Raw genomic sequence first — 59,925 nt, 5'->3', positions numbered from 1 at the left:
CACCGTGTTGCTCTCTCCTTCTTTCTCTCCATCTCTGTCCTCTGTGCGAACCTGCCTTTCCATGACGAGCTTGCCCTTGGTAGTGTCTCTCCACAGAGGGGCGGACTGGCTCTTGCTTTCAGAGAAGCAACAGACTTTTTCTCCTAGAGCACAGTGTGGGCTGCAATGCAATGCCAGGGTGCACACAGATCAGAGCTCTGTAACACACCATCAAAGATCCCCACAAATTAGAGTAGCAAGGTCCAGCCCTGGTGGGGTGCAGTATTTTGCACGTAGACTGTGGACACAGCAGCAGGTAGAGCAGCTAGTGAAGGGGCTCAATAGATTATGAGACGAATTAGTGGGGTACTGAAATCAGATACAGAAACAATCCGCGACGAATAATCCTCCCATAATTAATGAAGTGTCGCCTAAGCAGAGAAGCACATGAAACGCACCGCCTTTCTGCCGCAATCGGCACTCTTCAAAGGGGACAAGGACCTCCCTGCATAATGGGGTCCGCACAAAGGAGATCGGACCCAGCGCCTGTGTCTCTGATGCTCTCAAAGAGAGATGTGGACGGTCCTTTCCAATCTCGTCTCAGATGGACTTCATCTGTGGGCATGGTTGTTTGAATACAGGCAAAGAGAGAGAGAGCGAGAGAGAGAGAGGGACAAGAGAGTTGGTCTTGTTTTCCTCTGGTCCTGAGAGAGAAAGAGAGAGAGCAAGAGAGAGAGAGAGAGAGGGGGGAAAAGCAAAGCGTGTCATCTGGAGTGCTGTATGCAAATCCTCACACTGAAAGCCTCCCCCCTCCTTCTTCATTCTCTCCATTCCCTCTTCCTCCTGCTCATCCCTCGCTCTGTGGCCAGGGTCTCAGGATGCCCCAGTGGATGTCACAGGCAGGCAGGCGTCAGCTCCTCTGGAACTGATCTGGGGACAGAGGAGTTTCGGATTAGAGGACAGGCAGACGCATACGCTCGAGAGAGAAGCACTTCTGGTAGGGCATAGCGCAGAGAAGAAGGGAGGCTAGTTTTGAGACTGAGAGGGACACTCCAGGTGGGGGGGACAGAGGTGAAGCTTGGGGTCTGTGTGTTCCTGGACATGGTGACAGTGTTTTGGACATAGTGCTCATTCCCAGATCAGACAGCCAGCAGTCGACACAGGGCAGTGGGACCAGCCGGTGAGTGCTCTCTGCTGCGCACACACGCATCTTTGAAACTACATGAACAATACAAGCACGGCCACACGAGGACTACACACAGCAATCTGTATACCCTGTGCTCATGTACAATTTGTGTAAAGGTTAAAGTAATAGTTATGAGTGGCAGTGGGTGGAAAGGGTGATTGTCCCAATCTGGGGTCTTCTATAGACTCTGTCCTGCATGAGTACACACTGAACTCACTTTATAATATGTTTCTCACTCACTGTTGAGGGTTTTCAAAGCCTTGTACATTTACTCTTGTGTTATGGTAACAAAGTACATGAGAGCATATCCTTCTTCAGAACACTTCAGAAGTCTTATAATCTCTGTTTTATGAATATAAATGGATTATTGCAGGCACATTGTAAGCAGTTTGTTCTTTAAGAAGTGAAACCGTTTGATTAGTGTGATGCTGGACCCATGTGCTTAGGGGATCCACGCTCTCAGCACTGAACCTGAGGCTGCCAGGGCCTTAATGACCCACCGATTAATTACACACTGTTAACGAGACTATAAAAGGCTCATTAGCTCTGTTGTGCCATGTTATTTCCCACAAATTGCTTCCACCGCCGTTACCTCTCGCTGTTTCTGCTCCTGTTCTACGGCAGCTTTGAGAATGACAAACACAACTCACTTAGTAATTGGCTTCTTTGCGCATTGATCTGATTCCCTCTGCCTTAGTGCCACTTGAGGGCAGCGATGGCATTCAAATTGGCCGTGTCTGAGTACCAGCAATCAGAGGTCCGCGCCGCGTCTCTCTCACAGTGTGCGCTGTTAAAGTACACATCCAGCGCATGCAGAGTGTCTCTTCTCTTTCACTTCATCTCTCTCCCTTTCCCTCTCCCTCTCCCTTTCTCTCTCTTCATTCTCTCGCTCTCTCTAATCTCTCATGTCTTGCTCACTCACTCCCTCTCTCCTTCCTTGAAATATGGGGGATACAATCATTGCTGCTATACCTGTTGTTGCTATGGATGCCAAGGTTGTCTCCATGGCAACGGTGGCTTCTCTGAGGCAAAGGCTGGCGACAGGATGTGTCCCTGTTGATCCTCATTGGTTCCACACTGTCATTTTTTCCCTCCATAAACATTGAATCACTGAAATGGCTACACTTTTTTTGACGCCACCAATAATTCATGCAAAGGTTAAATATTTACAATAAAAACATGTAGCTCCAATCAGTGCAGTGGTCAGGTGAAGGCTCACATTCACGCGTGCTAAATTGCAATACTGTGTCACTGAAGTCCTAGCTTTCATTAACATCACCTCTTTATTACTGTTAATACTGTCAGTTACATACTGAATCCTTTATACCTCCACTCCACCACCATCACTTGGTGACTTTTTTGCATACTGTCTGCCACCACCAGCATAAGAAGAAACCCAATAAATCTGGCGTATTTCTCTCCCTTACTCTGTGTATGCAACAGAGAAGGTCTCTGGTCTCAGCAATTGCTGAGCAGATTGCCTCTGTCAGTGTTTTTCTACCTTTGTGAGTGAATGATTTCATGATCTAATAGACTTTTGTTGTGTTTAAAATTCTGTTTTGTGTCAGAATGGTTAAGGGGGTGATATTTTAGCCAATAAGTTACTGGATTCAAATCCTTGCTGGGGCATTGCTGTTGTATCCTTGAACAAGGGATTTAAACTGAATTGCTGCACACATGTACAGCTATGTAAATGTACAAAATATCAAATGTTATGTGTGTAAATTACCCGGAAAATGGAATCTAACAAAGATGTTAACAATGCAGTGGAGTATTTTGTTAAAATCTCCAGGCTTTTTCCATGCATGTTTCTGGACAGCATCATATCTGTCGTTGCAGTGAAATATGACAGGCCAGGTGGCAGTAGAGAGCACAGACCTATCAGCGCACAGGCTGTCAGTGAAGACGTCAATGGAGGAGGAGTCTGAGAGGGCGGACAGCACCTTAAGCCGGTAAAGCGGGGTGGGAATGGTGTGAGGCTCTCCTTGTTCTTGAACCATTGGCCCATGATGTGTAGGATCACCTGACATCCTGGTGGCGTGTCTGTGCCTTGCCTCTCTGTAGCGTGCAGTCTGTGTGCGATGACACCTCCTCAGAACTGCAGAGAGTGGCCACCATCGACCCCCGGGGACTCAACTCCCAGAATTCCTTTCGGGGGAGAGGGGCCATGTCGCGGTGAGTGACACACCCTTTACAGAAGTATAGTACCAGTCAAAAGTTTGGTCAAAACTTTTCTTTCTAAATTTCTACTATTTTCCACACTTCAGAATAATACTAAAGACATCAAACTATGAAATAACACAAATGGAATTATGCAGTGACCCAAAAAGTGTTATAAACAAATCAAAATTTAAATATAAAATCTTATGTTTCAGATTCTTCAAAATAGTCAAAAAAATTTAAATGAAACATTTTTTGGAAAGAAATTCATACAAAAGCATCAACTTCACTATTTATATTTGTCTAAGAAACAAATTTCAAGCATTTAAGTCTTTAGATCAAAATGTCTTTGAATTTCCCATTATCTTAATCAGGTGTGTCCAAATGTTTGTTTGGTACTGTATGTTGTTGGTGCAGTAAGTCTGTGGGTTCCATTTAATTGGAGGCATCTGTGATACGGTGCCTGCTTCTGTGCGTCTGTCTGTCTCAGCTTGGTGAGCATGGTGATCACCCTGAGGGAGTGGGCCCATAAGAGCCTGCTGGAGGAGGAGGAGAGGCCCGACTCTTTCCTGGAGAGGTTCAGAGGGCCGGAGCTGAGAGCCGCTCCCAGCCGCATCAGTAACAACCAGCCCGATGCCTCTGGCGCAGACAACAAAGTCCATGCCAAGTATGTCTGCTTTTCTGTAGAGCTGTTCTCTCTGTGTCCTTCACCTTAGTCCTTAGCTCCGCAGCACTCAGACTTTGGGGATTATTGAAAACTCAGACAAGTTATGGAATTATTACATCTCTCCCGTGTCATGGAACTGTGCCTGACTGTCCAATGTTTTTGTTTCAAATACTAGCATACACTGTATAGAGCGGGGGGGTCACACCTTTACTTATTGGCAGACTGGAAGCTACAACTAGATGCACTGAGTGTTGGCATCTCTTGCATCTTTAATCTGAAACTGCATTATATCCTATTCTTCATAATGATAGTAAGGCTGTTGTGACACATTTGAAGAAGTCCTTAAACAGTTTGCAAATGTTGTTATAATGTTGTTAATGTCGTAGTAGTCACCCTGCATGGATAGCCCAAAGTGCGTGAGCAATACTTCACTTAGTGACTTGTGGAATTAATGTCACATGCTCACCTGCAATACTGTAAATAAGTGTCAGTGGCTGGAATCTGTCTTTACTCCGTCTCATTGGGGCTTTCAGGAAGAAGTCAGATGTGTTTGTTATGGCGCCTGCAGATGATATCTACTACCGCTGGCTATTCGTAATTGCCGCCGCTGTGCTTTACAACTGGTGCCTCCTAGTTGCCAGGTAAAATAATATGCTTTTCTCTCACAGCTAATCTGGATCCAAATATTGTATGTAGACATACAAGTCTTAGTTCATGACAATAACAAAGGCTAGAATTTTATGAATTTGAAAATAAATGGGAGTTACAGGTAAATCATCAACCTGTGATAATTACTATGACATTGATAATTACTGTCGGATGACCCTTTTGTGATGCACAAGGTCCCTTAAGTCACTTAATCCTTCCGTTACTAGAATTCCCAAAACTCCTTGTATTTGAATCACTCTTCCTTTTAAATGACTAACGCAAGAATGCTGTATATGCTCAGGTTATCATTAATAACATAGTACATCAGTACATATAAGTTTGCTCTCTGATGGGTATAATTACCTGTAAACACAGAAAGAGTGGTTCTGTAGAGAAAGATGGCGAGGAGCTTGGCACTGCAGCTGCCTCATTAAATTCACACTGCATAATGAACACTCTGCTAATTGTGCAGGTCTTTCTATTTTGGGCTGATTCTCCCTTTCAGTGATGATGGACATAAATAACTGAAAACGGGTCGTGTGGCAGGCAGTGAGAGAGGTCTTTTGTGGCTCAGACGCTGTCTTGTACTCTGCTGTGTGTTGTGTGTGTGTAGGGCCTGCTTCGATGAGCTGCAGACTGAAAGCTTCATCCTCTGGCTGGTGCTGGACTACCTTTCCGACGCCATCTACATCCTGGACTCCTGCGTACGGCTGCGCACAGGTCAGCCTGCAGGGGGCAGTGCCACTCTGTCAGGGAGTGCTGCTGTGCCCTGTGACCCCATGGCAGTGTGGCACAGTGATTAAAGAACCATGCTTGCAAGAAGGTTGTCAGACGGTTGCAGGGTTGTAAATTCTAGACGTTGGACTGCCTTAAGACCCTAGAACATGGTACCTAAACTGATTCAGTATACAGCCAGGTGTAAATACTAATATGTAAACTATGTAAAGATAATAATGTAGTGCAATGTTTAGAGGTGGTTCGAATGCAGTTGGTCATAATTGCAAATGAAGCCAGATTTGTTCAGTACAAAAGTGAGGTGTGGCTTGTCTCTGCTGCAGGGTTCCTGGAGCAGGGTCTACTGGTGAAGGACCTGTCCAAGCTCAGGGACAGTTATGTCCACACGCTGCAGTTCAAGCTGGACGTGCTGTCCATCCTGCCCACAGATCTGGCCTATCTGGCCACAGGTGTCCACACACCCCAGCTGCGCTTCAACCGGCTGCTGCGCTTCCCTCGCATGTTCGAGTTCTTCGACCGCACCGAGACACGCACCAACTACCCCAACATCTTCCGCATCTGCAACCTGGTGCTCTACATCCTGGTCATCATCCACTGGAACGCCTGTATCTACTTCGCCATCTCCAAGTCGCTGGGCTTCGGCTCCGACACCTGGGTGTACCCTAACATGTCGGAACCAGAGTTCAGCTCGCTCACCCACGGCTACATCTACTGCCTGTACTGGTCCACCCTCACCCTCACCACGATTGGGGAGATGCCCGCACCAGTTCGGGATGAGGAGTACCTCTTCGTGGTCTTCGACTTCCTGGTGGGCGTCCTGATCTTTGCCACCATCGTGGGAAACGTTGGTTCCATGATCTCCAACATGAACGCCACGCGGGCCGAGTTCCAGGCCCGCATCGACGCCATCAAGCACTACATGCAGTTCCGCAAAGTCAGCAAGGAGCTGGAGGCGCGCGTCATCAAGTGGTTCGACTACCTGTGGACCAACAAGAAGGCGGTGGACGAGCAGGAGGTGCTGAAGAACCTGCCCAACAAGCTGCGGGCCGAGATCGCCATCAACGTGCACCTGGAGACGCTGAAGAAGGTGCGCATCTTCCAGGACTGCGAGGCCGGGCTGCTGGTGGAGCTGGTGCTCAAGCTGCGGCCACAGGTCTTCAGCCCCGGGGACTACATCTGCCGCAAGGGTGATATCGGCAAGGAGATGTACATCATCAAGGAGGGCCGTCTGGCTGTGGTGGCAGACGACGGGGTGACCCAGTACGCCCTGCTGACGGCCGGCAGCTGCTTCGGCGAGATCAGCATCCTCAACATCCAGGGCAGCAAGATGGGCAACCGGCGGACAGCTAACATCCGCAGCATCGGCTACTCCGACCTCTTCTGTCTGTCCAAGGACGACCTGATGGAGGCGGTGACCGAGTACCCCGACGCCAAGAAGGTGCTGGAGGAGAGAGGCCGGGAGATCCTGCTGAAGGAGGGGCTGCTGGACGAGAGCGCAGGAGGAGGGCTGGGTGGGGAGCTGATGGAGGAGAAGGTGGAGCGGCTGGAGGCATCGCTGGACACGCTGCAGACGCGCTTCGCCCGGCTGCTGAGCGAGTACTCAGCCACGCAGCAGAGGCTCAAGCAGCGCCTCACCACGCTCGAGCGCCGTCTCCGCCAAAACGGCAGCGGCTTCCTGTCCGACGCCGACGGCAACGAGAGCACCAACGATGCGGACGGCACGCGCAGCGAGGCATATGTCCTGCTCTGAGCGCCGACGCACCCCAGAACCTCTGAGACACTGAGAGTTTCTGCCACTGTCTCCCACATACCCTCTCTCACACACATTGATCACACTAGCCCCCAAAAAATCTGAGTACCACCAAACATACAGTTTTACTACATACATATGCGTGCATGCACATAGACACACATACAGGAATAACTTTTACTATCCCATTCATTTACTCATGATCACCTCATTTCCTCATCAATCTACATAGTATCCTTTGCCAGGACTTGACTGTCAATTTTTGTACCCACATTTCCTAAGTTCCTTGGGAAGATTGCATTTCTGTAAGATGCAATACAATGCACGAAGAACAACAAAAACAAACGTTCAAACTGTAGAAGCGGACAGAGAGAAAGTCCCCTGAAAATACAGTACATGCTGGCAGAACAGACCGCTGAGGCCTGAAGCTGGCCCCTCAGGAGTATAGCAAAGGGAGACATTGCTCTCGCCCCGGTCATGTGCCATAATTTTCCAGAGCCTCCAACCTGCACTGGGGCCCAGAGCATCATACCCATTTGTCCCTGGTCACACTCAGTGTCCCAGTGACATAAGAGGTGATTCGCAGTACTGTCTGTGGGTTAGACCTCTGTGGCCTCCGGCTTCACAGAATTACATCAATACCAGGGGACTCTGCAGAGTGCCTCAAATCCGGCAGTGTGCTGACAGACGCAGACACAAGTCCCTGCTGTGACCTCAAACACCACAAGTGTCCTCAGCAATAATGACTGAAACAGCTGCCACAGGACCCCTCTCCTTATGAAAAAGAAACATTTGTGTTTGGAAACTGTGAAGAGAGGGAGGAGGCTCTCCTCTTTAAACACAACCTACACAGACTGGATTAAGAGGCCCTCACAAGACTCATTCAGGTAATTTCATGTCAGACGTCTATGCTGTTGCATCCATTTGAGACTTGGTGTGTTTCAAAACAGGCCATAAGAGGTGCATCTGAGGCAACTTTGATCTCAATCACTTAATCACTCAATTCTAGACTCCAAGTAAAAAAGGAAAAGGTCTACATCCATGTGTAAAAATACAGTATGTTTGCACCAATACAGTATGTTTTCACCAACCAGTGTCTGTAGCAAGCAATGGGAAAAGGCTTCTTTAGAAGAAGTCTTCCTCTTATTAACAGTCCCAGGTGGTGCAGGCACAGGCCTGGTTCATTACCCAGGGAGAGACATCATCCAAACTAACAGGGTGGGTGGGGAGGGATGATGAATGGTAGCCATTTGCTTATGGTGGGTCTTAGTTTGTAGTTTGTGTTCTGCAATGAGTTTGTATAGGATCATAAACACTTATCGAGGAAGGTGAAGCTAATGCTGTTTCAGCACATATGAAATCATTTGACCTTACAACATACCTCAGAATGCCTTGAAAGCTTTGCAATACTGGCAAAGGAACCCTTAAGACAAAATTTAATCTCAGCACTCTGAGTGATTGTTTAAGGTACATACCATTTTTTTCTTCACATGAATGAAAATGCAGTCCGGGTGTCAAATTAAAGGAGCACTCAATGGAAAAATGATCATTTGCACATTTCCTTTGCGATTGTTTCTCTCATGCTAATTATTGTTTTCACCAGTCTTAAAATTCACACAATCAGCCAAAGGTAGAGACGGGAAGTTGAAGAAAGCAGTTGCTAGAAATGAATGTCGCCTGAGACGGTGGTGCTCCCCATGCTCCCGTACAGGGAAACCAACAGCACGTTCAGTGGGGAGGTTTCATAGTATCCATCATGGAGTTTAATCACCCTGTCTTTTACCAGATGTGTGAGTCTGGGCTCCTCCCTCCTCTCTAATGGCACCAAAGCGATCGCACGTGTGTATCCCATAGGACTGTGCCATTTCATACACACAGACGCACACAAACACAAATACACTCACACAAAAAAACCACAGCCATATCCACGCAGCTGCTTGCATCCATGCAGTTTTCTGCTCGTGTCGAGCACTTTTAGGAAGATAGCGGAAAGTTGTGTGCTGTCCATTGTCTGCGTTGCTCTGTTGTACAGACCCTGAGGCATATTTTGCGTGTCACCTTTTGTTATTAGGAGTAATGAAAGAAGCAACAAATTCTCAGTTGCAAGTTCACCTACTTATTTCACATTCATTTTCAGTGAATGGATGAGACTGAGTAGGCTGTCTCTGATCCCTTTCTTGTCCCTCTCATCTGGGTAGTGGTAACAGCAACAACAGTGCCTCCTGCAGCCCCTCTGGCCACCTCATGCACCAGCAGGCCCCTGGACCTCATGGAATTAATGGAATCAGCACACCCAGCATAGTTACCAGCACAGCCACAACAGGTACCTGCACAGAATCCAATGCAACTGGACATGTTTCCACAAGGCCGGCACCAGTAGGATTTTAGATTTGTCTGTTTGGGAGGATGAGTCATATCACTTTTTCTGACCATTGAAATTGTTATTGGAAATTATTACAGTTACAGTGACACAACTTCACTCATCCTGTCACAATCACACTCTCACACTGATCCCAGTTCATTGCCCCCTCTCCTCTCTGCTCTTCTCTGGCATTCTGATGGTACTGTAATGTCTGCTCCTCTTCCCCCATCTGTGTGGATTGTAAATCCTGACCCTATACCACATCTGCTTTCCCAGTGAAGTCTCATGCCCATCTGGTGGCCCCAAGGACAAGGAGAGGTGCTTCCCCTTGCAGGCAAGACAGGGAAATACCTGGAACCATATACCAAGCGTATACTTAGTCTTTTGATCTGTTGGACAAACTGTTGCATTTCGAAATGTTGGTAGTTAAACTGCAGATAATTAACCTGCAGTATAACTTCAGATAATCAATCACCGTGACGTCTTTAAAGAGCTCTTAGGGCTGATCCATCAAATATCAGGAACACCATGCAATATTCATTTGACAAATGTACTTCAGCCTTATTGTGCATTCCCTCAGTGTTAGCGCTGAAGACTGTTCTGTTTGTCCACAGTTCTTCAGTAGATACATATGGAAGAAGTGTACTGAAGTCCCTGTATATAGCAGAATATTTTGCAAATACATTAATGTGGTTCTGTGAAATGTACATTTACCCTCTAGTGTGCACTTGTATGATTTTAAAAAACACAACCTGCATTCCTCAATACTAATGAAAAGAATTCTTTGCTGGGATTAGTGCCTCTTTTGTTACAATAAAGAATTTAATACTAGGTCTGAGTTGTTTACTGCACAATGTACAGAATTATTTTGCACGCTTCACAACGCCTGGTGGGTTTTGTGGATTTGTTTAACCCTGCAAGCCTTTAAAAAGATGAAATGCATTATTATGCTATTGGATTTAATTATACCAAGAATTGCTGTTGAGCTTCAGATACTGAATAGCACTTTAATCCATTCAATTTATCTGCCCATGGGTGAAATCAACTGTACTGTTCTTAATGCTCATGATAATTGTTACATTTTAACAGATAATACAGGAATGGTCTGCTAAAGGCATGTATAAATTTGCTCAAAAGTTGCAAGGAGATGGAGGTCTCTCCACACATCTACTATCAATTCCCTGCCAGGCTGTGGCCTTCTGAACTCTTCAATAATTTCTAAAAGGAGTTTTACACCAACAGCTAGAAAGCACAGTTTTGACATACCTATATTCTTTTACTGAAAAATGCCAAGGTTCAGAGTTCAAATTAAACTTTCATTGTTGTGCTTGATGACAAAGGTATGTTTGACCAGCATCTGTTGAATTGGGAAGCCTGAAATTTCTTAAACAGGATGGAGAACAGTTTACCAGTAAAATACACATTTTGGAAGTGCTTCATAGCCATGTTTCTATGGCAACAGTAATCAATGGGCCTAGCTAATTCATTAGCACTGTATTTTCATTTGCCATGATCAGGACCTTAGAGTGCACTTGAGTGGAACCGGCCTTCTGCTTCATCCTCCCCTTGAATGAGTGAACAGAAGCGACATATTATACACTTTGATATTTTATATTCTTAAAAATATGGGGAAAGGGAATTTAAATAAACAGGGAAAATGAACTCACACACAAAGTGGGATGTTTAAAAGTGCATTATATGTGAAATCCATACACTTGGGACACAGTGACTCAGACAAACATTGAATTCAGCAGTTTGTCCACACATGAACCAGACTGGCTCCCATAGCTTGCCAGTGCTATTCTGATAGGCCCCAGAGAGATGACCAGTCAACATGCTACCCCCACATACCTCTGTACACAGATGGGTTGAACATGGAGTGAAAGTTACTTATATGGGGGATAAATGGACAAAGCACCATTCTATACCCAATATATGCTTCCTAGAATTGCCCTGCTCCTTCTTCTGAAGAGTATTTATACTGATATGATGTGATTAAATATGATAATTGCAGAGAGGAGATAGTAGTATCTTCTAGCACTGGTTATACCTTCCTGACTGAGAAAAACTCAACATCAAACACCACGTTCATCACCTCCTGACTGGCGGCTCCTGGAACCTCTGGGGAGAGTCCCTCTACAGCACTCCAAATAAGGTAGGAATCATTTCAATAGTTGTGGCATTTCCTTTTAGAAAGGAGTCTCAAGTCTAAGCGCATGTAAGCATACCCACACCTCTTGAAAATTGACATGAGTCTCTTTCATCAGTTCCTGTGACCCCTCACCTCATTTTTCATTTGGTAATATTACAACCAAGACAGAGATGAACCAAGAGTGTCTGTCAAGGGTAACTCCAAATACTGTGCAAATGTACCACAGATGGATCCAACGCTAGATATTTTATCCTTATTAACATTTAGATGACGGTAAGTAAAATACATTATTAAAGGGCCATTGTACAAAAATCACCAGACTTGGTGAAAACAAAGACTATGTCATCGACATGAAGCTGACTGACTATTGAGCAATACACCAAAGATTCTTGACTCTGCTGACATACTGCCAACTTTTACATGGGTTATAAATCTTGTGGCCATGAGGCAGCTGTGCTCACTGCCTCAGGCTTAGGTCATCCTCCTGCTCCTTGGTAAGGGTCCAATTAGTCACACGATTTGCATGGGATCACAGGCAGGGCCAAAATCGCAGGAACCCTAGTTCTACAAGGCTCAAAAAGTTCACTAGTTTTAAGAATGACTCTTTCAGAGGCTTTTACATTCAGCTTCATGAATGCACCACTGAAAGTGCTCTATACTGTAAATAATCAACACAGCTTTGAGCCTACTGTAAACTTCTGTACTGGCTCTTACAAGGGAAGTGGGGAAATGGGAGCTGAAACAGAACAACATGCTTTTGAATTCTCTTAGCTTCTGAAATATGTACCGTCTCGCATACATGTACATTTAGAGCATAAAACCCACATCATGGAAGACCCTTATGTATACTCTTTATATAGCACATATGATAGTGCTGCATATATAAAATTTTCAAATATGATGCGACTTAGGGATTTAAAGCCACATCACGCCTTTTCAAACTCTTAAGTAAGTAATACTGAAGGAGTTAGTTCTTCTTTCATTCTAGTGAAATATGAAAGACATCTAACAAGCCTTGTTCTTCTGAGGGGCCAACTGGGACAGAGCCCAAGCACAGAGCAAACTGTACTAAGAACACCTGACAAAATAAGTGTGGCTTCACCTTCCTCTTCCATATACCTTGAAATGTAAACAAATATATACTATTGGTATGGGTCAGGGTTACAAATTCATGCTTTTGAGGGAAGTCTAAAATCAGCTCAGCTGAATCTCAACTCAGAAATTAAGTGCTGCAGGCTATTGACATTGCAAACTTTGCAAGAACTTCAGATCATTATGATTTCATCAAAGCTGAAAATTCCTGACAGCTGTAGAAGGACATATTGAGGGGATCCTGATGATGGTACAATGTTGAAATATCTGTAGATCGCACCCTGAGTCAGGCTGCAGGGCCTCTGTCCTCCAGGAGTGGGTGAGTATGTTTCAGCTAATATCATCACTGCCCTATTCCCCTTTGTCTTTAATTTTTGTAGTGTCTACAACATCTTCTTAAGTCCCTTTTTACCCAAATGAATACATCACTCCAATAACAAAGGTAAGTGAATCAATCTGTGCAGCAGACAATCAATCACAAGTCAGAATGGGGAAATGCTGTTAATGCTTGTTAGTATGAGCACTGCACATTTCCACGCTTCCTTGCACCCTGCCTGTAAGGCAGGCATGGCCATAGCTTTCTCCCCTTGCAAGGAGAGGAGGAAGACGTGGAGGACAGGAAATGAGTGGCAACGGACAGGAAGAGGAGGGATGGGGTTCAGTTCAAGTATCTAATCTTGACAGTGGTTTGAGTCCGCTTGTGGAGAGGGACCTGGCCTTAGGGGCAGGTCAGATGACATGTGGGAGGCTGGAGTTCCTCCCTCTCCCTTTTACTTCTTCACACAGCTTGGCCAACTCAGACCTCCACAGGCTGCTGACACAATGATGTAGAGGACCACCTGGGAAGATCCAAACACTCATGTTAAGGGACACATTACATTACATGCATTTAGCAGACACTCTTATCCAGAGCGATAAGTGTACATAAGTGAAAATAAGTGTATACATCCAAGTTAAGTAAGTGTACACATTCAAGTTAACAGGACACACAGTACCCACTCCACACAATGCTCAGATTAATGCTTAGTTACAGGCTAGCACTGCTGCCTCCAGGCAAAATAAAATCAAAAGCTCAGAAAAGCAGCACTCACAATGGACACCAACACGATGACGATGGTCAGTTTCAGGTTCTTCATACACATGGCATGCGCCAGGTTACGGCTAGTGGTTTTAAAGGTGACGGACTGATAGAAGAGTAGAAGAAACAGAGACAAGAAAGGAAAGTACAAGAATGGAAGAAAGAGAGAGAACATTAGCACTGCAGTTAGCATTGGTCTAAACGCAAGAAGTGCAGAAAGTTGGAGACCATGAATGCCACCCACAGAATCCACCAGGTTCTCAGTTTTGTCGATCAGCAGTTCCAGCTTCTCGCCTCTCTGAGCCACCAGGTCTGCATGCCCACCGCATCGATGGAGACAACATGGAAGAAAACATAAGACAACACCACACAAGGAAAGAGAAATACACATTTCTACACTTTTGTCTTCCTCTTTGCTCATCCCATGTAGCAAAGCATTGAAATCCTTTTTTACTTAAAAATATTTAACAAGACAGCTTTGACTTATGAGAAAATTGATCCATAAATCTGATTGGCAAACAGGAGGAGAAAGTCTATTGTTCAGTTGCTGCAGCTTACCAAGGTTGCGGACCATGATGCCCTTTAGGTCATCCACCTGCATCTGAGTTTCTGTCAGTCGGTCTGTACCCCGTGGATCTGAGTGATGCTTCTGTTGAGGGAGGGGCGGAGGGGTACACATCACATCAGATGAGACCCAAGCACAGCCTTCACTTGAAATCACTGAATGCAACCCATCTCTGCATCTGATGCATCCACCCCTATCCCCAGTGGAATTAAGCTGATCAGTTTCGCCTCTGTGGGCTTCTGGTCACTATCACCTGATGACATCACCAGTTTCAAACCAGGATGATAAGGCTCAGCTTGCACTAAAGACAATCTCCTTGCTTGACTTTTTTGAGATGTATTGACCCCTCTCTACCTGTGATTTCTATTGGTACTGGACCTGTGGTGGTAGAGACAGGAGGAGCAGGACATCTTGATCTACTCACCATCTGTGCTGCTAGTGTGCTGGAGAACTCGCTGTTCATGGCATAGGGCAGGGCTGTCTGTGCACGAGACCCATAGGTAGTCTGAAAGCGCTTCTTCACTTCGCCCAGGAAACCGAAAGCCCGTGACCTCTCAAAGTCCTGCAATGGAGGCACATTTAGAGCAGGGCCCATGCCAAGTGGAATCATCAACGAAGAGCTTTCCATACCACTTTCGCCAACCAGTAACAGAAGATAACACGTCCAGGTACATGACCACTTCTGCTCTGTCAATCTAGCTTTTGTCATTTTCAGGTTAATGCATATAACTTTCATAATCCTCACATCTATTAAAATTACATGACAACTTAAATATATACACAGAACTCAGTTAATACTCACATCATCTGTAATGCACAGGTATATGATTCTGTCGTGACAGATGTAATGGAAAAGATAGCTACAGGTGATGGAGAGAACAAAACATTATTGATAATATGCAGTCATTCTGTAAATAAAAACACCATAAAACAACACATCCAAATCTTAACTCAAATGAAAAAGAATGATAGTCACCTAGCTGTTGATCACCTACTGCCAAAACATAACACAACAGATATAGGTGTAAGGAAAACAGTAATCTCCCTATCAAGAAGAAGTATCTTATACATCTAAACCATCTAATCAAAATATCGTTAAACAAATGATAATGTAAACCATGTCAATTACATGTTCATTGTGGGACCAACACATGAGGTTACTGTGACAGTAGAATAATTTTATCTAAGGAAGTGGAGGAACTATCCTTTAGCAACCAGTCCTGTACGTGAGAAATGTGTAACCTCTGATCCGGCAAAGCAGAAACGCTCACCTGCCATGGGAATAGGTGAGCTTGTTGTTTTCTGAGGGAATTTTGGCCAAGATCTGCTCAGTCACCTCCAGAAAGTTCCCCCCACACCAGGCATGTTTGGCCAGGATGGTGGTGCCACGGGCTACCACCGCAAACAGGATTGCCATGGCAACAGGAAGGGGAGCCCAGGCACTGGTCACTGCTGTCACACGGAATAAGAGGATTGGTGTGGGCTTACGAGTGTTGGCGTGGTCACACCATAGGTCTTGCAGAGATCAACTGTAAAACAGAGCATATTATACAAAAAGGGGAACATGCATGTTCACCAAATGACAGTTCATAAGCTAAGTTTACCTTTTTCTTCGCAGCATGTCTGTGAATCTCGCATAGACTGAAACTGATACTGATCTCACACTGGCGCACTAACTTGTGCTCCTTGCCTAACTACAGGTTCTAAGAAAGCTAGCATGCTAGGTAATGTCTAAGTCTGAGATAAACGTAATACAATTTAGCATTTTTGTCTAGTTTAAATAAACACAATTTACAAATATTACAGAATGTTATTCTTTCAACTTAGCACCTAGCTGCCCAGAACAGACGTAGTAGTAGTAGTGACATGCTGGCAAGTCACTTACCAAGACTGTCATTTGCTGGCTATCTTAACAGCTAACGTTAGCTACGTTGTTGACCTCTGCCTGGACAATAATCGTTAGTGGAAGTGTCATATGGCTCGGTGGCTGGTTAGTGGCAAGTTCCAAGCGAACCGTTATCTAACTAGGAAGCCACCGATCCACTGTAACGTTAGCTATTGTGCTAGCTAGCCAGTGTCTGGACGGATTTAACGAGAACGCTAGTCGGCAAGCTAAACAAAGCTACACAAACGAGGACAAAACTGCCTTGTTAGAGAGCTAGGGTGTTGATTTTTTTTAAAGCCTGACAATCCCTGGTAAAGCACCATTATTTTACTACAGCTAATTTCGTGGTCATCGCTTTTGAAAATGTATATTTTGCTTCTATTTTGCTTCAGTTTCACTTCCATTTTGCCAGCTTGCTTGCTTCATCAACGAGCTAACGTTAGCCAGCTGCTAGTTAGCTAGCTAGCTAGAAACGTTGGATACTCGGTGGGAATCGCAATCATCTCATGAAACATATCCAGTGATACCTACTGTGTAGTCACTCCTCACGATTGTTCTTTTTCAGCATGATACAATCCGTAGTCATTCCTGCTCAGTCATTTTCTGTTTGTGTTTACTAGTCTCTGGCTGCCGCATCCGTACGGTGTGCTCCGCTTTCTCCAGCTTGTTTGAGTGGGACATGTAGTTCAGAGGTAGTGACGCCAGCTACGACAACGCATTTCTGTTTTTCTACCTCGAACAACCCCGACGGGTCTGTGATTGGTCTACATACCCAAAGCAGCATGTCTGTACCAATCGTACAATAACTCAAGGTTTAAATACGAAGAAAAAAGCAACTGATGCTTTCAAATGTGGAGTTTGTGTTTGGTTTCTAGTTAGTTTCAGAATTCTGTGTCTCAGTTAGACATACGTAAAAAACTGTCAACACAGAATTTAATAGAATATTGCAAAAACATTTCCATAAAATGAAAAATGTCCTTGAGATTGCTAACTTAGAAGGTGTAAGTAAGTCATACATATCCAGACACCTATAAATACAGGCAGATATGACAATACAATAAAGAATACATAAACATGCCTTTGATACAATAAATCACCATGTCCTTCTGTCTTCCATGGTGGCATTAGTCATCTTGGGCTCAGTTCTCAGTTGGATTTCATCTTACCTCTCAGGATGCATCTGGAGAGAGGCCGTATCAATCCCTCAGACCTCAGATGCAGGAGTACCTCCAAGTTCTGTTCTTAGCCCCCTTCCTTTGTCCTTCTAAATAAGATCACTTGGCTCTGTCATTTCCTCCCATGGCTTCTCATATAACTGTTATGCTGATGACACCCAACTGTTCCTCTCTTTTCCCGATCTGATATCCAGGTTTCATAATACATCTCAGCTTAACGTGCTGATGTCTCACTGTGAATGTCTAAACATTACCTAATTCCACCATTAGTCCACAGTGTCCCCATATTCTTCTGTGTAGCACTCTTTCTGATTTCCCCTCACTGGCTGCCGGTGACAGTTTGCATCTGCTTTGCAATGGTGGCGTTAGCCTACTGAGAGGTGAGTGGGAATGGCTCTCTCTTATCTTCAGGTGATTACCTGACCATACACTCTGGCCAGACCGCTGTGCTCAGCTTCCTCAGCTGTTCCCCCCACAGTCTCACATCCTGGTCATGCCTGCTTTTCTCTTGCTCCCTGTGTGGTGGAACAAGCTTTCTGTTTTATTCAGAACAGCTGAAACACTGGCCATCTTTCACAGACTGAAGAACAACCTCTTCAGGCTACACCTGAAACCCCTACCCAAACATAATCTTTTGGCCTTCATATGTGCAATTATATATGTGGAAGCGTATTTCAGAGTTATGTATGCAACAATCACTTTGAGCAGATCTTATTTCCAATATCAATACAAGTCTTACAATTTGAGTTGTTCATTTACTTCACTGGCTTGATTGCCAATTTGTGCTGACAATTTATGCAATTCACATTTCTATAAATATTTAATTAGTGACACAAATTCAGTACAGCAAGAGGAATCATCCATATGATTTTTCTGTTAAACATAGCAGAATTAACCTTGGTGCTAGGTCAGACAGATTCTAGGTTGAGAAATAACATACATGTTACCCTCAGTGAATTTCAGCAAGAGTCTCTAATAAAGCAATTATCACTTGATTGGTTGAACTGATAGCTGATAGTATTTAATAATAAAATTACACAAAACTATCATATATAAATCCCTGACAAAAATGCTTTAAGACATCATGCAACTGACCATAATGAAAGGAATGGAAGGAATGATGCAATGAATTTAACATAATACACCCTATTCTTAACTGTGCCACCAAGAGCTCATCCATAATACATTTCTTATGAACAACACAGATACTTACCCCCACACAAATGAAACTGAAATGGCTGCAAACAAGGACTTGCCTAAAATGGCACCATGTTACATGTTTAACCTCTGACTTGCCCTTTGACAGTAGTCCAATCCAGAACCACCCCCTAGCCCCGTCTTGATTTCCACTCACAAATCTGAAAGGTCTGTAAATTAACCTACACCTAACCTGCTGGAGAACTAGGCACAACTATTACCGCATTGCTGTTATCTACCCAATCTTGTCAGGGGGTGTCAAAAAGGGGCTAGGGGGTCGTTATTTAACTGTTGAATTGCTAAATCTAAAATCCTTTTAATGTTATCCTATGTCACCATTTTAAATTTGTGGATGGGAAGTTTAAAAGTGATTTCCTTTCGTATTATCATCTTAATGTAATAAGTAAATTGTCACGCCGAAAGTATGCACATAATTTTCATTCATCACTTTCAGTATTATGAGTCCTCAGTAACTTCCTGACTTCTGCCGTTTCCATGGTTTTTTGTGTAGTTCCTCAGCACCTGATGAGCGGGCATGCGCGATGTGACGTCATCAAAAGTGGCGAGGCCAGAGGCCACATTGGTTTGAAGCATGGCGGGGGTAGAGGATAAAAAACCGGTGCTAGAAATGGTGAGTAAGTACATTAAATGGACAGTTGATAAACTTTGTACAACACGGGATTTAGCAATGTAGCTCGACTCTTTCCTGAGATCCACATGTCGTGTCTCAAAGTCGACTCCATAGGATGCGACTAGCTAGACTAGGTAGGTGGCTAAAACTTGCCAGACTAGTTCTCGTCATGTCTACTGACTTACTAAATAGCAACCAACTTCCAAATTTAAAGCTCACCTCAGCTGTGCATCTGATATCTGATGAATAGCTAACGTAAGCTAGTTTGCTCAGTTACTAGTGCTCAGCTAAACAAATTCACGTTTCTGTTTTGGTCAGCTGCTGGCTGCTTTTCTGGCTTTTCTCATCATTCCAGTTGGCTAACGAGTGTTTGGTCAATTTTCTGAAGGTGGCCGTCTACACCAGCGTGCTGCAAGATGTGATGTGTAGCAAAAGATGCATCAGGATAGTGCCACAAAATTCATTGGCTGGCTGGCTAGCAAGATAAGTTTGGGCGCAGAAGTCTGTTCCATCTGTGAATTACTACTTCTCACCGTTTGAGGGCAGTCAAGTGTTAGGTATATTAGCAAAGTGGGTCTTTAAATAATACGCGGAGAGATTGTGAAATATTAGATATTCCACTGTTCTGACTTGTTTTTGGTGTCCATGAAATCAACCAAAAGCCCAGTCTGAATGTGGTTGTATTTTTGTGGCGTTATTCTGTACCTTGTCAGATCCATCAGCATGTAGATTATCTGGTTAACTGTTCCCATTCACTACGACGTCCGTCAGCGTGTCCTCCCTGGTAGAAACGTCAGTCTGCAGATTTCGCGCAGCATTTTGGCATAGACTATGGATGGAGCTCTTTGCGTTAAGGTTTGCAAACTCATAGGCCAAAATCCTTTTCACAGTAGGACACACGTTTCCAGGCTTGGGTGTAATGAATGATTCAGAATTGTGCGGCATTTTGCCAGATCCACTGATCCATGTATTTGAATGTATTTGTCTCATTTTCTGAGTCTGATATCAATATTTTGGTCAAAAATAAGTGTGCTGTGTTGAGACAGACATACAGGTGCCTGCTTTGCTGTTGGAGTCAAGGATGTTAAGAGCTGACTGTAGTCTCATGTGAAAGAGGGTCTGATGTAATTCATGCTTCATAGGGCTCTACCTTTGTAACCATTAGGTGGGGTGATTGTGTTTTCTTTGACTTACTAACGTTGTTGTGGGCAACAAAGTATGATTAGTTCAGACAAGTAAGTGATTGACAGGTCATGGTATTGTTGTACCACCTTAAGACATGCGGCTGGAGCAAGCCGTACAATCCAGCACTGATAACACGCTTAAATGGCACTACAGTTCCAAGTTCCCTAACTGAAAACAGTCAGGTTTTGTATGCGATGTGTGGGCCTGCCTATTTTTTAATCTCACTGGAATTTGCAGAGGTATTTTGTTTTTTTGTAAACAGGGTGTTTTGGTCATTTTGTTGTGTCACACAGTGGGCGTCCTTTCTGGCTTCGCTCTGTTCGTTCATGATTTAATCGGAGCGTTTCCCCCTCCGCATTGCTCATCTGGCCCCAGGGACTGATGGCAAGGTTGGGCTAACCAGTGTTCTATCCCTGGGCATCTTTTAGGTGCAGGCGGACGGCGCAGACGAGGGCTGTGTGACTTTCGTGCTGCATGAGGAGGATCACACCCTGGGGAATGCCCTGAGATATGTGGTCATGAAGAAGTGAGTCTTTACCCTGCCTCTTTCTAATTACTGCCATAAAAATATCCCCTTATGACAGCCACAAGATCATCTTCTCATGAGCTCCACAACCACATCATTTAATGAGTGCCACAACTGCATGTTAACGACCACCGCAACCATATTTTTTAATGACTGTCACACACACACGTCGAGATGAAAATATGTTTTTCTCAGCTCTGCATCTGCCATCTGTTTATGTCATTTGGCCATCGTAACCTCTCCACTGGTAGGTTAAATTAAGACTGTCCTGATGAAGGCTTTTCGATGAAACGTATTAATTTTAACAACAAGATCACTTTTTTTTTTTTTTTTTAGCTCGTCCACTTGTCCTTTTACTTGTCCATTGTCTTGTGTTGCTGAACTTTTTTGCCTGTTTTAATGCACCTTGCTGGAACTGCAAGATAGTGCCAATACCTTTCTCTGAAGTTAAGATTTTGCCAGCTTCATATCGCAAAAGGATGGAGTTCTCAACAGTGTGAGGAAATTGATACTGTGGTATCATAAATGTCCAGCAATGTTCTCACTGTTCTCCTTTGCCAGCACTAGTCTTATGTGCAGGAAGATTGTGTATATTGTGGGAAATTACCCAAAACTCATTTCATATTGATCGTTGCTGGCAAGATTTATGAATGCGCAAACAGTAAAACAGTAAAAAGGTAGGAGCTGAGAAGGTTAGGAGGTAAGTTGACGAAGGAGTTCACATTAGGTTGGTCTAAGTTGAGGAAGGAGTTCACATTAGGTTGGTGTACTTAAGTGTGACTGATAGGCATTGACGCAGTGAATACAATTTTCAGACGCCTGTAATTGCGTCTGTAAGCGAGGCTAGTTCCTGCTGGTTAAAGGAAAAGCAGAGGGGAAAAAATAAAACAAGCCTTCCATTGTTCTGTGAGAAATAAGCTTATAACTTGTATGGCTAACTATTAAGACTTGGTCATGCAGCACTTCCTATATTGTGACTCTTTGTATGGCTTTTGCTTGTGTTGTACTCTGCCTCTCTGAGTCGCTTTGCATAAAAGCGTCTGCCAGATGAGTAAATGCAAATGTAAATAACAGTGACTGACTGGTGCTGATGGGTTTCTCTATGTTCTCAGCTCTGATGTGGAATTCTGTGGCTACAGCATCACGCACCCCTCCGAGAGCAAGATCAACTTCCGGATACAGACTCGAGGTGACCTATCGCCTGTGCCATACCTCATCACTGTGTGCGTCAATGTGTGAGTGTGTCTGCAGTCACATTTGTGTGTGCATGTTTTTTGATTACAAGACCACGAGAGTTCTCTCCGAAAACGTCTGATGCCTACTGTTCCTCGGTGTCGAAATGAATAGATTTCTATTACGGAACACCCTCAGGGTATGCCCCTGACAGCTGTACAAAGAACCACCTCTCAGACATCTTTCACCCACCACAGCGCACATTCTCATACTAGTAGTTGCAAATTGTCTGGCAGATTTGAGGTTGTCATTAGCGCCTTTCGGATTTTAAAGAGGGCTTTTTGCTCCTTTAGTTCACTTTTCAGAACTGGTTTGGTGAAATGTGTGATTCAGTACTCATGAATATTTTGTAGGCAGATCACATTGGCTAGTGAAGAGATTCCATCCAGCTTTGAGTTCCTATTGTGGGGTTCATCATAGAAACTCTGAAACGGTTCATTTTCAGGAATTGTTGGCCTGCAGTCCCATGCACCCTTCTGTGGAAAAGAATATTTTTTTGTCCTGCTGCACAGTTTGTTGAAAAGAAAGGAATCCATTTTCTCAAATTAGATTATGGGATAAGCCCTTGCTCCAGTCTGTCATAAAGTACAGGGCTTGGTGCCCAGACCTCTCCCTCTGGCCCCTAATTTAATTGGTTGGTGGGTAGATTGGGGTGGGGAGGAGGCTTATAACAGACAACTATTGATGATACTACCCAGCCCCTCTACCCCTGTTTGGTCTGCATCTGTCTAAAGGGGATATTCCATTTTAAGTGTTACAAAATGGTACGATTTATGTCGGGAGGGGCTGAGTCAGTCATTAACACTGATACGGCTGAATGGTTTGCAGCTTGTCGTGCAGATGAGGTGATTCATCGCTGCTTTCCCGTAATTGCAGTCCCAGTCAACCACATCTGTGATTAGCAGCGCAAGTTCAGATGTGAATGGACCAAGCTAGTCTGGGTGAGGAGCGTAGTGTTTCCCTCCTTCGCCAACCGCGGGAATGTGTGACGGCAGAGGCAGACGAAGTGACGGGAAATTGACGCAACCCAAAACAAGCAGGCTGATTGAAGTCGGGTGGTTTGAGCTCAGGCTGGCGGGGCAGGAGGGCCGCGGCGGATCTGTGTCACTGCTGTGCGCAGATGCACAAGACCAGAGACGGGACACTCGCTTGCGTGAAAGCCATTGGTCCGTCTACAGATTGAGAGAGCAGAGAGCGATCCTCTTGCTGCAGGCTGAAGAGGCCTGCTGCCAGGAGATGTTAGACAGGTAGACAGGAGAGGAGGTGTGCACATTCTTTAATTTGAGCATCGGAAGTGAAAGCTGTAGGATACTGGTGGGGATGCAAGCAGGTCAGAATTTAATGGGTTGTTTACATTTTTAAATAAAAAAAAATACTTTTTTATTTAAAATGAATGTGAAGTCCTCTATACCACTTCTTCCATTGTTGGTCTTTGCAGAATCAGCCAGGTCACTGATGAATAAACTGTCTAGGTTCTTTGAATGTCAACCAAGAAATTAAATTGACTTATTAGGGAATTAGATGTTTTTGTCTGCGCCTTGATTTGGTTGGTCGAGCACCGGCCTTTGATCTGCTGCAGAACGTTTTGAGGGGAAGACAGGATTAAAGATCTTGTTAGTGGTGGACACTTTGACCGTGACATTTCAAACTGAACCTTGCAATAGTGAGCGTGTAACTGAATGGCTCATAGTTTGCCTTGCTGCAAATGAGTGTCGTAAAGCAGCATTATGATTGCATGCAGTTTGAATAGACTGAAGAGATGGTGTCCAAGATATCAGCTGCTCCGCTGTGGTAGGCTGTGCGACAGTGGGCCTAGACACACACACACACACACACACACACACACACACACACACACACGTACGTCTTTGTCTGGACACACTCAAGGTCCCGTCTCTCTTAAAGACACACTTAAAACGCGCGCACACACACACACACACACACCCACACCCACCCACCCACCACATGTCACTCTCTCAGTGGCATTTCAGCCTCTGGGGGTAACCATTGGGAAGGAACTTGCTTCTTTTAGCTGGAGTTATCCTGTTAGACTGAAATGGCTTCTTCTCAAACCAGAGTTAATTGGATCATGTAATGATCTTGAATGACGTCTTGTTTGGAAAACACTTGGAAGGGACTATTTATTTTCACCAAAGAAGCTTAATGCTATTCCCAGGATTTCCAGCACCAGAACACAGGGCAAAAGGCCTCTTAGTAAGGCAATCCTTGGAACTAGGGTGATAAACGTGCCTCATTGTTGTTGTTATTAATAACTTTTCAAAAGTACTATGCAATTTATTTGTTCACTAGCACATTTTAAAGGTAAGAGACAACTGACATAATTGTGATTTTATTGTAAAACACCCCTACAAGCAGACGCACATTACCAGAGTTCATTCTTAAGTAGGAAACACATTGATTGTAATGAAGTTTTGTCTCACTTTCTTTCAGTTGTTTTTGGAATCATTTGTGTATAACTTTAATAGCAGTTAGGAAGCCACTTCTTCTTTGTTTTCCTGTATTCAGAACCTATTAGTCATCATTACATAAAAGGATTCTTCTCAGAATTACTATGAGACTTTTTAGTAATAAGGAAGTAGTTTAACATTTTTTTTAATAATACAATTCTTTCTAGATTTGCTAATGCTTGACGTCACATTCAACGCATAAATTATTTCTTGCCTCACTGCCAGGTGACTAGTACTGTTTAAAAATGTGTTTCTCACAACTTGAAACTGAAGAGGTGATGGTTATTTGAAGTGCGGCCAAAAAAAGAGCAAAAAAATATTTCAAAACAACTCGTGTTTGTGGTTAAGCGGGGGTTTATAGGGCTGTTCTTTATGTGCTCCTCATGGTGTTTTGAGTTTATAGGAGCTACAAAGAGAGACAGAAATTCACATCACTATTACAGCACTAGAGCAGTGGTCCCCAATTCTGACCCTGGGGACCCACTTTGTGTGCTGAAGGTGCCCTTAATTGAATACGGATCTGGATTTGACGTCCGTCAGTTACAATACAACACCCTAAAGCGGTGTAACAACTTGTTAAGCTTAATAGAGCTGTCCCACATTTAAAGGGCAGGTGCTAACAAGTTAAATAAATGAATGTTACTTACCTTTATCAGTTTATCAGCATGTACACAAACAGTTCCTTTGGAAAGCTTTACATCAGAGAGGTGACTTAAATCTAGAGTACTTGCTTTGGGAAACAAGGATTTGGAATAGACAGTGCATTTTTTTCCATCTGTGCCTGTTCTTATCCATCAGTGTACATGCTGGTGTTGGAAGTTACTATGACTGCACGCAGGGATATCTGTAACTCTTCTTGGCTGCCAGGTGGATTGCCAGCGGTGGAGCCGCTTCGGAAAGGCCTGAATGACTTGACCGAGGTGTGCCAGCACGTCCTGAACACCTTTGAGGTGAGATACCTCTCTTTCTTTTTTTGCCAGGTACAAGATGAACAGGGATGGGGCCTTAATCTTGGTCAGTAGTAATGGAGCTCTCCTTGCAGTTCGTAGAGATACCATTTGCCCTGCCACCTCTGCTGTAAACAAATGTGAATTAATCTGAATGGGAATGAATCCAGAACTGGGTCTGCTCAAACATGTTTGGTAGGATTTCCTCTCTGTTCTGGCTGCAGACAGAAAGGCTCCACTGACCCCAGAGGGACACTTAAGCAGGCACAGCCACTTAAACCTGCACAGCCCCCATCAGTGTGATTGGGTGGGAGGATATGTCCAGCTGTGGCGTTGCCTTATAATCTTTCCAATCTCTGGCCTTGTAGCCAAGGTCAAGTGTGTGATGCCCTGACTTTGTCATATCACTTTTGAGAGAGTGAAACTGACAGCCTGGGGGGACTATATGTGACCTCCAGGGGCCTCTGTCCATTTTCCCCCATATGGAGAGTTCTGCATTGTAATCCCCTACGAATTTTCCTGTCTTTAAGTACAGGTTTTTGTAAGAAAGATCCTAATCAATTACTGATGTGTTTACTGTTGAGGTGTCCATGTATGAAAGTCTTCAATAGGGCTGCTCACTGCACATGTTTCAAGATTACATTACATTTTTGTCATTTAGCAGACACTCTTATCCAGACCAGCAAACCAGCAACCTTTCAGTTATGAGCCCTGCTTCTTATCACTATACTACACCATGCTACACTAAATCAACAGTTCCTTGTTTTATGTAATGTATTAAAGTCTTTGAGCCAGTGTTGGAGAAAAGGGCATTTCAGTTTATTGTGGATTGCTGGACAATGGGGAAAAACTGAAACAGTACATTCAGTGGCCTATAAAAATGATACATAATTCAATTTAAAGTGACATCAATTTCTTTGAAACAGTGGGGGATTGTTTGCTGTGTTGTCATTTACATATCAGAGGAAAAACTGTTTTTGTTCTTTTGCCCACCACACATGTAATTCAGTTTCATGTAATAATGGCTTCCTGTGTTGAGGCTTCAGCCAGGGGGCACCTGGTGGGTATGAGGCCCAGAGCATTCATCCTTCAGGCTGATCTGGGCGCTGTCTGCTGTTGGGGGTTTGCAGTGTTGGCCAGGAGCCATAGTGGGGGGTGCTGCAGGCAGCTTGTGGGGACAGGCTGATTTTGTAGATCAGACCTCCCTGGTCTCATGATCGGAAAGATTTATGGACTGTGCATGTTCATTTCCAACAATTGCTGTGCTCTCACTATGGTTCATAATCCTTTGAATGTCATGTATTACTAATTCATGTAGGTCAGAGTGAAGGAGTTCAGGGAGCAGCAGGGAGAGGCCATGGACTGAAGCAGAGGATTCTGGGAAGAGAATCTGTCAAAGAGTGCCCAGAAGAACAGTTTGGGAGTCAGAAGCTGGACAGTTAAGCCACAGCTGGACTGGCATGGAGCTCAGACATGCATTACGCTCCCACATTGGGTGAAAGTTTGAACTTTAAGAGGGTTCTAAATGTCAAACACAAAACTGAGGTGATTTAATCAGTGTGCAAAGCAGTTCACTTTCAGTAGCACATTTAAAGCCGTGTTCATGTTTTCTCATAATTATTTACTAGATAGCTTTTTTTTTTACTTAAAAGTAGAATTAAAATACGATGTAAATAAAGCTGTCGGAGTGTCATAAATTAATTTATGAAGTATCAGGTTGAACCTGTTTGTGCTGTGTTCGCACTACCACCAGTTTCCCAAATAATCAATATTATTGAAAACCATTCGGTGTCAAAACATGTAGATAGGGTTCAAGTCGAGTTAAGCTCTGAAAAAAGAATATGTAATGTAGTTCTGGTAGTAGCCTTTGCTATTTTGCCACAATTCAGTATTTGCTAGTTTGCTGCTGAAATTCTGCATTAGCTGAACAGCGTGGATCTTGTAGTTTGTCAGGTGAGCTGTGAAACCTGCTCTTGTTTGTGAGCGCTAATGAGCTGTGAGTTATTTTCTGGCAAGTCTGAAAATTTTGCCGGAATTGTGTTCATTGTCCTTTTTTGCATTCTGGACTGACCTGCCAGCAACCAATAGAAAATAAGGAAATGTTCCAGCTGCTGTTTCCTGCAAGGTGCAGGGTGAGAGATTTTTGAAGAAAGACACAATGGCAAGAAGACGTGAGCACCAAGGCTAAAAACACACATTGGCCTGAAATGGAGGAGGAAGATTATCTAGCAGTGCCAAGAAGTTGAGTGTATTTGATCCATCTTCAGGGATCTCACTGCCATAACACACAACAAAAGCCTGATAAGTGGTGAGAAATTGCTAGCTGGCTTAATGGAGGTAATAGATGAATGTGTGCGTTGTAGATTTTGCATTAAAACTTGCAAAGCAGCAACCTAAAATATGTTGCACATACCACAGGTAGTGGCACATACCATAGCTCCCTGATTCTCTATAACATGTTACAATCTCAACTCCAGTGATCCTCTACTTTTCCCCATTCATTCTGTGTGTCAGATACATATGCACTCACAATTTTCAAAAATTGCACTGTGCACTAGGAAAATACAGCCAAAGTTTAAGTGGTGGTTCCCCCCTGTGCTGCACCCCAAGACGACTACAGTAGATCATGTGGATCAGAGAATGGGATCCCCTTTGGGTTTGACCTACACCCTAGCCCAAACAGTGTTCTGAAGACTTCCCTGATATTTTCCACAGAAATGGAGCACCTGGCTAACCTCACACATACACATCTGTTGGTCCTCTATGGCTACATCCTCACTGTCTCTGTTCTTCACATGTTGCACATTATTAGAAACACTTTTCACAAATAACAAATGCTGTCTCTAGTGTTTTGTAGTATTGTCAGTTGCTGAAAAGATATCCCCTTAGTAGAACTCTATTAACAGTAGTAGATTTACAATATAGTAATTTGTAACCTGTAAAGAATTGTGTTTTCACATTATTAATCAGATATATTGCCTGAACTGAACTATGCCATGAGACTGTGGTGAAGCTTTACAATTCTGTGTACCTCTCATTTTTAGTTATAAATATTGAAAAACGGAGTTGATAATATCATGTGTTTAGATTGCCACTTTGATTTCATCAGAATACCAAAATAACCTAATACCACACCTCCAAAACAGTCTTCAGTTTTTAAAATCTGCATTTGCAATAAGTTTGTACATGTTGAGAAAAGGTAAGAGCGCTAAATACTAATGTATGTGCAACCAAAGAATATTTATGATAATGTAATTGTAAACAAAGCATGAAGCAAGCTGTATACTCAGAAGCATAAGTACATTTGATTTAGATTAACAATTGTGCAGTATTAAACCAAATAAAGATGATCTAAATAGCCATACTGATTTCGGGGAAAGGGATGTTCCAAACCCTCAAGTCTTTCTGCTGTGTGTTCACTGTACTGTGGTGCTCTGCCCTCAGGATACAGTGATATTTAGAGTACTTTGTCTCATGGCATGGATTCAGTACAGTAAAGCTGTTGTGTCTGTGGATGTGGTTTGAGCAGTGGAATCGGTTAGTGATGAAACGCAGAGAAAAGGGAGCACCATGTGCTGCTGATGAAAGACTGCGAACAAAAAAAGCCGCTCTTGATGTAGCTGAGGCACGAGTTAACGCTAATCAGCCCTCTGAAGGGTGCTGTCTGCGGCCTTTTCGCGCCAAACCGCAGATGTAGCGAGGGCGAGTGGTGATTATTTGCGCAGACGTGATCCGATTGAGTTACCATGTATTAGGTCGAGCGGGTGTTTACCCCCATCCGAAGCAGCTCTTGACTGACTCTCCTTAATCCACTTTAACTGGTGAAATGTGATTTTCTACAAATTGGTCTAAAAAAGAAAGTCTGAGACTTAAGTGTGATAAAAATAGTTTTATTTGCTGCATGTTGGTCAACAGATAGAGTATAAAAAACCTTTGTTAATATTCAACACTTTTATTTTAGAATAAACATCTTTGGCCGCTTTCATTTCAAAACAAAACAAAATCCAGAAAGAAATATTGAGGCTTAATACTGAGAACATACAGGTTACAGATGTATACGCCACGGAATCTGACTTCAAACATTTGGTAAAGGCTGTCTGGCAGTAAAATGCCTTTGTGTAGAGAAAATTCTCATACACAACCCCCACCCCCTACCCAAGAGGTAACTTCAGCTTTGAATCAGTTATTTAGAAAAATCACATTATCATATTTCTTTAATATCTATTTACAGGATAAGGATATTTTAGGACAACTAGAATGAAACATTTTTTTTACCATTACAAAATATATAGAAACCCTTACTATGTAAGATGTTATATGCTTGATAGACCCACCAGAAGTTGTGTTTTCAACTCCGAGTTGGGATATACTGAGTATTATTTAAGAGTCCAGAACCCCCAACTGGTGGCTCAAACAAAGTGTCCTTTGTTACACTGTTTGATGTCTGCAGCACACAGTCTTAAATAACTGCCTCAACCCATGTCCCCTCAGTGCTGTCCAGAGTGAGGGATGTCCTCTGTTGGGACTATTCATCCCATACTGATGATGTCACTATTCCAGTCTCACCAAGGGCCTTACTGGTCTCAGCTTGATGTCCAGTGTATGATCACTGTGTAATTTAATTTGTGAGAGCATGTGAGCGTATTTACAGTTGGGGAAATAAGTGCATCAATAAGGTCTGATTTCTGTGTGTGTGTGTGTGTGTGTGTGTGTGTGTGTGTGTGACCACAGCATGCAGTCCAGCCTCTTATCAAACAGGCAGCCATTTAGGAAATCCAGCTAGGATTTTGCTCTGACCCCTGCTGCCCAGTTGGTTTATATTGAATTTATCAAATATGTGTGTGTGTGTGTGTGTGTGTGAGAGAGAGAGAGAGTGAGAGTGTGTGTGTGTGTGTGTGTGTGTGTATTTGCTTTCATAACCACTTGGTAAGCAATGGGTGAGGGAAACAATTTCAGTCAGATCTTCCAGCAGGAATTTTGTGAGGCTTTACTACAGGAAGCACATTTATACAGTTTTAAATAGCGGATCTGCTTATCTTGCTGTTGCACCACAGTGAATCCAGTACAGTGTGGCTGCAGCCCATTCTGCTCGATGGGAATCCCACATTGAGGCATGCCTCATTGTTGCAGGTGCTTTTGTTTGTTAGGGCTGTGAGTTACCCGGTCGGCCCACGCGATAGCGTGTGCCAAAGCTGGGCCGGACTGGACTTGGCTTTGTGTCCATGTGTCCACCCCCGCTGCCCTCCCAGCCCCTGGGTGCGCTGGGCTCTTAGGTAGAGCTGTACTTTTGGCTGGACCTCGAGCTGGTCCTGTCCAGGCCGTTCTCGTGGCAGTACCCCTTCCAGCGGACCCCGGAGCCCCGCTCGTCCGTTGGAGAGATGTCCCTTGATTTTCTTTGGCACCAGCAGCACAGACAAGACTAGGAGTGATGCAAAAACGAAACACTGTTAACCAAGGTATGTAGGAAAATTTTTATGCATTTGCTTTTCTGGAATTATTTCTATAAATGTTTTTTTTCTAGGTCAACAGTGTGTAATGCACAGAGAAGACAGTTTGACACACTGATTGAAGGAAGCCGCCACCCCTCAATGCCCACCTCCCCTGTATCTCACCTGAAAGCAGTTCTTAAACTTCTGGCTCACAAAGTAGAGCGCCACAGGGTTGATGCAGGAGTTGAGGGAGGCCATGTTGATGCCGATGTAATCCATCACCAGCAGAAAACTTCCATAGAACACAGGTTGGAAGGGAAAAGTAATTGAATGAGTGACATGAGTTAGGTGACACTGACACTCAGTCCCCAGATTCTGATTCACACCTAGCTTTCTGGAGAAGAATTGATTTTACTACTTTTCAGTAATTCAGGTTTCTCAGGTTTAACACAACACATCTGCCTGTATAAGGTATATTCATAAGTGCTATGTTAGCTGATTAAAACACTTTCCCAGGTTTTATTTTCTGGCAGAACCAATGCTAGGTGTCTTTGGTGGACACAGAGTCCTTTGGAGGAGGTGTTTACCTGAGGAGCTCACATCGGTTCGGGTCGTTCTGATCGTAGATAGTCTTCTTCAGGATGCGGCTGAGGTGAAGGGGCAGCCAGCACAGAGCGAAAATCACCACTAGGCAAAACACGGTTTTGGCCACTTCCCTGCGCTGGTGAGAGGAGACATGGGACAGGGTGCTAAGTGAAAGTGGGACCGAGCCTCTAACCCCTGTGTTGTGTCAAACCTAACCTTTGAGCGAAGACATTGGCTTGTTCTTGTCAAAGCCTGCTTGGAGGCCGAGATTTTCTTTGTTTATTTCAGTAGGTTTTAACAGACAATAAACTTCAGTGGCACGGTTGAGTTTGATGTACCAAGCAAAGTTGGTCAATGGTTCTTTGATGGGTTATTTACGAAGTGTTGATACACCCAAAAGAACACTTTCCCAGGGTTTTTATTTTTTTTCCTCATAGAACCATCAAAGCTATCTTTTTAGCCACAGCCCAGGCCAGAATGATTGCATTAAGGTATTATTTTTAAAAGTGGCAACTCACTGCATGAGCACTATATTTAGATACTTGGAGAACTTCTTAACCTGCTTTTGAAAGTCTTCTGTGGCAGACTTTCAAAGACCACAGCATGCAGTCCAGCCTCTTATCAAACAGGCAGCCATTTAGGAAATCCAACTAGGATTTTGCTCTGACCCCTGCTGCCCAGTTGGTCTATATTGAATTTATCAAATATGTGTGTGTGTGTGTGTGTGTGTGTGTGTGTGTGTGTGTGTGTGTGTGTGTGTGTGTGAGAGAGAGAGAGAGTGAGTGAGTGAGTGAGTGAGTGAGTGAGTGAGTGAGTGAGTGAGTGAGTGAGAGAGAGAGAGAGAGAGAGAGAGAGAGAGAGAGTGTGTGTGTGTATGTGTGTGTGTTATTTCCTTTCTACAGGTACATCTGCACTCTGAAGGCACTGAAGGCGATGTCTTTATATCATTGTAGCCTAGGCAAAATATTCTCCCAAGGAAACATTGCTGTTGAGATTCTGGCTGGTCTTTCAAAAGGATTTTTTGTGTCATGTGCATCATAGCGATAGCTTTATAAAATGAGGAACTGACGGAAAGCCAAAATCCTCTCTGCTCTAGAGCAGTTGGAAGAGGATGAAAGGACGTATGGTCAATTAAGACAAGGACATCTTGCAAGTCCTGGAAGTGCAGGAAATCTGAGTAGCGGTGGGGTCCAAGTTAAACAGCAGAAAGAAAATTAAATGTCCTGGATTTTGGCTTATGATACAAAAAACATCTCCCAAATATTTTTGGGACTGTTGCTTTTTCAAAAAAACCAAAGCAAATGGAAGAGGTGTTAGCTGGGAGCAAGCCCATAACTCCTACCTGAATTCCAAAAGTTTCCCCACTCTTGGCTCTATAATTCTCCTGACCTATGCTTCATCCGCTCGATAATGTTTCACTTCCTCCTCCACCTCTCCCCTTAATGGAATTCCTATATCTGGGAATGTGTGTGTGTTTATCCAGTTTTATCTATTCCATTTGTTAGCAAGCATGATTGTACATCCCACTCCAAACCCGGGATAGTAGGGGCCTTCTTGGGAACTGCTGTATGCAGATTGGACAGATCACAATTGTGTAAACATGGCATTTTGGGTCTCCAAGATGGTTTCTCCTTGATGTTATACCTGGTATAAATGGACATTAAGGGCACCTAGATCTGAAAGTTATTACTATCCCTCATTTATCATTTAACACAGTGTTTCCCAATCCTGCTCCTGGAGGCACACTGCCCTCTATATCTTCTGTCTGTCCTTGCTCTACCTACCAGACTGAACTCATCAGTGGCACTTCTGATTAGCTGAGCGCAACTGATTTAATCAAGCAGCAAGGATAGATAGAAGATATGCAGGACAGTGGGCCTCCAGGAGTAGGACTGGAAAACACTGAATTAACATGCTTAACAAGCATAAAGTGACTGAAGTTTGGAATTAAAGGACGTTTGCCGGAGAATATCAAAAAGTGTTTGAAAATGAAATCTAAGCTATAGTAAGTTTTCAGTACCAAGGCAAGCATCCCCTGAATCAATGGGCTTTACAAGGCTGTGGTCAGTGTGCCAGTGGGCTGGACTGGATACCTGCTTCATATGGTCGTTGAGGGCAATACGCATCCCGTTCTTGCGGCTCAGCATTTCACAGGACATGAGGGTGTAGAAGACGCCCGTGCACGCCAAAGGCAGGCAGAAGTAGAAGCCGAACAGCCACCAGTCCTTCACGTCCTGGTAGAACTGCAGGAGGAGAGTGAGCAGAGTCATTCCTGCACCACTCCAAGAATCCCTACATGCGGGAGGTCATAGAGTTCAAACTGAGCTGCCTGTACTATAATAATAGTTGTATAATAATCCCATAATACATATCAAATAGACTCAGTCTACCATCACTATATGTTTCAGCATGCATGGAACTTACATTATGGAGGTGTGAGCTATCAGACCCCACCCTGTAAATCAGATAAACCTGGAAGGACTTATAGGGAAACCATATAGTCAGTATTCCTTACATCATGATTATTCTCTGCAGGCTGGTGGAATGTCAGGTCCATCTATCTTTTTGTTCTCTGTTACAGTAATATGCCCATCATACACCATTATTCTGACTGACCTACACAGCTCACATGTCACACATTCATTCATGCAGGCAGGTGGTGTGACTGGTACCACAGTAGCCCAGTTTCCTAACCTCTACTTCACATCACTGCAGGTTATTTGCATCCACCTGACTGCTACACTCCTGATGCCAGATGCCACTGTTATATTATTACGGTTGTTTTTTTAGCCATAATTCAATGTGTTGTCTGATTAGTAAGTACCAAAAAAATCCACCATGATGTTAGCAAGATGATTATCACTTACATCACGGCTGTCTATGGTCACTGCAGACATTTTAAAATGCCTGATCCTCAGTTTGTTTCTGATTATGACTGATTAAGTTTGTAAGCAGGTCTGACATTTTTAATTAAATTTAAAATCATGAGTCTTTTTGCTCTGTGAACTGTAATCTAATTAAATAATAGGTCTGAGCAACCACAATGGGCAGACATAAATATCCGCTAAAATAGAGCATAACAGATTATTAAGCTTCAAAGAACATCCTTATTCATATGAATATTTTATGTGTATGAAGGTTTAAGTCCCAATTATGGTGACATTCTTCTATATTAACCATTAAAAGGAACCACAATTAAAGGCAATTTAAGGTCTCTTCACAGTCTTTTATACAATTATCAAGCACATGTTTCTCAGGGCTGCTGATTAGCTCAGTTAGCTTACGCTCAACCAAACAGCCCATTCTGGGCCCAGCTATGTCACCTGCTGATAGTGTGTGTGAGAGAGACTTTTAGGATGGTTGTCAGGATGTATTGCACCTTCACAAAGGGAATGGGTATGAGACCGTGTGTGCATGTGCCAGTATGTCTGAAACTATTGGGGGGGGGGGGGGGGGGGTCGCCAGGCTGTACCGCACCTTCATAAAGGGTGTGCTTTGCTGGGGGTGGAGCAGGCAGACACGCAGCTTGCTCCCGCGGTACGGCATCTCCATCATGTCGAACGCCAGCGCCTCAGGGACAGCCAGCACCACGGCAACCAGCCAGATCAGGGTCACCTCCACTGCCTTCCACAGCGGAATGCCCATGCCCTTCACCCGACTCCATGACGTCACTGCATGGTACCTGCAGTCAGGGAGGAGTGGATCAGTTCTCCTGTACAGCATCTTATTGGTGGAGCTTATCCATAGTTTAATGCAAGTAGTACAATTTAAAATGAATAGCTTTGTATATACAAACAGTAATCAAATCGTTCAATTGTTAGTAGTACTAACATCATGCAAATTGAGTACTAGTATGCCATCCACATTTATGTGCATGCCCAAGGATGTACTGTATATAACAAGTCACATTTTATTTTGTTTCTGTATTTTCTCATACAGAGTTTCTTAGCTGTGTTGGACTGATTTTGATCTGCCCATACTGTCCAACTGCTGAATAAACCCCTGATTTTTGGAGTCCTGACCTGTTGATGAGAGATTACTCAGGTGTGATGATAAGAGACCTCTTTTCCTTACCGGTCGATACTGAGGGCACAGAGGCTGAGCACAGTGATACCCACTGATGCTTTCTGGATGAATGGCATCAGTTTGCAGATGTGAACCCCAAACGGCCAGTCTTCCGCCAGCAGCTAGGGGCAGCAGAGAGGTCACATCAGGCCACTGCCTCATTTCAGCCCTGTTTTTCATTACACGTTGGCTCTTAATCAGACCATTACATTAATAATTATTTGGCTGGGTGGAGAACCCTTGAATGATTAAGATAAATACCGTTGTCCTTGTTCTTGCTCACAAACATAAGAGATATAAAAGTGTTTAATAAGGCTTTCCAAATTATGTCCCTCCAGGACAAAAACTGTGTACCCCTCGTTTAAAGTCACTGTATCATTATAATAGCTTTTGTGAAGAGATACTTTTGAATAAAATATGAGACTAAACACACAGGCAAAGCCCTGGATTCAATCAAAACTACACTAAGGAAAAGTGCTATTCATAAAGAAATAAACATTCCCAGATGAATCCAGTGCCATTTTACAACAAACTGTTTTTTTCCCCTAAGATAACTTGGTGGTTTTAACCGAACCCATTGTAATACAGTGCTGAATTAATCTGGGATGGTTTTTTGTTTATGTCTTGCAGAGAATTTCTTTGCAGTCACCATGTCTTTGAAATTCAGACCCCTATTGGTGGCTTTGTACTCTTCCTCTGTGTCTTTTCCTTGTGGCTCTGAAGTTATCTGTAAGTGGCATCCAGAAAAATTGGCTAATACACAATGGAATTCAAACTCCTGTTGTTTTGTTGGGACCAGTTCTGCAGGAGGTTTCGGGAGAGTTGGGTCAGCGGGGGTATCTCACAGTGGCTGGAGCACAGCCCTGTTAATCAGTCTGCTCTGGCTGGCACCACATGGGGAGTGTAAGCTGCATGAACAGCCCCTGTCACAACCAATAAGAGCTGAATAAGAAAGAGACCGAGGGGCCCTGTGTGCTTGCTTCTCAGTGGGAGACGCTATTTTACTGAGCTATATGGCTCAGAGGTTAGAGAATAAGGCAAGGCCATGACTGACTGAACTCATACCGAGCTAGTCCTTTAGGAGCCTCAATGTCATCCACAAAGCGCTTAAAATTGCAGTTCTGCTGCTAGCTCCTTCCCCGTGAGGTGTGGGCCTATCCAGAATCTCAGGACAGCAGCACACCATTCAACTGACTGCACTTAAGTGCAGCGTGTGCCTTTAATTCAAAGTCATTATCACTACATTCTGTTTCCAATTTTCCAGAACATTCCAGTTTTAGAATCTTGAGGTTGGAGGAGAGTGACATTGTTGAGCATGGCTGTGAGCTGTGAGCATGGCATGGCTTTAAATCGCTTTACTTAAAAACAAACAACTGTAGAGAGGGAACCAGTTTGTAAGAGGAGGGCTATGGACCTAAGTTTTCTGGCTGCGGTAGCCCTCTCTGTCTCTGTTCTTCCTGTGCATCAGGCATTGTAACTGTACCTTGAAAACATTGACAGGGATGGCGATGAGGATGTACAGCAGGTCACCCAGGGCCAGGCTGGCTATCAGCACGTTGGGGCCGTTCCTCATGCACTTATTCTTGTAGATGATGCGCAGCAGGGTGGAGTTACCGATGATGCCCACCACGAAGATCAGGCAGGAGACCACCGTGTTGACATACTTGAAGGCATTCTTGATTTCTGTCGGCTTGACGCACATTGGCGGGAAGGGGACTCGGGGTGGGGCAGGCTTGGCCGCTGAGGCTTCTGGTGAGGACGTGTTTCCCGCCGGGGCCGGTACTCCAACCGGCCCTTCCCGGGGGCTCCTCTGTGTCGTATCCCGGGCAAAGCGTGTGGCACCTGCCCAGGTCACCAGCAGGACCAGCAATACCACGGACCTCATTGTCTACACAAGGGAGGAGGGGGAACCAGAGAGAGAGAACCGCCTGCAGGCAATTATTTTTGACCTATCGAGAAAATGCAACAGCAGCCTTACTGGCTTGTGAAAAAAAAATGCAGTCAGATATTCTTGTTGGCCTGTAGACAAAACAAAGTAAGGTAGTCATAGTGAACTACTTTAGAAAAACACCCAGACTGTCTACTGATTAGTGAAGAAAACACATTCAGGTGGTCTTACTAGTTAAAGATGGTCTGAGCTTAAGTAATGTAGACCTTAACTTGCCTGCACTGATTTAAAAACAAATAAAGATTAAATAGTTGATCTGAGATTCTTATAACCCTCTTCAAAGAACAGCAATATTCACGGTATCTTCGCTGTCATTATCTCTGCAACTGCTGGTAAATGTTATTATCAAGTGAGATAAATTTTAAGATTGTTTGAAGTTCTATAAAATAGCCTCTTTGTTCCCCCGTGACGGGTGCATGCTAGTGTGCCTGTGGGCATCATGTTTGTTAATGGATTACTACCATGACGACAGTCATGAGACAGACATTGTCCGCATGCAGCACATGCATGGTATGTGCTACTGAGCAGCCTCTCTCGTGTCAATTCCATGACTGACCCTACTGAAGCGTCTTCAACAACGCGAATCCAGACTTTGCTGGACATATAGGACATCATACTCAAGACCAAGACCAAAAAAGGGCTCTGATACAGATACTCGGTTTCATTTTAACCTTTCATACAATTTAAGCACCAAAATAAAGCTTTTTCTCTCAGCTGCTGCTGTGACAACACTAACCTACTGCTTTGCCCCACAATGTCTAGCCTACAGGCACGCAGAAACAGTAATATCAATCCGGGACATTTCATGCGTCTACTGGGCTGTCGATTCTGGGCTCCTATCTTACTTTCCTCCCTCACACAGTGGGACTGATGCATCCCATGTTCACTGATATCTCTCTCATACCTGGCCCAGCTTCCCCTGAGCCAAAGAGTTAGCCCTTCAGAGTAAACTTGTACTCATGCTGGATTTGAAGCAAACTGATCTGAACTTAGCTTTGTTAATTCCTGAAAATAAGGAAAAGCTTTAAATGGTTGATTCCTAGTATTGTCTTCATGTAGATATCATTCTCTCATCCAGTCAGCAATATTTTGTCTGTTCCGTATTGAACCGTTTGTTCATGCTGTGCATTTTAATTGTTTAAAACTGAGCATCTTATTTCAGTGTCTGATTGCTGTATGCTATTACACCACTGTACCTTTCTCACGTCTATTTCCTGCCTTCGGTTCATTTATTTTATGCTGCATCATTTTGTCTCATTCCCTGCAATCACATCTTTGTGTTTTGCTTCAAAAGCTTGCACTCACAAGGAACATTATATGAAGGGTGCTGCACAAAACTACGATTTTTAATTAGGTGTAAGGCAAATTTTGACCTAGTTTTGCACAGATAAACACAAGAAAAGTCACAATCTAACACACCAGCCAGTGCTGGTGAACCATCAGTAGTTCATTTGTTACCCTGACCTGGGGCCTTTCAATCCCTCTGAGGAGGTCAAGACCCAAGCAGGCTGTGACACAGGACAGGACACAGACGTGCTGTGTGCTGGAGCCAGCTGCACCATGCCACAGTGGCCATGCAGGGCCGGCCAGGTGTGACATCATTTACCGAGTCACTAAGAAATCCCTTCAATTGCCTCAGGAAAAAAATGTGGAATTTCCCCTGAATTCCCTTTTGTTTCAGCAGTCTGAATTTATTGGCTGTGGATGTTTTCAGGAGGAAGGCGAAGAGTTCTAAAACAGAACAGACCTTCCTCAAAGGAAAGCGACCCAGGGGACAAATTGCGTGAAACAGTGCAGCTACCCTCTGGACACTGTCGCCCAGGCTGCACAGCGTAGGGGAGTTCTAGTCATGAGATTCCCAGACGAACAAATGACTCTCTGTCTCGGGCCTGATTGAAGTCAACTTTACCTTAATGTATCATAAGAGAATAGTCCTTTTAGTCCAATATCAAAAGGAAGTCTTTGTAGTTGAATGTTTTGGGGTTTCACTGGATGCAAATATATTTTATTCAAACTGTGCAATCACCACTCTGTGAAAAGATATTAAGCATAAAAGAGCTTGTTTGGTGTATTTTATGTAAGCCCGAATCACACAGTTGTCTGCTTATTCAACTGGTCTGTTTACCAAAACAACAACAACCAAAATACACATTTCCAGACATACAGTATGCAATGGTCTCACATCACTTAAGTAAATCAGGAGGATTGAGACCTACAGCAGACCGCTGCTGCTCCCATGTGGAAAACATATAATTAATATTTGATTGAATTACTGGTGGGCAGAGGGACAGCTGACTTATTAAGTAGAAAATGCTGGAGAATGGAGTAACGTGTGAGCATTGGTGCTATAAATCTAACCACACAGAGAAGTTTTACTGTTAACAGTTTTACTGTTAACAGGGTGCACCAATCCCAGGAGGCCGCAGTGATTTGTAAACGAAGGGCTGGACACAGATACCATAATGACCACAAAGAGCATCAAATTGTTACAGGCTGTTCGCTGTTTACACCTGGTAGTTCTTTAGTTATATTCTTCTTCCTGTCTTTATGACCCATTAAACATGTTTCTTTTTTGATCTCTAGAACGTGGAATCAGAAAGCAGGTACGGCTGGTAATGCCGTGTCGTATCTAGATCCTGTCTATGCTCGAGAGGGGAGCAGTAGCAGCAGCGGCAGTATTCATCGTGTCAATGGCTGTGATTTTTCCAGCTGTAATGAGTTGTAAGGTCTTGTGACTACAGGAGACTACGGTAACAGTAAGAGTCCAACCAAGGTTAAAAGTTAAACTGGATGAATTGGGGCTGTTTACAGTCATCAGAGCAATTACTGTACTACAGCAAGGCTGCAGGAGCAGGGCTCTGTCGTGCGAAAGGCGTCATGCGGCTTAATTTTGTCTGACATAATTGAAGCACAGCTTATCTCTTGCTCAGGTCTTGGCTGTCTAAAACCAGTCTCATCCATCTAACAAATTTCTCAAAAACATGGGATGATTTTTATTTCTTTGCTGAAATAGTGATCTAATTATGATCTTTGTCTTTGGAGGCTTTCCTGAAAGAGGAAAGTGTGAAATTCACAGCTCTGAATTCCTTCAGTTTAACAAGCTTTTGACAGTGACAGTCAGTTTTCTGTTAAAGATATCTGATCTTTTACTGCATATTGGCGCACGGTCCTTCATATGACAGCCTTTGTCTAACTTTAACAGTAAATGTGTGATTAACAACGGCTTTGTTTTTTGGTTTCACTGATTCTTAAGACCCGCTGTTCATTGTGCAATCCCACCACTAAAAACTAACATTCACATGAAGAGTAGTCTAACGTCATAGGTGCTGACACCCTGTTTCTATTGTAAAGATGATGATGGTTAATATAGTACCAGTTTAGGAAGAAAAAGTGACTTCACCATATGGTATTCCCTGTTTAGCTGCCTATCTCACCAAACAAACATGTTAGACCATCCTCACTTATGAAATGATGCCAATCAGGTAAATTGTCATAATGTCCACACACTCATACCAGATTGCACAAGCGATGCTAGTTTGAAAATCAAAACTCATCTCAAAAGAGATGCGACTCAAAGACTCATGGTCCAGCGAATGGGTGTAAGGTTTCCATTACTCAAACGAACCAAAAAACATTTCACTTGTTATTTTTTCATTGTTTGGTACCTCACATTTTTATCTAACATTGTGCATGTAATACTGTAGACTGCTGTTCTACTTGGATATATATCAATCCAGCCCTTACAAACAGATGTGGCAGGGAGTATTGATGATGCGTGTGAACCTATCTGTTGTAACAGGCTTGCCAGTTTTTAGTAAGAAGTATAGTATTCTTTACATTAAATTGTCTCAGTTATAAGAGTCATTTTTTAATATTACACAAATATATGGGCTCAGTTTTAGCCTAAAATCACACTTTTGTGATTAACTGCACAAATACAGAACTACCGTAATGAACGCAACTAAGTTAAAAGGCATCAGCTTCTTATTTTTGATCCTTGTTTCAAATGATGAAAAACAACATCAGGAATATTACCAAGAAAAGGTAAGTGTCCCCAAATTGTGAGAAGCTTGTCAACTTAAAATGGCGTGAGGTGTGTCATCCTGCCCTACATTTCATTATTGCCTTTTAGCCGACGTTCTTGTCCAGAGCGACTTAGACAATAAAAGTGTAAAGCAAAGGGTTGAAATATTTTTCACTCTGTACGTCTTTATCTCAGTGGCATACTTCGCAAAACAATGTAGAGTTATATTAATAGTGTTTAAATGATTTCAATCAAATGTGCAGTGGCAAAGCACCCAAGTCATTTAATGTTAAGTTTCAGTTAAGCTGTAGAAAGATGCAGCGCAGTGCATCTTCCAATTTCATTTTACTGACAAGGAACAAATAATTACATGAGATGGCGTCCATGAAAAGTGATCAGAAAATATGGTAAAATATGAGGATAAACAATCTAAACGCTGTTGCTTTTTGTATTTAAATGTAATTAATCAACTAAATGTAGGGGGAATGCCTTTCATTTATATTTAAATATGAATAATTTCATCCATCATACAGAGCATTGGATTCTAACGCATATGTCAGTAACTTCAGTAACTGGATCTTCCGCATCCTAAAGTGGGCAGACTACGCTCCGCGTTCTTCGGCGTTGGCTCCTTTGTGTTGCACAGGCTAATCAATGCAATTTCGTCGGTCTATCTCCTTAATTAAAAAAAAAAAAAAAAAACTATTTCGTAGTGAAGTCAGTTACGCTTTTCTTCAAATCCTGCATGATGTAAAGAAGTAAATGTAAAGAAGGAACAAGAAAATGCCAAAATGCAGAAATACACTGCATCACATGGTATGGTTTATGGTAAAATGTTACTGTAAACATGAATTCATTTATACAATTGATTCTGGATGTAGAAAACTATTTATTTTGAGCATTCGCTTACATGATACATTACTTTCCCGTTAATGCACAGTGCAAAAAACATCCCAACTAACAGAATGCCTCGGCCGCTACTTTAGTATAGCTTAAGGTGCAACATGGTTCTATTTCATGATGACTGCAGCGTCACGGTGCTGCAACATCTCCATCGCATGTCAAATTCTCTAATGCATTCCAAAGCCTGATTTAAAACAATTAATAATTTACAATGAGCGTCTCTCTTTAACGTTTTCTTATTATGTGAAGCATGTGTTAAATCTGATTAAACTTTAAACAGTTTAAAACTTTTTATCACAAGTATTCAGGAATGTGCGCCGTTACGCAAACATACCACTCATTTTGAAGCAAGACTTAAAGCATACTTTAGTTAAATATATAGAATATGAAGTATTCCGTGAATAAACACCAACACCAATTTCAACTTACCTTCGATGGTGTGATTTAATCGAATCGTCTTAACCAGCGCTTCTTCGTCTTTATCCCTTGGAGAATGTTAAACAAATATTCCTTGTGAATTAGCTAGTCCTTTGCGTTTTCCCACTCTCATTCGGTTTCCCAGGCTTAAGTAAAACTTTATTTTAAGGCGATTCGTTTATTTACATGTTTCGGTTAATCGCTTCCACACGCAAACGACACTCCTGAAAGTCGGTACGCTGCATCTCGCTCTGTATCCCTGCCGCGCTCTGATGCGCTGCGGGGACGACATCGGACTTTATAGTGTAGCTGTTGGTGTCACTGCTGTCCCTCGACACCCCAGCTGGAAGAACCAATGGCTTTCACAAACGCGTGGTTTCAGAGCTGAGGCGCGTGTTCAGAAAACTGCTTTCACTGTTAGAGACCAAAGATAGAGGAGGGGGTGATCGTTTATTCAAAAATGTTTGAAAGCCTGGCGTGAAATTGGGAAAAAATCGGGATTACTGCAACAATACTAAAACAGCACCACTTTAATAAATGTCTACTTTCATGCATTTTACCATACAGACAACACTCAAATACAAAGTGGTTTAGTGAAACAGTCAAATCTGCGTGTGTGTGCGCCTGTACTGCCCTTCAATACAACATAGCCTATGTTCTTGCATATTCAGTGCAAGCATTGTATAATAATTTGCATGCAGGATTTAGCATTCATATCAGTCTACACAGCTGAGGATGTAAGTACTTTCTTGGGTAAAAAAAAGTCCTACATATCTGAGTTAATTGTAAAAAGAAGTTTGTTTCATGCATCTCAGTAACCTGTGGTAATTTTATAGTGTAGCGGAGGAAAATGAATGCGTATCGTATAAGGTAGCATCAAACGAGTGTTTTTTGCATTGTGACTTTTTTTGGCAATAAGGTATGCGCTCTGCTTATAAATTACAAAATATGAGTTTGAGGCTGCAGTTCAGTCAGCCTTATCATGTGCTGTCATGTCAAAATGTCAGTCTGTAGTTTTCTTTTCTTTGTAGGCCCACTAAAGTATAATATCAATACCTTGAAGAGAATGTAGCTTAAAGGAATCTTAGAGAGGACTGCAACAGAAAAAAGTGAGGATCTGAGGCATCTCATGGCAGGAAACAAAGGTAGAGTAGAACTGAGTCAAGCATGTACACCTTATGAATTTAAAAGCATTTAATACAGTTTACACAGACATGGTCCCCAGATTGACTACTGACCTGATATTATAATGAAATGGAGGGGCCTCTGAATGTTCCGCAGTGTTTTCATCACAAAGCGCACACAGTTACTCTGTAAGATGTTTGATATATCATTATTGTTTGATTTTATCACATTTATAGACTGGATGAAAAGCTTAAACCTAGTCAAACAGGTTGTCTTGTTATGTATAACAACACATTTGCCATTTTAAAATACTAAGCATAGTGTGACTTGACAAGAATCTTCCTAAATTACTTTAAGTTCTTTTTATTTTCTTTTTAATCATGCAGTATGCCCCTGCTGTATTTTTCATTCTTGTGATCTTTTCTGGGAAATGTGTCTTTAATCGGTTGCCAGGGGAAGGCTTTACTACAAAATCGTTAATGTGACTGACAATAATCAGCCTCAGCTCTTCTGAAGAGCCTGCACATGCAGCAGTCATGGTCTGTGCATAACTGTGTTCTGTTACAGTTAAAGCAAGCAGTGACTTCATATAATAAACCAACAGTATAAACTGATATCCACACAAAAACCATGACACTTTTTTCCAACTCTAAATAAGGTTAAAAGAAAACAAAAAAGAAAGAGGAGATCTGTTTTGTTTTTTGTTTTTGAAATTTACTGTCTATCCGGTTCTAAACTAATGATGCATGACAGCATGCGCTGTTTTGCCAGGTCCATATGTCTTCAGAGAATGCGTGATGACAGTTTCCTGAAGCCTGGCTTCCTCTGAGCGAAAGCTCTGTACCTTGGGTTGGATCAGTCATATGACCTGCCAAAATAAACATGGCTCCTCTCCTATCCCATTATTCCATGAACCATGACTTCAAAATGGCACTCAGATTAACCATGCCTTTTTATTTAACAAGAACTTCTTGTCAAGAGATTGGGTTTTCAAATGCTGGTGTGAAATTTTTATGTCAGGGCTCGAAATAGGTTTGTGAAGATCTACATGTAGAGATATTGCTCCCTTGGGCATCACCAATTATCCCTAATGTTGGAATTCAATAAAGAGCCGTTCACTTTCTTGTCAATACTAAGGGAACAGAATTGCTCACAGTCAACTTAAATTCATTTCAGAAAATGAATTCATTGTATGCAATGTTTTCTAAGGTCAGGCTGAAAAGAATGTGGCTTAAATAAATGATCAGCCTTATAAATAGTGAAATTATTAGTATTTTTTTTTACATTTTATGTGGGTCATGTTCTAGTCACTAACTATGGTAGTTACGGCCCAGGAACCAAACTCGTTTTATGTATTATAATTCATGTTTAAAGTATCACTGTATCTCAGAACTTGCATCTGGTATTTCTTGAGGGATTTGTAGTACCTTTGCCACTGCCACACTTCTACACTTCTACAGCCTTTGGTATTCCTGTACTTTCTGTGTCATGTATTCGTATTTTGTGCACCTTAATGATCTTAAGAATGATGTAGGGCCATATGTCCTGATTTTCAAACTTAATTGACTTAATGCAATAATGTATGCATGTATTAATAATCTTTTTGACACTTTTTCTATTATATAGACCCCTTTTTTGAATTGCTACATGCATATTAGGCTTGTCTCACCGCAACAACCTCGGGAGGGCTGGGGGTAGTACATCCTGTAATATATTCATATATCTGCAGCATCTATTTTTCACAGTACGAACTGGTATTGGCTTCAGAGAATGTTTCATGCCTGGCTATACAGTATGAAAACAGATAATCTCTAAATATTGGGCCAGACACGAAGAGCTGGATTTGACAAGAATTTCCAAGTGGATTATTCATGTTGAATTTGGAAGTTCCTCTCCATCTTGGTGTCTCATTGGACTCAATGAATCAAATCCCATCTTCCCCTCTGCACTTTTGCTTCTCAGGGGCTCTACCCCTTATCACCTATTCTGGGCTGCATCTGTTTGCCCTCAGTCAAGCCTTGTGAAGTGCATTGCTACATTTTTGGTTTGCATACACAAGCAATATCAATTATCTTCTCTCCTTCTCAGTTTTAAGTCTGTGTGAGCATGTATTTTCTCCCTCAGGCACCTGTATTCTGTACTTTCACCCCTGTGTAGTTCAACTGTTCTGATCCAGAACGGCATTATAGTTATGGAAAGGCAATTTTATGAGAGAATTTTATCTTTAATACCCCAAAGCCAATACATGCATCTCTGTAGTATAGCAACATGGCTGAGTGTCCATGGCTCTTGGAGGCCTGCATGAATGACCTGGCGGGCATTTTCCTCTTTGGCTTCCTGCAGTAGACACTTTGACCGGGACAGGGGAAGGGAAGGCTCAAATTTGGGAGTCGCTTCCTGCTCTTTCAATACATTTATTGCACATCCTTTGTGAAGAGAGATTGTTGTCCCTTTCAGTGTTTTTTTTAATCTTTTTATCTTTTTTTCTTCTAGACTATCTAGGTTTAGACACACACAACAGGGGTTATCACTGACAATTGTACACATACATTGAGACTAAGACAGACTGTCTCTAAGAACCAGATGCATACTTTTAGATAGAAAATGCAAGAAAGTCCAGAAATGTCAAGAAAAATCAATCAAACCTCTTCTTGGATACTTTTAATGGTAAACATTTTATGATCTTTTATAAAAATGTATTCCTAGTGTTCTGGATGGTGAGTGATATTGGTTGTTTGCAATTCACTGTCTGACCCACATGTAAATCCATCTATAGTACGTTTTACATGCACCCAGACCTTGCTCCATCTCAGAGCTGGGCCGAGCCTCCTGGCCGTGCAAACAGACCCTGAAACGTCTGGGCCCTGGATCCGAGCCAACAGATCAATGGACTCTGTAAGTGTTGCTCAAGCAGTGATGAGAGACACGTGCAGGCACGTACGCCCCAGCCAAGATGGCTTTGAGATAAGTTATGTAAACCTCTCTGCGGTGCAGATGAATCCATCATGCACGTAGGCCATCAGAAAAATCCCGATACTCCAGCTGTGTGCTCCATTCAACACATGTCCTGTTGCTGTGACTTACTTGACATTCTGCGTGGGACCAGACACGTCAAACGTTACATTAATTTGTTGTTTTGTGGATGCCCCTACACATGATGTTTTACACTGCTTACATTTGAACTCACTATCCATTTATACTGCTGGATATTTACTGCAGCTATTCTGGTCTAGTACCTTGCTCACGGTTACAATGCCAGCACTGCACATTGAAACTGAATCAACAACCTTTTGGTTACAAGCCAGCTTTTTGTGCAAGGCACCATACTCTGGGTTTGTTTAAAGTTGGCTTGGGGATATCCTATACAGAAGAAATAAGAGGAAAGAAAAAGTGTTTATGATCAGAAAGAAAATAAAATCAAGAGCAAGAGCAAATACAATTTAACTCGCTGACAAAATAAAATGTTCATACTAAATAGAAACAGTCAGGTGACATAATAACTGTTTCATACATAAGTCATGAGCTGAGATCTTGCCACTGAATTGTCCACGTATTATGAATTTGGAATTGCATCACATGTCGAATTACATTAATCCAATCAGACCATTTTTGTGGTAATGCTGGAAAAATTCAAGCCTTTCTATTGCACTGCAAAGAGTTTGTGACATATCCATGTGTACTTCTTCAGCTAAGGGAGGATGTAATAACTTGAAATAACTTGTTCTTGAAGTAGCAGTAGGATAAACCTGGGGTGGCCATTCCTGCAGCACTTCATGTGTAGCCTCTGAAGTGAGTTTGAGGGGAAAAATACACATCCATGACGAAATGGAGCAATACTGCAAAAAAATATTACTGTTTCACTATGAAATACAGAAAATGCTACTGCAGCCTAGACGTACTTGAGAGGGCTCTCAAGGAACATTTTTTGTTATCCTTGTCGTCTCACTAGAAGCATAACACTAGCAAATCTGTGATAGATGTTTGAGGAATTCTCTCACCACATTTTTGGTGTAAAATAAGACAGATTTCACCTGCAAATGAATACATGGGTGGATGGTAGAAACTGTTGGCAGTTTTTGGTATATTAGATATAATACTTTTATCATGGCCCTTTGACAACGCCACTGTCAAATTATAGCTCTTCTTCTGGATCCAGTTGGCCATCCCTGGGATGCACATTATGTTCCAATTTTCACATCTGAAGACAAGCTCTGCCAATCATGATTAGTAGACATAGCAGAGACAATAATAACTATGACAGTTAAGGACCAGTAAAATTCGAATGCATATAGGGCTTATATGCATAGGGCACATAGTTACTGCTACCCATATTTTGTCTAGCTCTTACCTGTATATTAACATTTTTAAATGACTGTTTTACATGTTTTTATTCTATGAAATCAACAGTATATACCTACTAATGCAGGAGAAAGTCTGCGAGAACTGTCTGTGAACCGAGGCACTCATAAATATGCATTCACATTCACAACAGAATATAGCAAGGGGACTACAGCTAGAGACTTGGAAAGAGGGAGAAAGTGGGAATGGGGTTTGAGTGTGAGCCAATGATGTAAACACATGGACAGAGGAAGCGCTAGAGAGACAGGAAAACTGTTGCAACCGAGCAGCTGTTTGGACCAGGACCATGGCTGTTGATGTCCACCGGGACCCTCAAGCACCTTTGCTCAGACTGTCAGGTGACAGGAAGGTTAAGTGTACCGAGCTGCGTAATCGCAGACAGCTTGGCAGCCGGAGTCCAAGGTCTGCCTTGATGGCTGGAGATGTTTTGGGGATGACGGGGGTGGGATGGGTGAGAGGGTAAGGGGGGGTGGAGAGTGCACACAGCACAAACAAGCAAGCAAGAAAGCAAGACAATCAATCACAGCAAATAAATTCCCCCCTTCCTCCCATGTGCTCCGAGCTGGACGCCTTCGTGTTGGGTGTAAGTGGGAATCAGACATTTTAAATGTTAGAGAATTTCTGTCTTTTAGCCCTTGGCCCACCAGTCAAGTGGTCCCAGTAGGCAGTCTGCTAAAGCTGAGAGCTCTAGGAGCCAGTTGTCCAGGGACACTCCCACTCAACAGTCCCAGCCTAGCTTTCACACTTGGCAATTACCCTCCGCTCATAATTTCTAATTGGAGCACAGCTGGCGTAACACAGTAAACAGTATTAGCTGCACCTTGAGAGTCAAAGGGGTCATTGTTATTTTAAAACTTACATGCTTGTGCTAGCATTTAAAGTCTTACATACTGTTATTGTTTGGATTGCCGAGGGTTGAGGCAGGAAAACCAATTGTGCTCGCCTGTTTACTTTCCTATGGTTAAGAAATCTCAAACAGCCATGTGAGCCACTGGACAAGAAAAATTGATGAAAATAGCGTGGAGAAGAAACAACGATTGCCAGTTAGCTGTTGCAGACTGCACCCAGATGGCCACGCTGAAATGAAAAGCCCTCTGTACTCTTATTCTCCTTCAACATGTCTCCAGATGGACAGTGCAGTTGCAATAAACATGATTGTCAGTGACATTTCAAATGATGGAAAATGTAGAGGGTCAGGAGACAGACTGTTTCTTATAATTTTATCCAGAACGATTATGGTCAACTTCTGCCTGCACAACCAAACGGAATTTCATAATTTCTCATGAAATCTTCATAAGGTGAGGCTCATAATTTTGTGTGTACGTGAAACAATGAAACAAATTCATTTATTTTTCCACTCCCCAGTGCACATGCAATCCAAGGGTCATAAAGGCAGTAGTGATTACATTTTAAAAAAAAGTGAGCATGTAGAAAAGTGGTTTTCATCCCTGACAAAACTTCTTTTAAATTCTGGGTCACCGCAAAAGGAAATTAGCTGATGACGAGGTGACCTCAAACTACATATACACTTACAGGAACAATGGAATTAAAAGTGCATGTAAAGCCTCTGGCCATCACTATATATTATACATTCCCAGTGATGGAAGGATCCCTGGTTCTGCTTAGATACAGAGGGAAGGCAAGCATGCCTCTCTGATAGAGTTATTGAAAGTGCCATTCCGGGGTCTGTGGCTTAATACGGGTAGAAACCTCCTGCTGACCATCTGGATGTTAAACACAGCTGAAGGCATGCTGTTATGAGAACTGGAGAGAGAGACATGTTCGGCTGACTCTCTCTCTCTCTCTCTCTCTCTGTATGATTATGATTGAGTAGGTGTCTATGCTCCAGTTTGAGCCATGCCTACAAACCACAGACAGAATTCCCAATGGAAGGGAGAGGAATTCCATGAAAACTTTGGCAGTCCTACCCAGTCTGACATGCTTCGAAAAGTAGGTCATGGAGTAAATGTAAATAACAGTGGATCAAGTAAAATAAAATATAAATTTTTAATACGGGCACACAGGGACATTTCTGTTGAAAATGAAAGGACATTTACTTGAGAGTCATCAATTAACATGTTTGTGTTATTGGAGCTAGGAATTAATTGAATGTCTGCAAAATAATTTAGTGTTTACAAAGGAACACCCAGGGAAAATGGATGAAAATTTAGATTGTAATAGGGCAAATTGAGCTATATTGTTGTGTGATTGGAGGGACTTTTCTCAAACAATAAAAGCACTGGGGGCTTAGTGTTAATTAAGTGCTAGTGCTAATTCATAAATGTTTAGCACTTAGTGTCCATAATTATATGGATATAATAATAGACACTAAGCACTAACAGATAATAATCCATTGTTGTTATCAGCATGGCTCATATCAGTTCATGAACATTGATTAGCTGCCATGATAAAATAAACTACTGATGTATTGTAAGTGAAAATGAGTGTCATTTGGCTAGCTGAATATTTTATGGCAGGCAAGTCAGTATCAATTAGATAAGCATGCATTGTCCCACACTGTAAAATAACAGAGAGGCCATGACCCTGTCTGGGAAGAACTTAGAAAACTTAGTCAAGTACTATACTGCAAAAGGTCTGCACCTGCATAGTGACCTGGAAAGACCCTAAATACAATCCAAACACTGCAAGGGGGTTTCAATGGTAGACCCAATCTTTATATGCTGGGAAATGTATGAAATTACAAATGCTTACATCATGTTGTTGTCAATGTCCATATGTCTGTCGCATGGGCTCAATATAATGAGATCCACTGATGTTTTATGTATGTATGTTGACATAAATGTGCCTTGCATAAAAGTATTGTTTTTGAAATTTACAATATTTTCATGGCTTGTTCATTTGAATCGGGGTGATATATAGCTATGATCAAGTAACAAATTCACTCCTTGTCTCATATTTGCTGTTACTCCTGTCTGCACCTGTGATTTCATGCCTGAGCGTATCATGGTTCCCATGATTTAAGTATTGAAATATCAGAGCAGTTGCATGACCACAGTCACAGTCAACACAGCTGCCAGTGTATTGTTTTATGCACTGAAATGCACTGTTTAAAATAAAGGAAATGGGAGTGAGAGAGAGGCTGAACTGTGTGCACCATAACTCCGGATTGGACCAAATCTGAGAATGGAGAAAAGTAGAAAATGTTTTCCATGTGTACCATTATATATGTGTTTCATTCTTTAAAAACAAGCTTTTGACTCTTTACCGAAATATTGGAATGGATTTACGCAGCCAGCAACATTATAGATACAGTGTCCTACTATATTCTGTAGGACCAAACAAGACACATATGTTTCGAAGGGCTGGCAATCCTACTTTGTGGTGTTGATCACATTTGGAATGTTAGCAGCACAAGTGTCCGAGCTGATCGGGGTGTTTGTGCAGGCCAGAATTCCCAGCTTGTTGCTTGTTTTTCTTCCTTTCCTGGTTTGGCCTCAGTGATTATTATGGGCAGATTGCTTTGGGATGCAAATGCGAGCAAAGAATTTTAGGGCCCCCCTTTTGGATTCTTCTGAGGCATCTGCATTCATGTTCTCCCTTCCACAAACATACCCCCCCCCCCCCCCCCCCCCCACCACCCACCCCAAACATCAAAACCACAGAAACCAAGCGGCTTAGATTACTGTTTCTCACACAATCAAGTTACACATTGCATTGATTTTGTGGCCAAGATGATTCATTTTATTAATCGTAATTAATTAATTATGTGTTTGAAGACACAGCGCTCAGAATGTTGACTGAGAATATTTCTCCTCTAGATAGTGCCCAATGTCTATTGAGGGTATTTGTGACATTGTGCAGCCATGTAGGGATTGTTTGGGTTCTTTTAGGTCATGTCATATGTTTTGAAGAACAGTGTGTATTTTTGATTATTTTTCTTAACCCTGTGACCACATGTTGATCTGTAGTTTGCTTATTTGTGCAATTTTTACAACCCATGCACTTACCATGTAAATGGGAGAATGAATAGTTTTCCTTGTAAGAGATGTTTGACTATAAAAAATGTGAAAAATGGCTGGTACTTTATATTAGCCTTCAGCATTGCTGATGAATGCAGAGAGAATGTGCAATGTGTCATGTGCAAGTACACACGCTATGGTTTCGGTTTGGGGATAACGGAATGTAAGTCGAACCTCACATATCATATATTTCAAAAAGGGACGTCTATGTTAATATAAAAAAAATGCAAAAGCCTTTACAGATTAGCATGACGTTACCTTAGGGTGTGTACTAATTGAGTAAATGACCTTTTTTAAGTCAGCATGTGAGCTAATCTGCACTGGACTGGTGTGTGCACTAGACTGCTTGCAGATGACGGACAGCCGTCTCCATTCAGGCCTCTCCAAGGGGTTTTCTGCTTCTCACTCAGCTTTAGGCCTCAGTTATGACTCAGAGGTGGAATGGGAAGCCAAAACCTTGAATGTTCCCTGATGTCAATCAGCTGCTTGTCAGAGGAGGCATAATCTGCTGGACTGTGGGTCTGCTGTGGCCCGCCCTGTTGTTGTCTCTGCACGGACCTGCTCTGATAACACACGCCACGGCTCGCTCAGTCTCTCCTCACCTCTCTCAGGAAACGCTTCCTCCTCTGAGCCTCTGCAAGGGGCCTGGGCCCGTGGGCCGTGATTCAGCACGCCTTGGGAAAACCGGACGCCGTGTTTGAGTTGACGTCAAGAAAGGGGCACCGCTGCTATATACATCCCCTCCCTGTTTGTTTAGGAGGGCTTGGAAGGGGTGCACCACTACCGAGATCAGGCCAAAAGGTCTTTTTTTTTCATTTAATGATGATACGGGGGAGAAATGAGAGAGAGTCAGGATAGGCGGACACTTCCTCTCTCTCTCTCCCGCGCTCTGCCAGAGGAAGAAATATGTTTCAAAACAAAGGCGAAAGGAGAAGGGAGACAGAAAACAGACAAAAACGAGGGGCAAAAGAAACTGGCAAACAGGAAGAGTCATTCAAAAAGAAAATTAAGAGCACATGGTCCTATACAATTTTTTTGGCAGAACCCTGACATATCAAGTGATACATTTGTCTGTAGTCATGTTGTTCACTTGGCCAGTGCCAGTTCTGACATTATTGGTGGGGGCTGGGGGGCTGTATTCAGCATGAAGTGGATAGGACCAGGCCATTATCAACTGAAGTATTAATATGAAAGCCTTAAACCTAAATGAGTTTTGAAAATTCTTAAATGTTCCTACAAGATGTAGTGTCGATAGGTCATGTCTTTGGATGATGAAATCAGCTTAATTGTGATTGAATTGCTTGAACTATGAGGTGAAGTTACGCTTTCCAGGTAATGATTAAAAATAATCATTTTTTAAGGTCAAGAGTAATCTACCTGCTCTAACATAAACGTTAAATCATAAATGTTATAAATGTGGCCTCTATTCAGTTTAATGTAATTTCTCCATAACTTTGATCAATATATTTAGCTACTTTTTAATAAATTTCTCTCAGATTATTGCATTTTTCTGGTCAGTGAGCGTAAAATTAATTTGTAAGAAACAAGCAAATTGTAATTTCTTACCCGTTTTTACCTGAATTTAACAGCCTAACCGTTCATTGTTAATTGTTGACTGTGCCTGGGTCACTACCCAATGCATTTCTCTCAAGACAGCCTTAACCAGGTTGAGTTTTTATACAAATCATTCTTTTGTGCACCTGTATTTTGACAATTCACGCCATTTGTTTTTAATTGCGAGTGCTCGGTAGCCTTTTAGCTGCAAGCCCTGTTCCTACACTAATACCCAGCACCACTATCTAAACGGGATGTCACATGAGCCCTGCACCCCCAGCCAACAGCCAGTGATGGGAAATTCATTTGCCCTTTCTGGAGGTGTGATATCTCAGTGTCAGAGATTCAGAGTAACACATGCTCCATCATCATTATCAGAATGGCACTGGCTCTCAGTGACTTTGTTGTTTTGTTTCCAGACTAGTGACCCATCCTTCAGGTCAAACCTTTAATATCTGCTAACCACTGGAGCCTTACATTTCTGCATGCTTTGTGTAAAGCTATGCACATGCTTGACCCCCTGCAGTAGTTTGGAGTGGCAGGTATTTTATCCACCAATTTATGGGTTGGGTGGAGTTACCTTACACCCCCACAGAAATAACACCAATGAAAAAGTAACCAAAGAGTACACAGCAGTATGTGATACTACCTGTGTAATATAACATTCCGCAAATAATCCCATTTTAAAGAAATCGGATGGCAAGGTTCAGTCTTTGACAGTCTTTCTCCTGTAAAATGTTTTATTTTTAATTTATTTGGATGACATGCAATTTACAGCAAAAGTCTGTCATACATAAAGTCATGGAATCCATTTTTTATGCAAGTAACAGCAAATGAGCATCAAACTGAAGAAAAAGAGAGCTACAGCTGTATACGACTGGCATGAAATGCCTTTTGATACCAGTCACCTCAAAATACATTATAAATGAGATTTTATCTTGGATAATGTGTTTCTTATTGCACAATTCAGTATTTATGGATATACCCCTCCCCTGGTCCACTGAAACCTCCCATTTCAACCATGACTCATATGAATTCTGCAAAATGGCCATAAATCTTACATAAAATGGCACAATTTTATGTGAATTTATATTTCTTCATAGTCTCTTAAACAGCCACATGAAACTTTATCCTTGATAGTGACTGTTTTAAAGAAAAAGACCAGAACTGAAAATGTTGCATCTCAGGCACCCCAGAGGAGCAGACAGAGAGTGTCCTGAGGCTGTGTACTGACAGTGTGACTGGTCCAAAGGGAGCTGGGGCGGGGGGGGGGGGGGTTGTGGGGGGGGGGGGGGGTGCCAGGCCAGGCTGTGGAACAGATGAGAGGGGTCTGTGGTAAACTGAGGACTGCAAATTGATTACCATGACTGAAGAGAAACAGGGGTGAAAGCAGGGTTTGTGTGTGTGTGTGTGTGTGTGTGTGTGTGTGTGTGCGTGTGTGCGTGTGTGTGTGAGAGAGGATGGAAGTCTGGGGGTGCCTGCCCACTGCAGCCCACACAAAGCCTGTTGCAGATGCGGAGAAATTAGAAGTGTCCGTGCTGATTACCCCAAATGTGAGATTAAGGAAAACAAGCTGCCTGACTGCCAATGTTGCCAGGAGCAAATTTTCTCCTAATTCATGTTGGCTATATTAAATATTTCCTGCTGAGCCCGCTGAAGCTCTTGAGCGTGTAATTCCAAACAGAGTGCCCTTCAGAGCAGAGGGAAGTAGGGGAAAGTTGCAGAAAATGAGATGATTTATTTCATCTATGAGACTGTACTGTCATCTCATGACATTGTTTGTCTTCAGAGTAATGCTGGTTCTTTCTTACTGTTCTTTGTATCTGCCACTATTACTGTATCTTGTTTTAAGACTAGGCTTGCAAGTACAAGATGTATTCACTTTTTTAGAAGTAGGCTAACATCCAACCTGTTTGCTGTGCTAATATCTGATTGTGTCTCTATGCTGCTTGAATATGCCAGGCCATTTGCTCATCTTTTGTTTTGTGCTCTTATTCTCTTTTTTTGGACATGAGTGTGTATATGTATGTGTTTGTGTGTATCTGTGTGTGATTATGGTTGTATATGTTTGTGTGTGCATGTGTGTGCAATCGGCTCTCAATTGCATACCTCTCCTCTGTGTGTTAAAAGATTTGATTTGATTCTGTGGTCAGACGTTTAAGGTGCAGCTTTATCTGTCAAATTGAATGAGCTGTAGATACTGTAATTTGTCCCACAGTGCATATGACATTTTGCGGTTTGCTCAGTATCAAAAAGGACACCCCCCAGATTTCATCACAACAGACATCATTCCAAGCTCTTCTGTTCCCCCCTTATCTCCTAAAATAGTACACACTGCATATTGTTTAACTGTGTTTCTTTGTTTCCAGGGTTTAAGCAAAAAGTACTGTGGAATCCATAATCCATAGGGTAATAACTCATTATAGTAATAAAGTACATTGAGGTCAGAAGACTATTATCCAGTGTTGAAAATGGCTTAGGGAGGGTAAACATAGTCAGACTAAGGATAGTATATAATAGACCGTGTGTTTGAGTTGACAAGATAAACTACGAGGACCTTTGGAATGTTGAGACTGAACACAATAAATGAAACTATGGAGCAACAAATGACAGCCTTGGGGGGGAAAAAATCAGGAAACTTTAAACTAAGAGCAAAATTGGATTTCACGGTCACAACAAATTGATAACACATTTTTTGAAACCGCTCTGTACATAGGCATTGGCCCGTAGACTGCATCTTCACAATCCAGCTGTGGTCAATTTCGTTGGACCTTTAAAAGAAACTGTATTTCCACACCCACCAGAGACACAACAATGCATCTTCATTAAGGACGAAGGGAGAAAATAAAAACTAACAAAAAACACATTTGTGCACGCAGGCAACTCTCAGAGTTGGATTGCTGTAGTGGATTCTGATTAGAGAGAGAGCCAGAGGAGAGGAACTGTCTGATTCCTGGCTCCCCTTCCATGTACCTTCAGGGATAATAGGGGTAGAGAATGTCTTTCTTTGACTGGGGGTGATCTAAACAGGCTTGATCTACATAGTACTACCATGGCCATTCCAGCAGAGGGCAATATACAGTTTACCACGTCTCTTCAGTTCTCCTGTGACTATTCTTGCATGGTAGCTACGATTGTTGCATTGTTTGAGACAACTGATAAATTATGGAACTGGTTCCCTAAACATATTTGTGAGGCTTTTAATGAATATCTTTCATTTCATGGTCTTATTGCCCTGGTTTATTAATTTTCCTCTATGTAGGTCTCTGTGCTGTGTATTTTATGTTTCTTTATGTGCTAATGTATTATTTATCATTGTTTTAGTTTATTATTATTTTATAGTTTCTTCTTTTTTAATGCTTATGGTAAAGCACTTGGAGTTGCCTTCTCTGTGTTAAAGGTGCTATTCAAATAAAGATTACACAGCTATCTACCTGAGTGCCAAATGCATATTGTCCCTCTCAGTAATGATAATGCTTGACTTAGAAACAACTACAGGTCATATGACTGTAGAGAGACCAGGATGTAGATATTGCAGACCCCTAAGTAAGGACACTAATGGGAACAACCCCCTAAAAAGGTCTCTAAATATATATATTATACATATTTTCTGATACAATTCAATACATTTGCTATTGGATTATATTATGATAACTAACAATTTGAAATGCCATACAGAATCTTGGAGAGAATAAAAAGAAAAAAAAATCTTCTCTTGTGATTCCATTTTTATGATGACTTCAAAGTAAAAGACCAGAATGAATACAAAATTCAGAGTTTTCAGACTAACCACTGTTAGTCTGAAATTCAGATAGATTGAGTTATAGCCCAAATTTCTACTTTTTTTTTTTTTTTTAATAAACGTCTGTATGAGGAGTTCAATCACAGGAAGCACCTGGCTGTACTTTGGGCCAGGCACAAACAATCAAAGAAACAAGGTGCAACCATCACCTCCACAGTGAGACAGGCTTGAAAACACCTGGATCACTGCCAGTTTTGATCAAGTCCAGCCAATATTATCAGGGTCTATAAACATATGGTCCATACTGAAGTATGGCAACTTCCAGCTGATTAATTCAGTACATAAAAAAATGAAAAAAAAATGGTGTCACTGTGCTGCCCATCATGAACATAGTGTTCTGGTTTTGACAAAATGTGGTCTGCGATGGTGAATCACTTGGTTTTATCGAATTGCTTAGGGGTGTGGTTGTTGATGATGGGTGAGGAGTGGTTGGCCTATTTGTGGTTATATTAGTAGCCAAACAGGGTAGTAAAATACTGAGTATGTCATGTTGTGACCGATTGGAATGGAAAGATTGTGTCTGGTTCTGGCTCGGGGTGGTCACTGGGGAAAGATCAGGTGTCATTTGCTCCTCTTTGACCCACATATGGTTACATGATGTGTTTGCTCTCTGTACCAGAACAATCAGATAATGAGATCTTCTGCATCATTTATTGGGCTGAACAAACCTTTTAAAGGTCAGCAGTGTTTTATTGCCGTGGAGAATTGGTACTGAAGTTATACAGTACTTCCTGATCTTTTGAGTGCTGTTTTTCAGACTTTTTGTCTAAGACCCAGTCAAATTACTGAGTTCCCATCCCTCTGACCCAGTTATTGAACTTTTGTCCACACATTCTTGCATTTCTGTTTGGTGCTGGGAACCAAGCGTTACTTTTGTCTGGATCTACCTTTCAGCCTTAATGCCACATGTTCGATGTAGTATTAAGGAAACTTTGCACATTATTTACAGTATGCTGTAACATGCATGTGCCACGTGACATTTAGGTCAATATGTTACATGGCATGATGGCTATGCAAACTTTTGGGGGACATTTTCCCACATTTTTCAAACATTCAGGAAAAAAAAAAATGATTTGATGAAACTGTTTGAGCCTTAACACACATACTGCTGCCATCATTAAGTAACTCTCTGATGACAAATTACCTAAATTGTAAAGGAAAAATGCATCAATCAAATAACATGCAAGGCACATGCCAAACCAGTTTAAAGTGGTGAAATTTATGATTTTTTAATGCTTTTGAAGAGATTTACATTATTGTTAATCTGACAACGATCCAGATCAAATATTCATATTCATCACATATTCATTCAGATATTCATATGTTTTGTCAAAAGGTGATTGAAATACAATACAGTGCAATATAAATTTGTGTATAGAAATTATGAGTACATACAAGATTTGCATAGCTTTAATCCCTGTAGTGCCTCAAGGCATTTAATAAGCGCAAGTCAAATGCCAGTGGAAAAAGGTGAATCTTGAGCCTAGAACTAAAAAAAATCTATAAAGCCTGAGTCCGGTATTGATCTTGGCAAAGAGCTCTGTGTTGGTGTTGGTGTCCACTAGAGGCCAGTGTCCTTGGAAAGATGAATACGAGTTGGAGTAAAAGGTAGACGGAGATCCATAGGAGAAGGGTGGGCCATGAATTTCTTTCTATGCTAGGGCAGGGTTCTTGAAATCAAATCTGGGAGTGAGTATGGTTTGGTGTAATATTGGGGAGAGTAGAATGCTGTAAACCTGATCTCATAGAGGATGTGAGCATCTGAACTTTTAACAACTGTTGGGTTGCTTACACAGAGGATTTACACTATCAAATGATCTATCACATATGGAATTGCAAAAAAAAAAACAAGATGTGATAAAATAAAAGCTTGTATAATAGAAATTAAAGGTTAGACCATCAGCAAACATGTACAGTTGGCTAAGTGATTTTGTTTATAATCTATTAAGAATCACAAAACAACACAATCACTCAAGAACACCTGTCACCTGAGGAGCTTATTGAGGAGTTAGTTTAGTTTGAGGGTTGATGAGGGTAGAAAAACTACTTACAAATTTTCTAGAAAATCTACATTTTTCAAGAATGTGCAGCAACTCTCATAATATCTTTGGAA

General features: G+C 42.4%; 4 protein-coding genes across 6 annotated transcripts; 2 read left to right on the top strand and 2 right to left on the bottom strand.

The window, feature by feature from the left end:
* The first annotated feature begins 1,101 nt into the window (after nt 1–1,101).
* Nucleotides 1,102–7,125, top strand: LOC118791494 (cyclic nucleotide-gated cation channel-like). Its single transcript, XM_036548869.1, has 7 exons — nt 1,102–1,159; nt 3,005–3,117; nt 3,230–3,340; nt 3,816–3,992; nt 4,526–4,633; nt 5,254–5,360; nt 5,699–7,125. The coding sequence occupies exons 2-7, from the start codon at nt 3,011–3,013 to the stop codon at nt 7,123–7,125; spliced, it is 2,037 nt and encodes a 678-aa protein (XP_036404762.1). The 5' UTR covers nt 1,102–1,159; nt 3,005–3,010.
* A 3,693-nt stretch (nt 7,126–10,818) lies between these two features.
* On the bottom strand, nt 10,819–16,945 carry sybl1 (synaptobrevin-like 1). 2 transcript variants are annotated; one of them, XM_036548012.1, is made up of 8 exons: nt 16,791–16,945; nt 15,646–15,903; nt 15,177–15,234; nt 14,799–14,936; nt 14,368–14,458; nt 14,054–14,121; nt 13,823–13,915; nt 10,819–13,570 (listed from the first exon to the last, which is right to left on the bottom strand). In XM_036548012.1, exons 2-8 carry the CDS (start codon nt 15,789–15,791, stop codon nt 13,502–13,504), a joined length of 663 nt encoding a protein of 220 aa, XP_036403905.1. In that variant the 5' UTR covers nt 15,792–15,903; nt 16,791–16,945; the 3' UTR covers nt 10,819–13,501. The 2 variants fall into 2 exon arrangements, with proteins under 2 accessions (XP_036403905.1, XP_036403906.1); XM_036548013.1 differs by having other exon boundaries at nt 15,646–15,826.
* A 2,249-nt stretch (nt 16,946–19,194) lies between these two features.
* Nucleotides 19,195–27,363, top strand: polr1d (RNA polymerase I and III subunit D). Its single transcript, XM_036548984.1, has 5 exons — nt 19,195–19,262; nt 20,876–20,973; nt 22,086–22,162; nt 25,542–25,624; nt 26,940–27,363. Exons 1-5 carry the CDS (start codon nt 19,224–19,226, stop codon nt 26,985–26,987), a joined length of 345 nt encoding a protein of 114 aa, XP_036404877.1. The 5' UTR covers nt 19,195–19,223; the 3' UTR covers nt 26,988–27,363.
* Nucleotides 27,364–29,523: 2,160 nt separating this feature from the next.
* Nucleotides 29,524–43,248, bottom strand: LOC118790814 (endothelin receptor type B-like). 2 transcript variants are annotated; one of them, XM_036547885.1, is made up of 8 exons: nt 43,005–43,248; nt 37,184–37,628; nt 35,710–35,822; nt 35,113–35,317; nt 33,729–33,878; nt 31,638–31,771; nt 31,234–31,342; nt 29,524–31,040 (listed from the first exon to the last, which is right to left on the bottom strand). In XM_036547885.1, the coding sequence occupies exons 2-8, from the start codon at nt 37,583–37,585 to the stop codon at nt 30,891–30,893; spliced, it is 1,263 nt and encodes a 420-aa protein (XP_036403778.1). In that variant the 5' UTR covers nt 37,586–37,628; nt 43,005–43,248; the 3' UTR covers nt 29,524–30,890. The 2 variants fall into 2 exon arrangements, with proteins under 2 accessions (XP_036403778.1, XP_036403779.1); XM_036547886.1 differs by having other exon boundaries at nt 37,184–37,588.
* Nucleotides 43,249–59,925: the final 16,677 nt, after the last annotated feature.

Source organism: Megalops cyprinoides, chromosome 16 (assembly GCF_013368585.1).
Source record: "Megalops cyprinoides isolate fMegCyp1 chromosome 16, fMegCyp1.pri, whole genome shotgun sequence".
Taxonomy (NCBI): domain Eukaryota; kingdom Metazoa; phylum Chordata; class Actinopteri; order Elopiformes; family Megalopidae; genus Megalops; species Megalops cyprinoides.
The sequence above is the reverse complement of the archived record's forward strand: the minus strand, read 5'-3'. Positions and strand labels throughout refer to the sequence as shown.

Excerpts from the sequence above, each read along its gene's own strand:
- LOC118791494 (XM_036548869.1), top strand. The coding sequence starts at position 3,011 with ATGACAGGCCAGGTGGCAGTAGAGAGCACAGACCTATCAGCGCACAGG. Across the intron at positions 3,341-3,815 it reads GGGAGAGGGGCCATGTCGCG|CTTGGTGAGCATGGTGATCA; the intron begins GTGAGTGACACA and ends TGTCTGTCTCAG. Across the intron at positions 3,993-4,525 it reads GACAACAAAGTCCATGCCAA|GAAGAAGTCAGATGTGTTTG; the intron begins GTATGTCTGCTT and ends TGGGGCTTTCAG.
- sybl1 (XM_036548012.1), bottom strand. The coding sequence starts at position 15,791 with ATGGCAATCCTGTTTGCGGTGGTAGCCCGTGGCACCACCATCCTGGCC. Across the intron at positions 14,122-14,367 it reads CATCATGGTCCGCAACCTTG|ACCTGGTGGCTCAGAGAGGC; the intron begins GTAAGCTGCAGC and ends GTGGGCATGCAG. Across the intron at positions 13,916-14,053 it reads CTGAGAACCTGGTGGATTCT|TCCGTCACCTTTAAAACCAC; the intron begins GTGGGTGGCATT and ends CTCTTCTATCAG.
- polr1d (XM_036548984.1), top strand. The coding sequence starts at position 19,224 with ATGGCGGGGGTAGAGGATAAAAAACCGGTGCTAGAAATG. Across the intron at positions 22,163-25,541 it reads CTTCCGGATACAGACTCGAG|GTGGATTGCCAGCGGTGGAG; the intron begins GTGACCTATCGC and ends CTTGGCTGCCAG. Across the intron at positions 25,625-26,939 it reads ACGTCCTGAACACCTTTGAG|GTCAGAGTGAAGGAGTTCAG; the intron begins GTGAGATACCTC and ends TAATTCATGTAG.
- LOC118790814 (XM_036547885.1), bottom strand. The coding sequence starts at position 37,585 with ATGAGGTCCGTGGTATTGCTGGTCCTGCTGGTGACCTGGGCAGGTGCC. Across the intron at positions 33,879-35,112 it reads AAAGCACACCCTTTATGAAG|TTCTACCAGGACGTGAAGGA; the intron begins GTGCGGTACAGC and ends CTCCTCCTGCAG. Across the intron at positions 31,343-31,637 it reads AACCGATGTGAGCTCCTCAG|TTTTCTGCTGGTGATGGATT; the intron begins GTAAACACCTCC and ends GTTCTATGGAAG.